Raw genomic sequence first — 72,089 nt, 5'->3', positions numbered from 1 at the left:
TTTAGCCTAAGAAACTGCAAGAGCTTATGAGGTAAAAAAAAAAAAAAAATCTGTGGTAAAACAAAAAAAAGCTGGTAATATAATTTATGTAGGTCATGATAAACCCTGAATAAGAAGCAACACAGATGATGATAATTCATAAAATATTTAACAATTGAATTGGGATTGTTTTGCTTCATGGTTCTTATTTATAAATTCATGGGCATGTGATTGAATAGGCACATTTTTCTGGCCTAAAAACTGAATGTGTGTTTCTTCCCTCCACTCAAATCTGGAGCTCGTTTGAACACTGTCCACAGCTGCTCACCTGCAGGTGTTGTGTGAATCTTGCCCTCCTGTATTCATCGCCCTTGCCCTGAAGGACAAGTCCAGTTCCTGGTCAAAAGTATTAGAAGTAACCAGGAATTTGCCTTGGATTGACGGTTTTATCTAGTGACAGTTAAATTCCAGAAAATGTAAACCCACTGGGTATAAGGAGGCATTCTGTTTCTTCTGTTAAGTCTGTACCTCTCTACTGAGTGTAGATACCTTTGTCTTTATTTGTTTAAATAGATGAATAAGGAGAGAATTGTAAGTAAGCTACGTATTTCTGGGGAAAAAAAAGAAAAGAAATTGTACCAATCATAGTAAGGACCCCTTATCCTCTGAGGTTGTGTACAAATATCCAGGTGGAAAGAGAAGGAGAGGAGAGCCAGTTTGATAGTATGGAGGTTAGTCAAAGTTTCTAAGTACAGGTCGATCTTTCCCACCTCAGGCCTGCATCTCCTGGAACTAAAAACCTCTGGCTAACTGTACTCTGTGTTAATAAAGCTATTATAATTAGGCCCTGAAGATTGAGGGCTGCCTAGAGCTACAATATTCAGCACCAGATTGCCTCCAAGTTTGCAAATGAGAGGTGAGTCAACCAGGGCTAAGGAATTTGACACAGAATGTTTTAATTATATTGACTGTATTTTCATGGAGGGAAAGTATTATCACATGTAGAACGGTAGTTTGTGTTCTAGCAAAGAATCATTGTATGGTAGAATATTCTTTATTCATGCTAGATTCTTGGCCTTTTCTGAAAAGATTCTTCTTCTATCTTTCATTTTTATATCTGCATATATAAATTAACCCAGAGCATATTATATTTGAAAATGTTATTGGTGTCCTTAATATTTCTTAAAATTTAAATAAGCTTTAGGTTATCTTTTTGAACTGAATATTGCTTTATTTCCAGTTGCTGCTACAACATTTTCCACAAATTTAGTGGTTTTAAAGCAACACAAATTTATCATCTTACAGTTAAGTCTAAAATGAGTCTCACTGGGGTAAAATCAATTTATCCATGTCCCTTCTCACGTCTATAGGAGAGAAGAACAGGAAGTCAGTCAGCCTTTCTGAACTGGATGAGTTGTAATTATGTTAATATTGCTTATCTCCAAACTAGTGCTTGTTTAGCTGCTGGAGAAAAAGAAAAGCCTTATGGTAGTTAGGACATGGTTTATTCTTTAAGTGTAAGGATGTGGATCTAACCCTTGCCTGACAAGGCCTTAGGTCTTGCTTACAATTTGGTATCTCATTGCCACACAGTCAGTTCTGTCAGTCTTATGATCTCTATTTGAATGTTAATGCTGGTCAGTTGTTGTGTCTAAACCACAAAAGGAAGAGGTTATAACGAGGCATGTCTGAACTCCTATCCCATCATGGCAGGGAACTAAGATTTTAAGGTTTTTTTATGGAGTTTACTTGGCCAAATGGAGTTCTATTCAGTGGGGGGGGGGGACTTTCAATTTTATTTTTAGTTTATACCTTCTGTATTAGTTCCTTTTCATGCTGCTGATAAAGTCATACCAGAGACTGGGTAATTTATAAAGAAAAAGGATTTAATGGACTCACAGTTCCACGTGTTTGGGGAGACCTCACAATCATGGCAGAAGCAGAAAGGCACGCCTTACACAGCAGCAGACAAGAGAGGGTGAGAGCCAAGTGAAAGGGAAACCCCTTATAAAATAATCAGATCTCCTGAGACTTATTCACTACCACGAGAACAGTATGGGGAAAACTGCCCCCTGATTCAATTATCTCCCACCAGGTCCCTCTCACAACACGTGGGATTGATGGGAGCTACAATTCAGGACGAGATGTGGGTAGAGACACAGCCACACCATGTCACTTTCCATGTACAAAACCAGGAATGCTCAGTCGGGTCTTTCTGAGGCTTCGTGAATCTCACATTGACTCTTCTGCCTCCCTCTTCTCCTTGTAAAGACTCTCCTGATTATATTGGGTCCATCCAGATAATACAGGATAATCTCCCATCAGCTGATTAGCAACCTGTATTCCACTTGCAATCTTAATTCTCCTTTGCCGTGTAATGTAACCTATTCGCAACTTCCAGGGATTAGGATATGGAATTTTTTGGTTACCACAGATGTCTTGTTTGGAGTTACCTGTTAAATAATCAAGGACGTAAAACCTATTGTGGTGGTTGATACAACAAAGGTGTTTTTTATTCCTCACATAACAATGAGTCTGAGATGTGCAATCTGGCATGCATTCCCTGTGTTTGTCAACCTCCCAGGCACCGTTATCCTACTTCACCATTAGAAGTGTGTGATTTTCACCTCTATTCAATATGCCCACATTCTCAGCAGGAAGAAAAGGTAAGCAGAAAGGACAAAGCATCATGCCTTTGAACATTTTTTTTTCCTGGCAACCCTACTTAGTAACGTCTCTCACTTTACGGCTGCAGCCAGCTCTGAGAGATTTGTACTTCTGCATGGGCACATTGTTACCCAGAGCAAAAGTCAGCACTCTGTGGGAAAGACGGAAAGGCTGTTGTGTGCGCAAAGAAAAGAATCTGCTTCTTCATTTACAGACACATGAAAGAAAATCTCCTTGAGGGCTTTGGGAAAACAAGATATCTGTAATATAATATGCCTATCAAATAGCTTCAACTGCATATACAAAGAAATACCAAGAAAAGCTGGTTATTTTTATACTTTGTGTACTAACTGTATTAAATGTAAATTCGTTTTTAAAATAGTAAATGATTCTCTGAACATGTGGTCCATATCTTCTGCTCCAGTGATTCCCAAAATAATAGTGTATGTGAAAATCGCTTGGGAACTTAATTGAAATTGTCAATTCCCAAATCTGCATCAAGGAATCTGTTTCAATAGGTCTCAGAGGGCTCTGCATTTTAACAAGCACCCTGGGTATTTCTGATGCAGGTGGTCTTCAAACTCTGCTTTGATAGTTTGGAAAAAAAAATCCCAAGTGAGCACACCTGCACTCAATTTAACATGCATGCATTGAGAACCTGCTATAGCATTGTGTACCTTCTATAGCATTGTGTACCTGCTATAGCATTGTGCTAGACATCATAAGGGGTATAAATAAAGTAACAGAAGACCTAATCCCTGTTCTTAAGAAAGTTTTCCAAAAAAAAAAAAGAAGAAGAAGAAGAAGGAAGTTTCCAGCTTCCAGTGAAACAAAGCCTGGACCCACTTCAACTATTGCAATATGAAAAGAACCATGGATAAAGCAAACAGGAGATTGTGCTCATTTTCCTTCCTAGCATCTATCATTATTAGTTCTTACTTATTTGTGTGAATATTTAATTAAAGTCTTTGCCACTATAATATTAGCACCACAGGAGCAGATAACAGTTTCTCACTATTGTATTTCATGTAAGTAGCAAAATGCTTTACTCTCTGTAAAAAATATGTGATAAATATCTGTCAAATGAATATTGTGCTGTGAGTGTTCAGAATGAAGTTAAAATACATTAATTAGGAAGACCAAAACGGCCTACATAGAGGAGGAGGGAATTCAACTGGATCTGGAAGGTATCAGGAAGCAGAAATGGAGGAAAGAACTTTCCAGATTGAGGGAAGAATATGATCAATGTTCCTGTGTGAATAACATGAAAGTATGTGATCAATTGGGAAACCTGCAATAACATTGTCTTCAGCAATGTTACAAGAGTTTCCTTACTGTTTCTGACACATGATGTGGTTAAGAGGTGATATTTAGTTCTGATCGTTATTTGCTTGAATATAATAGTAAGAGTGTCTGCATTTTTATAGACCTTATATAACTTCAAAGAAGATGGTTAATCTGTTAGTTTATTTTTTCTATATAATAAGCTTGCAAACTGAGTAGACTAAATATTATAATGGTTGTTCTACAGATTAAAACATATAAGCACATGCACATACACACACACATACACACACAGAAACCCAGACACCAAAAATGGAAGAATCACTCTGTAGTGGAATCTCTGTTTGCTAGTCAATGCTCAGATAGCTTCCTTTTACATTTTTGAAATATGATGTTCATACAGCATCTCAGTATTTATTAATAGTTTCTCTCCCCCAGCCCCCCTACCCTGGACATGCCCTGGTGTGTGATGTTCCCCTCCTTGTGTCCATGTATTCTCATTGTTCAACATCTACTTACGTAGATGTTGAGTTATGTAGAGTGAGAACATGTGGTGTTTGATTTTTCTAGGGGGTTGGGGGTTAGGGGAGGGATAGCATTAGGAGAAATACCTAATATAGATGACGGGGTGATGGATGCAACAAACCATCATAGCATGTGCATACCTATGTAACAAACCTGCACATTCTGCACATGTACCCCAGAACTTAAAGTATAATAAAAAATAAAAATAAAAAAAAACTTCTTAACTGTCTACTTATGTGTTAAATAGTGTGACTTGTAAAATACCTGAGATCTTTGATTTTTTAATGTTACTGTAAGTCAAAAGTAAGCTTAATATAAACTTTTTTTATATTCTCAATGAAAATTAGGAAGTTGAGTTATGACACAAATATAAAACATCTGTATCTTTTTATAATTATATATATAGTTATATGATATAATGTATGTGTGTGTGTATGTGTGTATATATATGTGTGTCTTTCAGTTCTCTCGTTTTCTTCTTTGCTCTCCTATCTCTTCTTTGACATGAGAGGCACATTGAAAAATTATCCAATTTAAAGGATGGTGGAAATGATAAAAAGAGGCATATGCTCTAATAAAGAAAATTAAAGATATTTAATATGTATGGCTAAGAGATATGATGACAAATGAGGGGATAATATAACTATGTATAAATACTTGCAATAGTATGTTATAAAAGAGAAGGAAGATTTATTTTAGCTAGCTAAGTTCTTAGAACAAGGAATAATGATCTGAAGTTTTAAAAGATAAAAATTTAAGTATAATGAAAAATGTTTCTGTCAGTGAGAACAATTAGAAAGAATATTCTTCCCTGTAGACATGAGCACTAGAGATGATCAAAAACAGACAAGATAAAACCGTTGGGGACTTAATAGATAGAAAACCACTTTATAATGTCCTCTTTCCTGGTCTGGGTAGGACTTTCTTCTATCATATATTGTTAATCACTTGAAAAAGAAATTAATGATCCATGAAATGGAAATACTTATTTCAATAGGTAGGTTGTTCCACAGAGTTTCAAAAGATCTGTGGTTGAGGCTGAAACTCCCATTACCTTCCTGGGTCCTATATTTCTAAGTTAACTTCTCTATACTACCAAAATATCCTGTCTGTTCTCTTTTTAGAAATGAGAATGATTAATAAAGGACTATTTTATAAAAGCAAGCAAGTGAAAAAGTTTCTTTTATTTCACTTTACAGTATTTTTCCATATCTGTCTGCCTATCTGTCTGTGAATCATCTATCAACCTATCTTACTAAATATTTCAATTATTTTTCCGGGTTGACTAAGGTACATACATAGCATGATGTGTCATGGAATATAGGTACAAGTTAACAATATTTTTTTTCATCTTGCTTAGTTTAAGATCTCCATAGACTATTATCATGGTCAATATGTTGAATGGTCCTGATGAAATTAAATGATTAGCAAATTCTCTGAGTTGATTCTGTATACACATAAACACACAGACATGCACACACACACACACACTCATGTGAGCATACATGTGCATGTGTACCTCTCTATTTTATATGATTTCATTTATTTTTATCATCCTTTTTATATTGTATATTGTATATGATAATCCTAGAGCAAAAAAGTAATAAGTATTAAATCAGTACCTTCAGTGTTTTTCAGAAATAACTAATAATAGTGTATAGGTGAAATAACGAATGACTCAAGGCTAAGAATTCAACTTCTTGTAATAATCCAATGTAAGTAAATGAGAAAAGTCATAATAAGAGTATTAGCAATGGAAACAGTGCAAACAGGAGAATCTGAGATTTATTTCAAAGGCAGAAGTCATGAAATCATGAGATTGGTCATTTATATGAGATTTACAAAAAAAGAGTCAAAGAGAGCTCCCAGTATCCTAGGCTTGTTAACTGTTTAGAATAACTAAGACTGTATGGGAATGGGAAAGTGAGTGGGGAGATAAATGTATCTGTTTTGATATTTGGATATTTTTCTTTTATTATATATAAGTTTAGGTACTTGGATGTAACCATTCAGAATAAATACTTAAATACTTATTTGTTTTTTGTCTCTGTTTAAGTAAAGCTCAAAATTATTATAATAAATCTCAACATCTTTCTAGACTCATTACTGATGAGCCAAAGGGAAGTAACCATTCCATATTCTATTGGGTTGTATCAAAGATTCACGCAGGGGCGCACACACACTAGCAGAGATACACACACATACATACATACATATTATATATAGTGGTTGTATAAGAGATACATATTTATATTCTCTCTCTCTCTCTCTCTCTATATATATATATATGATACATACTATATACTAAGGTACATACATACCATGATGTATCATGGAATATAGTTACAAGTTAACTATATATATATATATATATATATATATAGAGAGAGAGAGAGAGAGAGAGAGATCTATATCTATATATATAGATATATAGATATATCTCCATACACCTAGAGAATATAAATATACATCTCATATATAGAGATATATAATATGTGTGTGTATATATATATCCCATAGGAGATAATAGAAATGCAACCACGCTAAAGAAGAACTTACACTTAAAATTGCCTTTGCTGCTCCTAAAATTCCGCTGTTCTCAGCTAACTGCTAGGTACTCTCAGCATTTTAATAACCCTAAATCTTTCCTTCAATTTCAGAAATTAGGGCCCTAAATTACTTTACAAATTCATGGTTCAAACAGCCTTTTCAGACTCTAGTAGTCGAGAAAATAGACGGTCTCAATCTGTTTTAGTACTCAGAGGATTCAATTCCTAATATCTGTGTATTTGCAATTTCTCTAGTGTATTATTCCTGTTCCCTTTAGGCATCTCATCTTTAGTCTTTAATTAGGCACTTAACATCTCCAGCTTAGCCTGCCTGCTGCTCATCCTAAACTCCCAGAGAGTAATAATTGTGTTGTCTTCTTGGCAAGTTTTAACCATCTTCTCCTTCTTCTCCTTCTCTTTTCCTCTGTCTTTATTTTTCTCTAATTAGAACCAAAATAAAAAGGAAAAATTAAAGGCAATGGAAATTCATCTTTTCCATAGTTAAAGTAAGCTTGGTCAAAGTCTGCACCTGTCTCTGCCTTCTATAAGGTTCACAATTGACCCTCGTTATTGTATTGAAATTGCCATGCTATTATTTTTGTTTTGTAAAATTTTGTTCAATCCTATTTTGTTTTGTTTTTTCTTAAGTTTTTAACATTATAATAATTTTTTGTAATCCTAACCTTTTAGATATTCATTTTTTTCTTTAAATATTTTAAATAATGTTTAAATTTTTAACAATTAGAAATAAAACTAGACATAACATTATACAACTTACTAATAAACAAAGAAATAAATGTTTGATTTTAGCATATGAATTGAAATAACCACAAATATACTCAGGGGTATCATGTTTGATAAATAAATTAATACATGGTATATGGAAAGTATCACAAGTTTTGACTTATTTGAATAGTTAATCTGCCATTATATTCTTCAAAGCGCAGATACAATCACTTATATTTTATAAGCTGACCATGATGAATATACTATAAATTATTCAGTATTTGTATAATATTTAACACTGTGCTAAATAAGAAGATACGTATACATGCACACAAAAACACAGTTCTGTACACATTAGTGCACCATTATTAGTCATTCCAGTTCCAAAGGATTGTTAGATATATACCTGGTTTCCTGTATTTAAGAACAACAAAAAAAGATTGTCATTCAAAGGGTTATCTTAATAAACCCTGGAAAATCTGATAGAAGCTAAATTCATAAACATTTTGTGATAACTACATTTATGAGAAGAATGTATTAAGAAACAAAAGATTCAGATACTGATAAAAGAGAAACAAATATCAGTCACTGAATGTATTTAATAAGAAAGCACAAATATTATCTATGCAATAGTCTTATGTGATGTTTGTTTGTTTTCCTTGTAAGGAAAATATCCCACAATTCTTGCAGATAGCACTGTTCATAAGGGTTTCAAGTATTTCCTTTGATTAGATATTGTAAAATTTTCTCAGCTTTCTCTTCAAGAAATTCTGAAAATAACTTTTAAGCTGAAGGGTAATTTATGAGAATCCATTATCTCTTTTCTCTTTTCATTAAGATTTTGATTTTTAAAGCAGACCTATTAATAAGATAATATTCTTTTTAAAAGAGACCTTTTCTGGGATGAAATTATTGAAGAAATTTGGCCTAACTCAGATCTATACCTTTCTGATACCACTTTAGCTATTATAGGGCTCTATATCCCAAAGCTCTATGGGATTTTAGCCAAGAAGTTTTGTTTTGTTTTGTTTATGATTTTATTTTTCTTCCAGGGCATATATTAATGACTAAAGGTATTCTAAAATCATCCTTTTATATTTATTTCTTTTAAACCAGTTTATTTAAATATATTTTCTGTAGCTTTTATGGAGGTAATTGAAAATATAAATTAAAAAATTTCCCATGCTAATGTATAATATATATCTTTTTCAATATATGTAAAAAATTATTTTACATTTGGATGCATGATTTTGTTAATAATGCATCTGGAATTTTAAGTTTCTTGGTCAAGATGGTTTCCCCAAGCCATAAGGAAATTTGTATTGCTGTAATAGACAGAGTAAAATGTTTGTTACACATTTCCAGAATTTCATTTATGGTTAAGTCATATTGAATGCTATTTAATAAACTATTTAATAAAGCAAAACAAAATGAAGCTTGGACATACTCTTTCATTTACAGAGAGACAAATTAAAGAAAAATGAAAGCAAATAATGTCTGCCTAATCTCTTAAATATTTTAATTGATAAAAAACTGTAAAAAGGCGTTTGATATTTTTTAATGCCACACACTGTTTTAATCACAGGTGCAATAAAATATCAGAAATAACTTCATATGTGTGATATGAAAAAAGAGAAACATTGGTCACATTTTAAAAAATGCCTGAGAAGTCATATATAGAAAATTAAGATAAGAATACAATAGTTTTGGATAATTAAAATAATTGTTTCAACTGTATGATACTATATTGGGATGTGATAAAAATGAGGACTTTGAAGTTAGGCCTGGGTTTAAATCTTTTTCTGACACTTTTAAACAAGATGTATGTGACCAGGTACACACATAATCAAAAATTCAGTTTCTCCATTTGTAAACTGAGCAATATCATATCTCTTTTATGTAACTGGCACAAATTTTAGTCAACAGATTAGATGTTCAAACACTATTTCTCTATGCTTCTATAATAATTAATTTCTAATATCATCTCTTAGTACTAGAAACTTGAAATCAGGAATTCTCACCACATTTAATCTGCCAAGATTACATCTCTGATCTGTAGGGCATAGGATCAGCCAGTTATGGGAGTAGATCAGAGCTAGTCCTGGGTGCGACTCTACTGCAGGATATTGACAGTGTCCTTGAGAATCCCCAGGAGCTAAAGTAAAACATCATCTCAGAAAGACAATACACTTCCTGCATTTCCACCAGCAGGTGTTAAGTAGGAGCTCAGAATTTTTTATTTTTTTCTGTCATAGCAAGATTCCATTTGTCCCCTCCATAAACATTCAAAGCCCTATTACCTCTGTCTGCCTTTGGATTCTAGGATTAAAGTTATTTACTCTTTATCCCTCTGTTTTAAGGGAGTACTCAAACAGACTCTGAAATGCTGAGTTGAGTGCAGAAGGGGCATTGTCCTTAGGGATGCTTCCAGGGAATAAACTTACACGGATGTGCAAAAGGCAGGCGGGCAGAGGGAGGAGCTGATCTGTAATGTGGTTGCAACTGATTCTCAGAGACCTCTTGAGCTTGGATGGACTTTCAGAATTGGCCCAAATTGAGATTATGGAGGTGAGTTGTACACCCCTGCCTTGGCCAGTCACTGGACATGGGCTGCAGTGGGAAAGTCAATTTCTGCAACTGGGAGGCATGCCTAATGAGGGACACAACTGTGAATCATCAAAGGCTGACACTCCTAGCAGCTGGGGGACAGGTGCCTTGGCCCTGAGGAAAATATTTAGTCAGAGCTCCCCAGTATATATCATGGTATGCTCCTTGATTTGATGAGCTCAGATCCAATTAATTCTTGCTTTGTCCCACCTGGGAAGAGTTTCTCCAGGATTGTGGTTGGTCTTTTTCCTTGGGAAATGTACAAGAAAAATGTTGAGATATTCCTGTTTTCATTGGTTATTTGATGATAGGTTCATGAAGGTCACTATATCAGCCTCTTTCTCCCAGCTGCACAATTCTCAGATCCCTTGGATGTTCTGGATTCATACTGCTATTCCTGACACCCATTGAGGGTGGTGAGTCTCTAGGAGGTGGCTCACTACTGTCTTCCCAATGAATGTGGGTTGTCTTCTGTGCCTGCATCATGCCCAGTGCAGGGATTTCTGCATGCCTGACAGATCTGTGGCTTCCATAGAGATGGGATTTGCTTTCTCCTTCTCTTCCTCCAGTGCCTGTGGTCTTTGCTTTACCTCTGCCTATGCTCTCTGCTTATGGGTTCTTCATCAAGTCTGGGGTGTAGTCTTCATCTAGTCCATTGTCAAGAACTTGGAAGTACAAAAGCCTAAACTTTTAAACTTGAAATGCTTTTTCTTTGTCTTTCAGCTTTCCCTTGGTTGAGGCAATGAATGCTACTGAATAAATGGGTAGAAAGTGACAGAAGATAAGGAAATGCAAAAAGGGTGGGCATCCTGTTTCAAAATAGTATCAGTATTATCCCACTGTCCACCCAAAGAGCTATTTTTAGAGTCAAATGATAAAATACAGATGAGGTGCAGGTTTTCTAGTTCTAGTAATAGTAATATTTAATTTATTCTTTAAAAATCTAATACAATATGAAAAAAATGGCATTATAATAACTTTTTCCTCCACTGTGGTCATGACATATGTTAAATTAAAAACGGACTTTAGAAAGAAACCATTCTTAGCAACAGAGGGCATGAAGTAGATTTTTAAAGAGACTGTACATTTTAGACTAATAAAGTTAGTTACACTTTGTAAAGTAGAAACCCCCACATTTCATTAATAAATCAAAGGTTTAAATGTAAAGCATTTTTAAATGTTCATGATATACATTAAAAAGCAAGAATTTCCATGTCAAGTATATTTGAAGATAAACATAATGAGAATATGTAGATTTCAGTTGATTTCATCAGTATCTAGTGATATATGTTTTCTGATAATTCATTTTTGAATGAGCATACATGAATTTCTTTCCAAGATTGTAATAAATTAACGTTACAATATGAAAAATTATACAAGTCACTTAATAGTTCATTATTAATTGAGTGTTTCTCTAGCAGTCAAGCTAGGCTCATTTGTTGGAATAGAATGCTACTGCTTAATGTATCTAATAATGTCTTCTAAAGGATGAAATTACTCATAAGAGAGAGTCAGAAGAATCAGATCAATGAACCTATATTACTGCAAATTATCACTGATTAATGAATACAACATTGGGGATTAAAATTTACTTAAAATTTAAATTTTTTGTGTGTACTTTGGAATTAAATAGCCAACATGAATTTTCTTAGATTGTTTATATATGAGATGCCTATCTTTTCAATGTGATACTATATAGGCAAAGTCTGATTTATTGACCACTCACATAATTCAAAGCCATATATGTGTATGTAGAATACTATTACAAGCAATAAAGCATAATAAAAAGAATACAGTACTTTACTTCTAAGATAAAAGGAATCCATAGTAACTGACTTTCACTCCTTTTATACTTATATCGCCTTAGCATGCTCATCTTTCAAAATGAAATAAAGATTTTCTATCCTCACTCATCAGAATTTAATAAGTTTAAGATTCTTAAGCTAAAGAGAAGGGCATGGAACATTCTTCACATTTTGTTATTTGTCTGCTTTTCCAGCATTGCTTGCCCTACCACCATATGTCTACCCACCGTAGATTTCCCTGATGACTTTCAAATAAGTATTGTCACCTGTATTGAGAGAGAGGGAAAGAGAGAGAAAGACAGAGAGAGAGAGAGGCTGACTCAACTCACATAGGACTCAATTCTTCCTCTTTATCTTGTTAATTAGCCCTTTGCATTTTTCACTGTACAATAGTGATCTGGATAAGATACAGAAAGAGACTGTTTCTTGCTTGTTTCAGTAGGTAGTATCTATTTAAAAATTCATTCTCAACGTGATCTTTTTTGCCTCTTAAATGTAATCATGTCCTGACAATATATTAAATTCAATCTAACAAATATCTGTATACTCACATAAAAGGTCCTGAAACCATAAATAAAAACAAGAGATGATCAGAGTCCTCATTGAATGAATCTATTTTTGAGAAGAGGGCATGGGCTTGGAGAATGGAAGGGAGGGACAGAGCTTAGTAGCTTTGTGAAAAAAAAAACAGGAAGTGTAATTCTTTTGATATTACTTAATTCATTGATGCATTTTTCCCTGTTAAATGTATGCTTCTGTAATTGATAAAATTTTTAAAGACAATCATTTAGATTTAAATCTCTTTCAAATATTACCCATTTGATTTTTGTTCAGACTTTCTGATTCAAACTACTTCATACCTGAAAAACAAAACAAAACAAAATTTGCCAGCTTTTAAAAATCTCGGACATCATGTTAATTTTCTTCTCACAGACTCAGAAAAATTTTTTAAGCTGCTTTGTTTTTGAGATTTCAAAAACAGCCTCACTCCTTGCAGAAGTCAGTGAAGTCTTAGTTCACAGAAAGAGATAACATTTATTCCTGTTTGCTGAAGACTGAAAAAGATGATCATTTGAGAACTATCTTTGTTTTCTCAAGCTTGCCATGCAAGAGTGAATAGATGACTTAAAATTCTAGGTAACATCCACTCCTCCATATTTATTTCACTTCAGTCACATAAAAGTATTGCATTTTCCTGTTTCCTTATGACCTTTCACATCTCCTTTCATTCTACTTGTTACTCTCTTGTCTTAAATATCCTGAACATTTTAACCAGAATGACTTGTAAATTCTCAGCTCTTTCTTACCCACATAAAAGGTAATTCATCCTTGAAACTCTCCTGTCTTTGCCTTTTTTTCAAAATGTGTGTGTGTTCTCTTCTGTATTCCTCCTGTATCACTGTATAGGTACTACGCACCTCTTTAAGAGATGTATATGTACCTCTTTCAGAGACTAGACGTAACTCTGTTCCAGTGGTTTGTTGGCCAATCAGTCACACTGTTTACACTGTCAGGCTATTACATTGTGGCTCTCTAGAAAAGAATAATCTTGCGTTTATCTTGAAATTGTTAGACTGATATACTCCCTGACAAATAAGTCATACTTAAAAAATACTGAGACATGAATGAGTAACCAGATTAGTTTACATCTCAATTTATGTTCTTTAAATTCTATTTTGTCATATTTTGTTAAAAGTTATGTTCTGCATATCTTGTAACTGGGTCCAAATATAGCATTTTTAAGAAAGCACTTTTTTAAAAAATCTAAGCCCGTGGTTTTACTTACTTGCTGTTTTGACAGGTCAACTTTAAAATAGATTGAATCATAAAATCAGCTAGAGCATTTGCCTGAAAGAAATGGAAAAGCTTAGAGTATTTCAGTAAAGCTTTTGAGAAAATGTCCTCTGATTGGTGAAAGATTCTCCAGTGATACCCAATGGAAATTAAATTTTTAAAAGTCTAGAAAGAAGCAGTTTGTGCTCTCTTTTTCTCTCTGTAGTTTCTTCATCAAGTTAGTTGAAACAAAGAAAAAATAATAATAAAGGACTTTGCCTCTCTAGCAATTACTATAAAATCATTTGTGTATGTATTTTTTGAGAGATGTATATAAACAAAATTTTAAAAATATAATAGTTAAGGTTAACAGTTAGAAACAAAATATCACATTTTTGGAAAGGTTTTAAATTCTATGTATAAAGCATTTGAAAAAATTTAAACTAAATTCACTTGACTGCGATTAAACGTTATTAGATAAAGCACTGATTAACAGTAATTAAAGATGTAAGAGAGAGTAAAGTTTTTATCGTTTTCACTAACCATGTATAATTCTTTTTAATCCATGTTATATAGACAATTTATACAGTCCAGTACTCTCCAAGTATGAGGAACAAAGAAAATCAGCTTGTCAAATAGTTTACAATATGTACTCTGAGATGTTTTAATATGTGTTTACATTTTTTTAAATGATAATTGAGAGGAAATAAGCTGTTTTCCAGATTTACACATAGTTCTCATATCCCAAGCACATATAAACATACACTAGGAAACAGCTTGCTTTATTTGAGCACGTGCAATTTAGAATAGAGTTAATATTAGAATGAATAATAGAGTTAATATAAACCCCGTCTCCATTGTAGACATCAAGAGACTTCTTTCTCAATTACTGCACTTTCCAGTGGCATTCATTGTCTCATGTAGTTTGCACAAACACTTTGTTGTTATTTCACTATAACTAAGCTAGAGGAAGCAAAGTAAATCCAGATATGGCTGACTGTAGAGTTCAAGCCTTTCACACCTAGATGTGCACCGTCTTAGGGCAATGGAAACAAAAATACAGTCTTTATTAAGTGAGAATAAATTTCAAGACAGGAAAAAAGAAAGGAAGGGAAGAAGGAAATCAGGGAAGGAAAGAGGGAGGGAAGGAGGGGGGAAATGTATTAGTCAGTTCTCATACTCCGCTGAATAAATACCTGAAACTGGGTAATTTATAAAGAAAGGAGGTTTAATTCACTCACAGCTCTGCAGGCTGTACACGAAGCATGGCTGGGGGGGGCCTTGGGGAGCTTTTACTCATGGCAAAAGGCAAAGCCCAAGCAGGCATCCTCACATGGCCAGAGCAGAAGGAAGGGGTCAGTGGGAGGTACCACATACTCTTAAATAACCAGATCTCATGAACACTCACACACTATCACAGCAGCACCAAGAGGGAAGTCTGCCTCCAAGATTCAGTCACCTTCTACCAGGCCCCACCTCCAACACTGGGGATTACAATTTGACAGGAGAGATTTGGATGGGGATGGAGATCCAATTCACATCAGGAAGAAAGGAGTAAGCAAAATGAATGCAGAGAAGGTGGAACAGAGCATATAAGAAGAGCCAGTGTTAGAGAACAATAGGAAGAAGTGGGCTTAGAAAAAAACCATTTAGGGAAATAGGAAATTAACTAGGGGTTGCTGGTTACCAAAAGCTACAAAAAAGGCTGCAGAGCATGAGATGAGGAAGTTGTGAGACTACATCACTCATTAGGGAGTTATCAGTTTTATATGAAATCTGTAAATCTTATCACAACATAAGATCATAAAGGGGAAATGGTAAAATCACAAATGTAACATCTATAGAATTACCATAAGCCTGGAGTTTCTATCTTTATATTTAAATGTTATAATTGAGCTTAATAATAGATAAAATCTGAACATGCAACCTCAGTGAATGAAGAATGTTACCGATCTGATTAAAGTTTAAAAATCTGTCACCATGCTGTAGAGATTCCCATTAAATGTAAGATCCCCAGAAATTATGTAGAAGTGCAAATGATACAGAAAGTGTGATTCTTGAACAATGTCCTTTTTAGAAATATATTTCATATAAAATTCATTTCCTTGAGGTGCTTATCGGTATTACTTTAAAAAAAAAGGTTCTGTGTCTTAAATGCAGAATTTCCTTCATGCTAAAGTATTTTTTCCCAAACTTATTTCGGCATGACACCTTTTTTGTTGAATAGCAATAGAGCAGAGAGTTTGGAGAACATCCTTCTAAAAGATAAGCAGGATTAGAAGTAATCTGGTGGTCAATTTACCAGTAAAATCCATGATGGCAGTGAAAAAGGAAAATGCACAGGGGAAGAGTCCTCAGAGGACTGTTCTCAGTTCACATAACATTAAATAAATAAACTTTATGCCTGAGAACTTCAGTTTTATTAAAGTGTTATTGTCAATATAGCTGACTTGCCTGGGACACATTAAGTTAAAATCAAGAGTAATAATTGTAGAAATACAATTTCACAGGAAACATTGAAAAGCTTTGGTTTGCATTTATATCCTTCCAGGCTAACAAGATATACTCAGGATTTTTTAAGTGAAGAATAACCTACAAAGTCTGCCCATTTTTCTTAATGGTATCTTTCCTTTGGTATGATTAAAAAGATATGAATTCCATGCCTATTTGCAAGTGAAACAATATTATTTAAATAATCCTCAATAATTGAAAGTATTTTAGTAAAAATTCTTCTTAAATTATCACTATAGTAGTAACAACTTCAAAATATACTCCTCTACATAAATTTCTACCAAGAAAAATCCTGGATTTTAGTGTATGGCCAAAAATTACAAATATCTTTGAAAAATAACATTTAAAATAAGTTTATTTAATTGATTTTGAGGTAATTCATTCCATCAACATTTATTGAATCATAATACAAATGAAGAAATACAGAATTATTTGCACTTTCTAGAAGTATAAATCAATAAAAACTTATTAAATTACATTTATATTACTGTAATTAGGTCATTTAGGTCAAAACTTACACCTTCTAGGCCAAAGTTGAATTTAAATATATGGAAATTTTATTTATTCAGACTGAAAATCTTTGCTAAGCAGTAAAGTAGGACATCAGAAAACACATGTGAAGAAGAAAAGGCTACTATACTCATGGAGCTTCTGTACTATCAGGAGTTAGCAGCAATTTCCAGATGGTGTGACAGGTACTATTATCATCACATATTTTGACATGGGGACAAGCAGTTTCCATATCTGTAAATTGTTAATTTTTAAATGAAAAGTAATTAGTTAACTGCAGCTGTGTATTTTTTATAGTTAACTGCATCTATGTATTTTTGTAAGAAAGTTCTCGACAATATGAGTATTATGAGGAGCAAAAAACAAAACAAAACACAGAAAAGATCTTACATATGTATATATCATTTGCCAAAATACGCATGTAGATGAGTAAATTAACATAATGCTAGCTGCTTTGACAAATAAAGTCCAAACCTTTCTGGCTTCATACAAAAAAAGTATTTTCTTGCTGATGTAATATTCTAAAATGAGCATTTCTGATTGACACGTGGCCTTCCATGTGATTAATCATGGTCTCCAATACCTCACTGGTTGTGGAGCTCTTTTGCTGTAAGACCTGTGCATCCTTCATATCCTTCAGTTGGTAGATTGAGGAATGACACATGAAAGGAAATAAAAATTATCTCCCCATATGTTCCATTGGTGAAAATCATATTCCTTCCTATGAGCAAGGAAGGATGAAAAAGATGATCCCTGGCCCTAGATTAAGAAAGATGATCAGCCTGGGCAACATGGGAAACACCATCTCTAGAAAAATAAAAAAGAAAATATATTAGCTGGGCTTAGTTGTGGGCACCTGTGGTCCCAGCTAGTTGGGAGGCTAAAGTGGGAGGATCACCTAAGTCCAGGAAGTTGAGGCTGCCATGAGCTGTGATCATGCCACTTGCACTCCAGCCTGGGTGATAGAGCAAGACCCTGAAAAAAAAAGAAGAAAGAGAGAGAGAGGGAGAGAGAAGAGAGGAGGGGAGGGGAGGGGAGGGGAGGTGGGGAGGGGAGGGGAGGTGGGGAGGGGAGGGGAGGGGAGAGGAGGAGAGGAGAGGAGAGGAGAGGACTAAAGTTGTGAGGACAGTGAGACAGTGAGCCATTGTTCCCACAGAGTATATGTAGCACTCCAGCTAATTTATTGGAGGAGGCTTTCTTGTCAAAAGATAAATAGTCACAAAGTAAAAGCAGGACTAATCACTAGTTTCCCATGACAGAAACCGCCTTTAAGAAAATGGCCATTTCAATGCCCATTTCATTCACAATGTTTACTGATTTTTTACTGTATGCTGTGTGCATAGTCTGTGAAAACTGTGTGATGCATAGAGGGGAATCAAAACTAGAAATTTTCTGCCCTCATAGAGCTTACTTTCTAGGGAAGAAAAAAAGTATAAAAAAGAAAGAAATGCATAATGAAAAAATGTTAAGACTGAGCTGTGGCAAAATATAAAGAACCCTGAGAGAGAGAGCTATGGGTTGAATTAGGTCCCCTTCAAATTCCCAACCCCCAATATCTCGGAATATGTTTAAGAGATGGGGCCTTTGAGAAGGTGGTTAAGGTCAGATGAGGTCCTGTGGGTGAGCCCTAATCCAATCTCACCAGTGTTCTTATAAGAAGAGCAAATGTGGACACCCAGAGAGACACCAGAAGTGTGCATGCAGAGAGACAACTGTGTGGAGAGGAAGCAAGAGAGAGACCCCCAGCAAACCCCAGAAAGAGGCCTGAGAGGAAACCAACCCTGCACACCCCTCATGGGCTCCAAACTGTGATAACATAAATACCTGTTGCCTAAACCACCCAACCTGTGGGGTTTGGTTAGGGCAGAAAATTAATACACAGCATATCAAAGGAGTTCTGCTTTTATCTTGGGTAGCAAGGGGAGATTTCTATGAAATGCCACCTGTAAGCTGAAACCTCAAAGATGAAAGTAATGGAGTGAGAGTCAAGAAGATTCCAGGCAGAGGACATAGCATGCCCAGAGGCCAGAGGTAGGAGAGACCAAGGAGTCGACAGGAATGCTGGGATTTACATCTTCAATGATGTATAGAGAAAGATTCAAGAAATTATTAACAAAGAGGTGCTGATTTTAAACAGATTTAAAAAAAAAAAAAAAAAGAACAGTGCCGAAGACAATAACAACTAGTAATCTTGTGATTTTTTTTTTTTAAATTTTCATTTTGAGACGGAGTTTTGCTCTTGTTGCCCAGGCTGGAGTGCAGTGGCGTGATCTCGGCTCACTGCAACCTCCACCTCCTGGGTTCAAGTGATTCTCCTCCCTCAGCCTCCTGAGTAGCTGGGATTACAGGCACCTGCCACCATGCCCAGCTAGTAGAGACAGGGTTTCCCATGTTTGCTAGGCTGGTCTTATATATCAACTCCTGACCTCAGGTGATCCACCCACCTGGGCCTCCCAAGGTGCTCAGATTATAGGCATGAACCACCACACCCAGCCTACTCTCATTAATTTTTAAGAAATATTAGTATAGATTAATTTCTCAGGATTCTTCAATTCAGCATTTCATAATTCTATATTGTGATTAATTTTTAATTACCAAGGTATATAGATGAAAATAATTTATTTTATTAATTCTTATTCTATAAAAATTTAAAATAATTTTAACATGAATAATAATAAAATGATACCTTAAATATATACTTTTAATTGAAATAAATAAAATTCAAGATATAGACAAATACTTAGAAGAAAAGGAATTGAACCGTAATAGAGTTTGATTTTCCTTTAAAATTTGTCTAAATATTTACTAATAAATCAACTTAATTATATTGCAACTTAGTACATTACTTATAACTGATACTTTTAACTTTATTTTCTGTTTTGCATCATTTTCTTATGGTGTTGGGTTTAATTAATTTATTAATATTCCACAATTTGAAATTATTGAATTTTTCATTAGTTCATAACTCATGTAGCTAACTAACCATTGCACACTGAGTATTTTATTCCTCAAAAAAAATCTCCTAAAAAATAACACTAGGTGAGAGATGGGTTTCTGAAATTCTGAGAATGCATAGTAGTTTGTATGGTTTTGATTTGAAACAATGAATAACGTGCTAAGGCAACACATTTAATGACTAGAATGAAACACCATTTCCCTCCTTGTGACAGCCTGTGGCATTACCTTCCTGCCAGCAAAGACCTCAGGTGGTCTTCCAAACTAGTTGGTTTTGGAAAAAGAATAAGGGAAGGAGGGGACTCGTGGAAACTAAATCATATCTAGAAGCAGGGCCAAATTTGCAGACTTTAAACTGAGTTGCTGAATCCAAAACTAGCCCAAAAAGGATATGGCAAATTTAGAAGATTATCAAAGGGTAATGACTTTTTTACGAGCTCTCAATGTGAAAATCTCTAATGTTTCTGTGGTTTAAGAAACAGAAAACAATCCAAGTTCTTCTGAAACACCTGCGTATACACTGAGTGCTCTATTAATTGGAGTCAGGCAGAAACCAACTGTTGGTGTGAGTTTTCCAAAAGAAATATTCATGTAGCTTTCAACAGTCTGGGGATGTATAACCGGAATCTAATTGTGAGGAAGTATCAAACAAACCTAAATTGAGGAATATTCTTTAAGATAAAGAGCCTCTTTTTTTTCAAATCTGCAAACATCATGAAAGATAAAGGCCTAAGAGACTGTTTCAGATTAAAAGAGACTAGAAATAAATGACAAATAAATATATTATGTCATCCTGAACTGAATCTAGTACCAATGGAAACAATATTATCAAGGTTGTTGTTAGAAAAACATAAAATTGAAATATGGATATAAAGTATTTTATCGGTATTGTTTCAGTTTGGGTCTTTTAGAAACAAACACTGAGGTTGATCATATATTTAACAGGCATGCAAAATACTAGTTAGGAATTAATTTCTGGAAAAGAATTGGGTGAAGAAAGAAGTTAAAAGATGATATAGTCTCAACAACAAGCCCTTGGGCTATTCCATCTGGAGTATAAAAAACAATTAAGGCTATATATGACCCACATTGGGACAAACTACCCCTTCAGGGATCAGTCATTGGATGTCAACAACCCTAGAGAGGTTGTGTTCTTCCCCAAGGATGATCTCTACAACTGACACAAAGCAAGGTGGCATCTGGTAGACAGCTGACCCACTCCCAGCAGGTGTGGCAGCAAATCCTTTTATTTTTTTTTAACAGGAATTGGAGGATGCGTCTCCATGCTTTCCATGTCTTTCTTTTCTTGAATTTATCAGCAGTACTGAGACTATGTCCAAGAATATGCTTGTTTTCATGAAACATATACAAAGACACAGTATTCAGGGTATGTTTGTAATTATTTTAAAGCAAATGCTTGCATTTTAAAAAGTACAACTTAATGGCAATTGTCATTGTCAAGTTTACTCAAAACGGAAGTGGTCAGAAATGTTCTTCAATATACTGTATTCTGTGGTTTCATTTTCAAATGACGAACATGTTTTGAAAGGTAAGAAGAGTTGAAAATGCTCCATTATATCCCATTCCATTACATAAATTATGAAGGATTATATACATGACTCTATATTATTTAGTATGCAAAGATTAATAACTTTTTCAAAATGTTAAAAATTGACAAGGTAATAGCATATATGTGGATAAACAACAAAACAGTAAAACACAAAGACATACCAGTCTCAGAAGGGCAAGAAGTCTCATGAAGGATAGCTGGGAGAGGTGGCATTTGTATCAGGACTGTGGGAGAAAAATAGGCAGAGATTCTTACATAACAGTGGGAAAAGCAGCTGCTTAGTGAATACATTTTACATGCATACACAGACAAGATGGAAAAGAAAACTCTCAATTTTATTTTCTACAAACTCAAATTATCATATCGGTAAATACATAGTAAAATGTGAGTATGTATTTTAAGAAAAACATCTGTCAAATACGTATTCTTAAAAGTACTTTGGCATGATTATAGAATCAAATATGCCTTGTTTTATTGACCTATAAAATGAACACATTATTTACAGGTAAATTTTGCAGCTAAAAATATAAAACTTACAAACATTTTCTGAGTTAGTTAAGACAACCAGACTAACTAACTAAATAAATGAAGCAATCAACATCCTCTTTCTTCCTAACTGAAGTAAGAAGGCTGAAAGATAGCACTCATTTGGGGAGAGAAGGTTAACTCCTATTTGCTATAAATACTTTGCATTGCCAGTGTTAAACCATTTCTCTTGGAATAGTTCTGGACTGCGTTGACAGTAGCAGGGCCTTAATAGAACAGAGAATTTCTAACAGGCTTTGTCACAGTCAATAAAGAACCTACAAGAATTTGGTTTCTTGATCTCATGTATTTTTTTCTTCAACTGTAAAGGAAATTAAGTGGACTGTCTATTCCATTTCCCTCCTGGGTACAAGTTGCAATAATATTTGTGTTTGATAAAAGGCATTCTATCTTTCATAAGGACATAGTATCTAATTTACCAAACAATATATTTTGCAAGTCTCAGCTGAAACATATATCAAAGAATGAACAGGTTTGGAATGAAATAAAATGATACAAAAGGAGAAAAAGCAGAGTGATCCAGAGAGAAAAACACAGAAAGGAAATATTTTTCTGAGTTATATATGTTGCTCATCTCCCTGATATAAATAAACATCCATAGCACCCTAGTTTTTTCATCTTATCTCATATCCACAGTAGACAAAATTCATCTGAGGGTGATAATAATTGATCTTTTCTTCTACCAGTGTTCAGTCAAAAATACTGACAACTTCTTGGATACTATCAATGTAAAAATGTGTGATTATAGACCAGATCATAGAAAACGTATGGCTTCTGCATTCTAGGCTATCTCCTCAAAAAGTAACTAATCTTCCAGATCAATAAATAGCCAACATTGAATGTGAACACTCATTATTATGAAACATACAAGAGAGTGAAAACTTCTGACATCATTTATATATGACCCTAAAATGCATTTATGAAATTATTTTACTTAGGAAAATAATTTTTAAAGTTACTTGTATTACTTATCTTTGTGCTCTTATTATCTTCTCTGAGTTTCCCTTTCCATGCTGAGTAGTTGTGTGAGGCCAGAGGAGTGGGGGATATTGGAGGAAGCTGTAGTACTTGTGTGGGTCTGTATATGTTTGTGTGAAAAAATCCAAAACATCTGACAGTCACTGGGCCTCTGGAAAGGGAGAGATGACCCTTAACTAACATTTCCTTCTAGTAAAGTAAAATTATACAGTGTGGAGAATAAATATATCACAATCATATAGATGGGATATACATATATATATACACACATACACACATACATATATATAAAGAATCTTTTTAAAATCTGAATCTTCAGCCTATGAATTGGCATTTTTTTCTTTTTCAAACTAGCCCAGTGCTTATTATTGGTTTATTGGATTTTATTTTAGAAATTTGTTCTTCATGTAGATTCTCAGTGAGCAACAATGAACATGAAAAGGGCATAGAGCCGTTCATTTCCAACAGAAGAACATGTAGAGATGTGCTCAGCAAAACATACTGGCATTAATATATTTGGTACACCCCGATTGAACCCCTACCATGAAGGATGCTACACTAGATGACGGGAATATAGAGGCCAGTCTGACAGCCCTCTGAAAACCAGTAGGTGTGCCAAGACAGAGACATGACTTAATGGAAGGCAGAAAGTATTCACTGCAATGAGATGATGATGTTTAGGAGGAAGAAGAGAATGAATGTTTTGATAGCACTCAGCACACAGCAGGCACCATCCTCTCTCCTTCCCATGCAATCACTTACTTAATTCTCACAACACTGGGAGATCTGTAGTACTATTAACCATTTTTTTCAGAGGAGGTAATAGTGCTTTGGAGACATTGCACCATTCCCTCAAGTTCACACAGCTACTCAGTTGAGTCAGGAATCAACCTTTGGTCTATCTGACTCTGATTCCTACAATGTATATAGTCATATTCTAGGTGTTTAGCAACTTTATTTAATAAATGAGAGAAAGATGATGATATATCGAGTTTTTAACAAGTAGGCTAAGGAGGACTTGAGTGACAGACTAAGTTATTTGGAGGATTGAAAAGGAAGAAAAGAATACATGATTCTAATTATTTGAACAGGGATAAAAGGATGCATAGAAAAGAAAAAGGGAAGAAGCAAAAATGATTCCAATTTTGTAAAAATTCAGTTTTGGAAAATTGGATGCTATGATGCTACAAACAGGAAAATGACCACAAAAGAGGAGAAAGATAAGTAGAGAATATGGCTTTTGTTTTTAATCAATTAATTTTGAGGTTTAAATGAAGTGGACATGAACTCATAAAGGCCATTGTTAAAAAAGGTTCTTGGTTACCAGGAATATCTACTATCAATTTACTCAATGACACTTGAAAGAAAATGACATACATAGGAAAATATCAGAAAAGGAATCTCACTAAATTCTGCCTGTACTCCTTCTCTCCTCAGCATGACTGACTAGCAAGCTAGAATATTTTCAAAAAACATTACATTATAAATATCTGTATCAATACAGCTTATTTAAAAATGTATTCTTTTTTCTAAAGAACACTTCAGTGTCATTACTTCAGATAATGTAAATGTCAGAAACTATCATCAGGTCCAAAGTTATGGCAGTCTCCTCACTTAATTAAGCAAATTTTAAAATGAATAAAATTTTCTGTGATTTATACTATCAACATTTATGGAAATTATCAAGAAAACATTTATGGTTTAGTATTATTTTTAGTGAAGTAAGCAAAAATTGCTTCTAGTTGTATTTTGTGGATTGCAGTATTGTATTTGACTGCAAATGGAGAACTATAAATTTCGCTTGTTTAGAATAATTTAAGTAGTTGTTTATATATTCAGCCATATTAGTTATTAACAGATGAGAAAATATAATGTTGATTTTATACTTTGGAAGTACACCCTAGTTACCTAAATTATCTTTTCCTCAATTACATAACTAGAATTGCATCAATTAATTAAACAAGGCTATGTCCAATCTCACTAAGATAATTTTACACACTGTTTTTTTCTAGAATATTTATACCCTAAAAATAACTTAGCTGAAACACTGGTCCCCCAAGATAAATTAAGAGTCTCTCTCTTACACTTTTCTAGTTATAAAACAAAGTCTTTGCCTGTCACCGAACCATACCAGGCAATGTTACTTTGCAGAAGTGAAAGGAAGAAGCTGAGACTCCCGTTCCAGCATGTGGTCCATGTGCTGCTTTGTGGTTTTCCTTTATAAAGCATAACCTTATTAATGCTGTTGCTCCTCCAAGTAGGAACTTTGCAAACTGGGTTTTATTTGACAGGAGTTTTATAGGATCTATTTATAGGACTTAGCGTCTATAAGGGGAGGGAAACGAAGGAGAGGGGAGGGAAGGGGAACAGAGGGGAGGGAAGGACTTAACATCTTATAGATGCTATAAGTTATTATTTTGTAGAATACAGTCATGCCTAGTTTGATAATGGGGGTTGCATTCTGAGAAAAGTGTCATTAGGCAATTTCCTGGTTGTATGAACATCACAGAGTGTACTTACCTAGCTGGTGCAGCTGGTGCACACCTAGGCTGTATGATAGGGCCTGCTGCACCTGGGCTACAAATCTGCATGCATACATATGTGCATACATAATATATATATGTAAAATACGTATATGTATACATAATATACATGTATATATAGATAAGATATATACACAATACCTATATGTGTATATAATATATACATGTATATAATATATATTTGTGTATATATAATATACAAAATATTGTGTAAATATATTATATATACATATATATGTATATTATATATGTATATATAATAGTTCTTCTGCCTTTTCAATCATCCAAATAACTGTTATATATATATGTATATATATAATATATATAATGTATTTATAATATATAATATATACACTACCTATACACATATATGTATATATAATATATGTTTATATATAAATATATAATATATTTATAATATATAACATACTACATATATTGTGTATATTATATAATATATACACAATATATACATAATATATACACAAATAGAAATATATAACAAATAAAACAGCTATGAATATATATAATATCTATTCTTTTGCATATATATAATTATATATATATATATATATAAAAGTTTTTTCTCAAAGTTGAATTTAAGTCTACCCTAAGAAAAAGCTGGGTGGTGTGGGAAGGGAGGGAGAAAGGGACCTTTTCTCAACATTTCTCTGATTTCTGTCTTAACTCTATGAATGCTTTTTATCTTTATCATTCATTAAGTCATTATGGTGTTTACTTGTGAATGTATTTGCATTGTTATTTAAACATTTTATGTTTCACTTGGAAAGGTAGCAAAAAGGAATAATTAGAGTTTGGGTCATATGTATTTAATTTCAAATCCCAAAGTAGTTAATGATTATCTGGGAAACATTAGGCAAAAAAAATACCTACTTTCATTTCTGCAGTTCATCATCTATTAAGGGGATGAATAGCATCTACTTCTTACAGCTGATGTGAATTAAAAACAATGTACGTAAATCACACAGCCAATGCCTGGCAAATAGTGGCATTTAGTAAATGGTGACTATAGTAGTTATTGGGGATGTTATTATGATTACCATATTTCTCATTATGCAAATAATTCTCTTTGAGAACTAAGCCTGTCTTATATTTAGTTTATGTCCTCTACAACATTGTAATACTACCAGCCACATGCTAAGAAATGAATACATGAATAAAATATTTTCAGAAATTCTTCATAAATCTGCTTTAGCAAGTGACTAACTGCAAGGTGAATATCTCATTTTATTTTAAGTGGTTTTTCAATACCAGTCATCATTAGGATCGGTTCCCCTGAGCCCTCTCGCTACTGACCATGACCCCTGTAGCTAGTGGAGCTTTTCCAGAGTCTCTTGCTTTATGATATTGTTATATCTTCTGGGGAAGTTTGATATGCCAGAATTTCTAAAGCAGTCATCACTTATTTAGGTTATTCCACATACAGTTTGGATTACATAATAACTCCTAATATACTTAATAGTTTTATGTACCCAGATAATGAAAGCAGTGTATTCATTATGATATCTGAGGAATAGTTTCTTTAGAGAATTGAGAAATTACTGCTTTTACCCAGTCACTGCTCTACCAAAAATAATTGCGTTTCTCAATTTATCTTTACATCTCCATGAAGTTTCCTATTATGTTTTAAAGTTAGTGAAATTTGGCATCACACCAAGGTAGTCATCATGGTATTCTTAATTGGTAGCCATCTGGAAATAGTTCAGATTTTACACCGCCTTGCCTATAGTTTTGAAAATGTCTTTAAAAACTTGTCGTGGAAAATGTGACAAAGCCACACTTTCACACTTGTGCATCCAATTTTAGGTACCTCTACAATTATTTGACCTATGAAGAAAGTGCACTGTCAGGATCTTAATGACCTGCAGTGTTATGTGAATGTGAACATGTGTGGCTGGCCAGCTTCCCTAGAAAGTAGACCCTGAGCCAGAGATTAGTGGGTAGGAAACCTTGTCTAGTCCTTCCCTCATGGGGGAAGGCAAGGAAGCAGGAAGAGAAATAAATTAGGCAGTGATGCAGTTAAAGCAAAGCCTCACCTGATCTCAAGGCCTTTCAAAGTTGGGATGGCCCTTCAAAGTTGTCCTAAATTCCGGGCCTGAGGGTATTAGGCCTCTATACTTCCTCACTGGCCAGTCATTAGATGCAGTAGTCCCTGGAACAGAGATGTGTCCTGGACTGTGGCATCTCTCTTCACCTGAGAGCAATTCTAGAAGAAGGCTGAGGGGCCAAATGCATCATACCGACCAGGTATGATGGCTCATGCCTGTAATCCCAGCAACTGGGAGGTCAAGGTGGGAGGATCACTTGAGCCCAGGAGTTCAAGACCAGCCTGGGCAGCACAGCAAGACCCTCATCTCTATAAAAATGAAAAAATACCTGGACATTGTGGCAGGTGTGTACCTGTAGTCCTCCGTACTCAAGAGGCTAAAGTGGGAGAATGGCTTGAGCCCAGGAGGTTGAGGCCGCAGTGAGCTGCGGTAGTGACACCGCACTCCAGCATGAGTGAGAGAGAAAGATCTTATTTCAAAAACAAAGGAACAAACAAAAAAACAAAAACAAAGGCATCATACCCAAGAAGCTGGAAAATGAACTCCTTCCATCCTGAAGAGGAATCTAGGTGATGCAGCATTCCCCACACTACTACTTACTCTAGATTCCACAAGATATGTGGATAAATGTGATATAGCTTTAAATGTCCTGATTAATCTATCTACAATTAGTAAAAAGAGTAAAGGCATTCTGAAGCTTTTCAGTACTGTTGATTGGCCATTTAGTGAAGCTTTTAGGGCTCTTTTAGAAAAGAATATTTTAACCACAAAAATCATATTCAGGTTCTTTACATATAATTGTATGATCTCTAATTCCTTTTCTCAAATTATACAGGTTTTGGTCACTTCTAAGTTTGATTAGACAACATTTCAATATTTAAATAGAGTACTTTGCTGAATAATTAATGGATTCAATATTGATTTTGGAGGAGAAGCATCAGCTTTTTTTTCTGGTACTTCTGCAGCTTATTTCCGTTACCAGAAGATTAGTAAGGTTTTAAATTTTCATATTTTAAGACCAACTTCATCTCATATATCAATTGTCTTTCAGTATACAGTATGTACTTTCCAGTTCTCTCAAAATTGTTTTCTTTGTTATATATCTATTGCTATGAAGCAAACTTAAGAGTATTGCCGGTTTCAAAGAAAATCAAGTATGCTAATTTTTGGACAAATTTAATCAACATTAATATGCTTAGAAGATTTAGGATTTTTTTTTAATAACTGTCAAACTATCATTCAGCTGGGAAGAGTGAGGTGTTTAGAAGACATTGCTGACTCCTCATGGTTGTAGGGCAACAGAACATTGTCGGCATTAGTCCATTGCCTCTTGTGGGATTGCAGAACAAATCAAGGCAGTGAATGAATATAAATATACTAAGTTAAGAACAGGAGGCATGGGAATCTTTTACATTAATGTAAGTTGTTTTAAAGAAACCGTTTGGTAAAATAGACTAATAAAATCTAATTTATGTAATAAAATATACATGGAAAAGAAAAATAGGACTGTGTCTTTCTTGAATATCTTTCAGTTGTTTCAGAACTATCCTCTTTTAAATGAAACAAAATTATTTCCCTTTCATCGCAGCCTAAAAGGCTTTAAAATTATAAACAATATTGCAGCTGACTGAATCATTATCCTAATGGGATATTCATCAAAAGTCTATGATGATTCACAATGAGAGACTTTTATAACTGAAATCCAAATGTTATGTACAATGGCAATCTAAATGCATGTGTTCTTTTCTCAAGAATTGGCTTCAAAACATAGAAGTCTTACTTTGATTAAAAAGAGTGTTACTATGGGCATGAGAAATGATTGGAGTTCTCTAAATATACTGCATGGTAAGCTGTGTCTGACTCTAATTTGAATGGCACTTGGGATATTCTCATCCTTTCTCCCCATCCGCCAAGTACAGACTAATCAAATCTATGTCCATTTCTGCTCTCTCTTTGTTAACATTTTAAGTTAGAGACTGAAGAAATAATCCAGGAATTAGCTGGATTTAGCCTTTCAAATCATTTTAAGTATAGTCCTTGTAAACACCTGAAGTCATCTGGCATTAATGCCAAGTTACATTTTCCAAAACTTTCTTTTTTTTTTTTTTTTTTTGAGACGGAGTTTCGCTCTTGTTACCCAGGCTGGAGTGCAATGGCGCAATCTCGGCTCACCGCAACCTCCGCCTCCTGGGTTCAGGCAATTCTCCTGCCTCAGCCTCCTGAGTAGCTGAGATTACAGGCACTCGCCACCATGCCCAGCTAATTTTTTGTATTTTTAGTAGAGACGGGGTTTCACCATGTTGACCAGTATGGTCTCGATCTCTTGACCTCGTGATCCACCCGTCTCGGCCTCCCAAAGTGCTGGGATTACAGGCGTGAGCCACCGTGCCCGGCTTCCAAAACTTTCTAATGCTTTTTCTCAGATATTGTCCTGACAAGTGCTACTGAAAGTAGATCCTCTATAGGAACCACAATACAGTTTATTGACTCTAACCAGACATAACTGTGTGAGCTAAAATAGGATTAGACTGTCAAAGCAGTCCCACACAAATCAAATACTACACAATATCAAGCTTATAATTACTTATAATTTCAAGGAAACTGTTGGTCAATATGATAATCAGGGAGAGATCTGGGCTGTTCATTTGAATATTTTATTGCTTTTTAGATTCTCTAGAGAATAACAAATTGAGTTAAAATGTTGGGGCACAACTTAAACCAATTAATTTTACCTTTACTTTTTATTCTATCTGGAATAGGACAGTTTGCTAAGAAGGTAGAATGTTCAGATGAAATTAAAATTCGATTTTATTTGTACATTTTAATTTTCCTCCTCTTTCATTTTCCGTTTCTTTGGATACTTGACTGTTGATTGTTCCTTAAGCTTGCAGCATATAAAAAGTCATGCTAATTCATAGATCACCTCTTTTAATATAGACATAGAAATGTGTTAATACTCTCGTGTCACAGATTTCTTTTAATATTAGACATTTTAAATCTTGCTTTAATTTTTTCAGAATATTTTGTTGCCAGTGTAGCTTACCTTATGTGTATTGCCATATCAGATTGAAGATCCTGAAGTTCCATAATTATTTGTCATATAATTCTTGGAGGTAAAAAGGCTTGTTCTAATGAAGATTTAACAATTGTTTGAAAACTTCCAAGAAAAAAAGTTTTCACTCAGAAGTAAAGTGACAATGAATAAAACTACTTTTTTAAAAAAATATTTCAAGTAAATTTTTATGAACTAAATCACAAAATAAATAAGTGATTCTATGTGTGTGTCTCTATATGACATAAGCAGTAATTTATTTAGTAGAGGTACTTTTGCAAACTTTTAAATTGTATTTTTATGTAGTAATAGTTATAAATATTATCATTTTTATTTCACCTCTATAATGTTGCTACCCAATCACTGAATAAGATTTTAATAATGTTTGGTGCAAAAACTAATTCACATTCAAATGCAACTTTCTAGGACACTATTAACTAAACAGTACCAAAAATAATAAAATCTTTCACCTCCAAAAAGAAGATTCTCAGAGTAGGTTGTCAGGTTGAATATGAAGTAGAGATTTTTATTTGGCAATTTTTCTGAAAATAATTACAGGTTTTAATGTCCTCAAAACAGAATATTAATCAGATGTGGATTAAAATGACCAAACCTGAGACCTATGTACAAATATTTCAAATCTGTTTGCAGATTATAATGGTGACAATTCATAGCATGTTAACTGAAAATGCAGCTTCGCAGACTCTGTACTTATGATAAACATGAATTAAACCAGTCTGGGCCCAGTTCCTGGGGAGCCAGTGAAGCAAGCAAAACTCAGCAAAGAAATTCCTAAGAAAAGCTAAAAGACACTGATATAATTAAAGATGTACCAAATTAATTGGCAAAGTTTTCACTAATTTTGAAATACTTACACAATCTAGTTCAATGATATTAGATAGATGAAGAAAAACATGATCAGTTTGGTTGTGAAGATATGACTAAATGATAATATTGAAAGGAATACTCACATTTACTCACATATGTATAGACCACATCCATGGAGTCGGTACTCAGCGTTCTTGTATGGCATATGGAAATCCAGATTGTTGATTTGAGGGTTTTTTTTTTAAATAAAGTCTTGCTCCGTGGCCCAGGCTGGAGTGCAGTGGTGCAATGTGGGCTCACTGAACTTCTACCTCCTCGGCTCAAGCAATTCTCCCACCTCAGCCTCTCAAGTAGTGAACTACAGGCACCCACCACCATGCCCGACTAACTTAAAAAAAAAAAAAATTTGTACTCTTTGACTAGATGGGGTTTCACCATGTTGCCCAGGCTGGTCTGGAATGCCTGGGCTCAAGTGATCTGCCCACGTTGGCCTCTCAATGTGCTGGGATTACAGGCACGAGCCACTGTGCTCAGCCATGGAAATCCTGATTTCTGAGTTCAAGAGCTACCTGTTTTGCCAACCCTGTTATGACTCTGGTTTTGTTCTTTCTCTCTTTTGTCTCAACCCCAATGTCCATTGTACCTCTAAAATTTCTCAAGCTTCTAATGACTGAGTTTCCTTTTTCCCCTGCATGAAGAGGTACAGACTTCCTTCTGGAAATATGTAAGTGACTGCAACCTATTTCAACCCTGGACATATTCTAAGAGACAGGGGCAAAAGTGAAAAGATTGTTTTTCATTTTTATACTCATTTGTTTTTGTGCTGATAGTCAAGATAGGCAGGAAATATTGATTTGTATTGACCAACAGTGAGACCTATCTCAGCACTCGCTAAGGTTCAGGGGCTGCATCAAAACCCTGCCTTGCCTGTTTTATAATAACCACATGGGCCACAGAGTTAAGATGCAGGCGTATTTTATATCTCCACATTTTTCAGGATAAAATATTAGAAATAAATTTCTTAGATTAAAAATGTTAACTATCTTTCCTAAATGTGAGAATGCAAAACATGAGCTTCAGGTCAAGAACAGGACATTTTCTTGAAACAAAAGAAAATTAAATTCAAGCAGACATTTTTCATAATTATGCAAATGATCTCTTATTTGCAGAGAGCAAATGACAGAATTCTAGTACTAACAAAAACATGTAGCCCAGCTTACTCATTGTGTAGGGATGGAAAATGAGACAAGTGTTACATGCTTTTTCCAAGGACCTTCGGTGGTTATTGCCATTTTCCTGGTCTAGAGCCTCAACAGAGAGAGTCTAACTTCAGCACATATTCCATTATGCTATAATGGCTAGGTGAAGCTAGTTGCTTGAATTCAATTCCTGGCTAATATTTCTGTATCTTGGTTTTCTTATCTGTGAAATGAGGATAATAGACCTTCTACATAGGATGGTCGTGATGATCAAATCAATCAATTCATGTAAAGCACTTACTTTGACACAACAAACACTCAAAATATTGACTAATATTATAAATTACAACCACAGGTATGAATATATAATTGTCCCTAGATGTTTACCTATGCATACCTCTTAGAACACATATTTTTTTGTAGAAATATAATTTATTCGGAAGCCAGAAATAAGGAAACTGCATGACACAGTTTGAGAAAATGGAAATCACAGTGAATCCACATGCTTCAGTGAATACTCTCTTAATCACATGAGCTAGAGAAACTCTCTCAGAATAGCACTTACTGTAAGCAGTGCAATATGAATCTTCAAGACAGTTCTTCCAAGGAATGAAACTAATGCTGGATTATGGCCAACTAAGCAGCATACTTAGTGTGGTGTTTCCCCTTACAAAGCAGGTGTCCTGATGGTAATTGTAATTATTCTATCTGAATAATATAACAAGCAGGAAAATGTGTACCACATGTAATATCATCACACTTAAAAATGTATGGCCTTTTTTTTTTTTTTTTTTTTTTTTGCCTGTGTAGGGATGGACTTAATTTTATGACTTAATTTTGGAAGGATATTAGAACCCTATTGTGCTACTGCAATAAAAGTGCAATTGTAGGTTTTTGCAAAATATGGTACTATGTAAAAGTGAGTGAATAAAAGCAATTATCAATTAAGTGGGCAATTCTGTTATTTCAAAATTATATGAGATTATGGACTCATGTAATTGCCTCACTCTAGCTAAATTGAGAAATAATTGGGTGTTTATTAGCAATTGTTGAATGTAGCATACTGAATTATTTTAAGCTTGCATAGTATGGGAAAGGAGTATGATTCATATGCAAAAATATATTTTATTCAGTTCCACTGACTTTGAATTGTGGTGTTGTTAGTAACCAAAAATTTTGAAAAGAGGTATATGTTATTCATGTTACAGCATTCTTTCCAGTTAGAATTCTGAGTCACTATATCTTTCTATCTAAACATAAGTTATTTCCTCTCTTAAAATTTCCTTTTATAATAATTTAGCCAAGTAGATTCATTAGTTCTAGACATTAATTAAAGTTTGTGTCATAATTTTTATCAGAGGCATTTTATGCACATGTCTTCAATCTGATCCATTTTTTCTGCTTATATTCTTCATTGTATAGTCTTCATTCATGATCAGTTGTGTTTCTGAAACACATGGCAAGATTTGTAGAGTTATGTAGGCTATTTGATCTATTAATATTTAGACCAGTGGGACCTCTGCTCAGTTCTAACAGTTTGCCTGGGTTTGTGTGAAAAGTTATGCTTTAAACTCAAATTAACTCTGTAGTTTAATCTGCCACAAAATCAACTACTGTGAGGTAACAAATGTTTTATGTCATTCTGTGTGTGTTTTAAATACATCCTCATAAATCTGTTCAACTTAGTAAGTGATCTATTTAGTAGAACACGTTCTGAAGTTTTTGTTCCATTTTTCAAAGTTTCATTTGGGTATAATCCATTGTCATTGGATGAATAAGTTGCTTAGACTCACTGATCTGAGTAAGCTAATAGAGCTCACAAGTAGGACATGACCCTGTGATGTGTTTGAGATGACTCTGGGATGTGGGAACAGCCATGCAGGAAGGAAAGAGGAGGTAGGTGGGAGTACTCTTGGCACTAAACCCAATGTTTCAGCCTAGCCTTGTAGCATATTAGCACAATGGAATCTTAGATATTAGCAAACATCAAAAAAATATTTTCGAGAAAGATTCAACCATAAGAAAAGATTCCTTGTAACGCAGGGAAATCATCATTGTGACCTTAGCAATAAATATCTCTTTTCCTGAAGTTCCACAGGAATACCCTTCTAGATCCCTTCCAGTCACTGCAGGAGGTCAGGAGTCTTCCTGTCCTGAGGCCCATGATGCCTCTGGTGTTGCTCTCTGACACACACCCTTCTTTGCTTGGAGGCTTTCTCTTGTGCCTTGCTTGTGTTCTTCATGGATGCTGCCTTTTTTTCTCACTCGAGGTGAGTACAGACTCCTATCTTCTCCCTCCACAGCACCACTCTGTACTCCATACACATCACTTCCAGAAAGTGACGGATGGGAATGCCTGACCATTCTTTATCAAAAGCAGGGGCCCCTTACCCCACGCCAGGTAAAATGACAGAGGAGCACCTTGGCATATCTGAAGAAACAGAAACATCAGGACTCACCCAGGAAGTCCTTGGTGTTCTGTTTTCTCATCTGTGCCAGAAGTTGTTCCTCACAGTAACCAGGGACTCAGTGCAGAAAATTAAACTCTTAAGGCAATAAATAAGAAATTTTATATAATTAGCTAATGATAATAAGAACAATACCCTAATATTTACTATGCACTCTGATGGAATAAGGAAGCAAAATTTAGGAACAGATGCAGTTACAGTCTATTAAGAAAACCAAGTTGGCACATCTTAGAGGCTTTTCTGTGAACTTCATCTCCTTCCAAAGCTAGAAAACTGAAACTGACCAGGGCTACTGTAGTAAGCAACCATTGCTTCAGGGCTTAAAATAATAATTATTTATTATTTTGTTCAAGAGTAAATGTTACTTGCCTGCCCAATCCAGGGTTAATGCGGAGTAATATAACCAAAAGGAATGGATACAGGAGGCATGAAAAATTGGGGCCATTTATTTAGCCCATCTATAAAATTGTCCTAGTGATGAAAGCATTTAGAACAAGAAAGCAAAGCATAAATATCAGAGCAGGAACCCTTTATAGGACTGAGTCCAGGCAGGACATCTAAGGACAGGAATTTAGGTCTACTCTAATCAAAGTTTTCAGTGCCAAAAGCTGACAAAGAATAAATTATCTGTAGATTTTATAAAAGTACACTCTTTTTTTTTCTCAAAAATTGACTTTAACAATAGGTTTATTCTTTAACATGTAGATCAATTTGATTATTTCTATACACTTGCCCAAAATTATTATTTTATTTTATTTCACTTTACAGTATTTTCTTTTGTGCCAAAGAAAAACATAGGAATTACTTGGTTAAGTCTGAATAATCTCCTCAAATACAGGTTTAAAAAAAGAAATATAACTTTTAATCTTCTCCTAAATTTCCAAACTCTTTGTAGAATAAAGGAAGTGTGATAAATGGCCCAACTAGCTGACAAACATTGCCACATGCCATTTTTGAAGCACAGTCCTCAATGTTATTTTATTTTTTATTTTTGAGATGGGAGTCTTGCTCTGTCACCCAGACTGGCGTGCAGTGGCACTATGTCAGCTCACTGCAACCTCTGCCTCCTGGGTTCAAGGGATTCTCCTGAGCCTCCCAAGTAGCTGGGATTACAGGCATGCACCATCATGTCTGGCTAATTTTTGTATTTTTAGTAGAGATAGTGTTGGGGTTTAGCCATGTTGGCCAGACTGGTGTCAAACTCCTGACCTCAGGGTGATCCACCCGCCTTGGCATCCTGAAGTACTGGGATTACAGGTGTGAGGCACCGTGCGCAGCCCTCAACGCTATTTTGTTAGTAAGAATAAACAAACCTGCTCAAATGTTGTCTAATAAAAGTTAAATAATTCCAGACTTTATAAAAAGCCCAAGTATATCCACAAAGTTTTCTGTATTTAAAGTTAAATATGAAGAAATTTAAAATGTTAAAATATTTTCAATACATCAAAGCCCACACAAAAATATTAACAAAATGGTTCTGTATTATGTTATGATAAAATGTAAAGGGTAATATGTATTTTCCTAAAGCATAAAAATTTAAACTTACCACAATAGCAGATACATTTAATTCTTCTGTAGACATTCATTTAGAACATTAAGTTATATTGATTGATAACCATAATATGCCATATGTGGTATCTTTTGTATATCACTGTCATTTGTCATTAAAACTATTTTAACCTTTGCCTGTAATTAAATATATTAAAGGTAGACTAAAATACTTGCTAATTATATTCAAATAAAATACACTTGCAAGAGGAAAAAGAGAGAGTGAAGAAATTAATATAAAGGTGAATAATGATAGGAAATAAAATAAATAATTGTAATAATAATAATGGGCAGGCTGGGTATCAAGTACTGGTGGCTCACGCCTATAATTCCAGCACTATGGGAGACCCAGGTGGGAGAATCACTTGAACTCAGGAATTCAATCCCAGTCTGGACAATACAAGGAGACCCAGTCACAACAATAACAACAAAAATAGCTGGACACGAAAAAATAGCTGTACATGTCTATAGTTCCAGCTACTTGGCAGGCTGAGGTGGTAAGATTGCTAGAGCCTGGGAGGTAGAGGCTGCAGTGAGCTATGATGACGCCATTGCACTCTAGCATGGGCAACAGAGCAAGACACTGTCTCAAAATAAGAAAAAAAAAGGATAATGATGCATTTCCCAGCACATCTTAATATGAGAGTGATTTTTAAAAAGAAATGTAGGTGGATAAATTAATATGTAATTGAAGTGAAAAGGAGAGACATACTACTCAAATGTACTTCATAGATCTAGAATTTTGGAGAGTAATCCATGCTGTAAAGAAAGAAGTTAAGTTTCAGCCTCTGAAACCTCTTTCAGTTTAACAGGCTATGCCTCTCAACCTCAGTTTTAGTCAGTAGTGGAATATACCTGCATGAGGACCTCTTCCGTAACTAGATGTCACGGGACCTGGAGATCTGAGCTGGCACCCCCGTCTAAGTGCCTGTCAGTTCTCCCTTCCTTTATCTCTTGTTGATAGGTCTCACTTCTGAAACAACAGGGAAGAAGGGATAGTGAGCATCCTGCCACAGAGAGAGTCTGCAAAGAGGAGATGAAACAGAGGGAGGAAAGAGAAAATGAAAGAAATGAAATAGAAATAAAATGTCTGGCAGCAGACACTGTGATCACCACTACTGTATTGTATACTGATCTGCAGTCTAGATGACGGAGAGACCTCTGGAAAGATCCAAGGACCCTCAGCTTAATTTTGTTCTCTGCCATTAACTAGTTTTGAAATATTCAACACTCACAAAATGTTTTTTGTTCTATTCTATATTTCACTTTAATTTCACCCAAAGCTTCCCAGGAACTGATCTGCTCTGGGAGTGTCAGCCTGTAACTGCAGAGCTTGCCATTTTTCTGAAGACTCTTCTGAGGGGCTCCTGTGCAGAGTTCTGGAAACCCTTCTTTGTAGCGCATTTTTCTCTAGTACTCTGCCCCGACAAGTTCCATCAGCACCTCAGCAGCCCCCAATTCTGATTTTATCTTCAGCTCAGTGAGACTCAGTAAGATCTCTGAGCTCTTGGGCTCACTTGCCTGAAATGCAACCTAGAAAGTGCTTTCAGACAGAAAGCCCAAGCAATATTGGAGTTCATGCCAGTTTTTCCCTTCCTTTGGGGATGAAAATCCTGTGCTGCCTGCCTGCTCTCTGAAATTTGTATACAGTTGTGTCATGTATTATGTCCAGTTTTATAATTGGTTTTGGCAGAAATCTTTGTCCTGCTCCAGTTACCCCATCATGGCTGGAAGCCTCATTTTAAATTCATATTAAAGCACTTTACATTACTACATTCTGAAAAGATTAAAAAAACAGAGACCTTATTCTCTCCTTTAATTTACCTATACATGGAAAGAAAATTAGCTGCATTAATATCTTTTATTAATTACAAATAGCACAATTATTCTTCCTGAATGCCAAGGCAACATTATATTATTCATTATTAAAAATGCATTTGTAATTCCATCATACAATTTATTTGACAATCGTTTTTCCTATTGTAGTCAAGGGTAACATGGAATAGTAATTCAATTAGTGAAATATCCATATCTGTTTTCACTGTTTCCTTTAAAATTCTCAAAGGGCTTATTATAGAAGCATTATCTCTGTCAAGGACCTAATTATTTGTCCTTGTATTCTCAGCAATTTACCTTTCATCTTTAATCGTGGCTCCCTTGAACTTTTTCATCTGTTGTATTCACTTCAGTTTTATGTAACTCATGTTAGGTCATGCCATTCCTCTGGATTATCATTTTCAGGGTTTCCTGTGCTTTTTCTCCATTGCTCTCTTACAATTAATATTGATCACTTTTCACCTCTAGTATATTTATATCTCAAAAGTACATCTTCTTATCGAGCATCTTTTTAATTAGCTCAAGTATTTTATTTATGCCCTTCCTTATATTCAGGGGCATCTGGCTAAGAACCAGCTTTTTATATATTTAAAATCAATTTTACTTAGCCTAATTAATATTTCATTTTTAAATTCTTACCACTGATTCAGTTAGAATTATAATATTTTAAGTGAGCCTAGTTTTTGCCTTAAGATAGACAATGTGCATTGTTCATCTTACTCTTTGGTCTTGAAACATAAGAGTACTCAGTCTACCGTCGAACTTACTCTCCATCCCAGGAACTAAGCTCATCAAATCCCAACATTTGGCTATGATGTTGGATGTTGACCCGATTACAACAAACAGTAGGCATGAAGGCAATTTAAGTCATTTTTTCAGTGATATAAAGTATCAGAATAGCTGCAACGTTTTGTGTTCGCTTGAATGTCACCCTTCCTTTGCTTTAGCTGATACTTTCCTCTTTCGAATTCCTTTATGTTCCTCTTTCCTTTTCTCCCCACCTTCCTTCTTCCCTTTTTCTCTTCCTCCCTCCCTTTTTCCCTTCCTCCCTCCCTTCCTTCCTTCCATTTACTTTATCTAATTTAAAATTCTAACTACTTTATAAGGAAGTGCCCCTCTTTTAACTAATGTCGAAATAGATGTTGCCGAGGTCATAAATTGAGTAATGGGGAGAACCAAAAATCAGCCCAATTCTATGTGATTCCCAATATCATGCTTTACCACCACTATGTTTTATTGGCAAACTAAAACTAAAATGTGTATTGACTGTTTTTAAATGTAATAAAATCCATCTAGGGCAAATGATACTTCATTGACTAGCCAAGCTTGTTTCTAATTTTTAAATCTGTCTGAGTTGAACAATATAATATCAAATGTTGCAATAATACAAAATGAATTAATTATCTAGGATTGCAGAAAATCTTGTTTTATAATAAAATCAATGTAAAACTGAGACACTGATTCAACTTTCCATTTTCTTCTTCATCTCAACATTTGAACATTCCATCTAGTCAAGAGAGTCTATGCTGTGATCACCAATAGCTCTTCCTAAGTCAAAGGAAACCATGTCAAATATATGATAAAACAACAAAATTTGTTTCATCCAACTATTCATTCAAGCATGTAGCTGCCCATTCTTACTCATTAATTTACTTAATAATCTTAATTGATCAACTATTTACCAAATACATTGTTATGCAATAATATAACAGTGAACCTAAAAAGACATTGTCTGCCTGACCTTAATGAACTTTCAGAATACAAAACTGAAACAAACAAACAAAAATTATCCACATAGAAGGGGTAAGATTACATCTCAACATCATTTTATTCAGTTTCTAATTAATTAATGTTTTTGTACTTAATTCTTTTGTTATATTAGAAAATCAAATATGTATTTTTTACATATGTTGTAAAAAATATATGAATTTCTGGATTTCACACATTGTTGTTTAGCAGTCTAATTATGGCAATAATTTTCATTCACAACGGTTTTTAGTAAGGATAGTGAGAATGCATATGTTAATTGTGCACTCTTAATTTTTAAGATTGGTCATTCTTCTGGAAATGAAAAGTATTTATGAATAGATAAGAACCCTCTTCTCGCACTCTTCTCTGAGAAGCTGGGTGGTATTTAACTTAAAATAAGTGGCCTTGCATTCTCTCCAAAGGGTTTTACACTCTTAGAAGCTTTCAGTAAGAGGTTTCAACACGTGTAATCAATTCCTAAGAAATCTAACAACAAAAATGTTTCTCCAACATATTTATTATGACATTGTACTTTTACATTCTATTGAAGAAAATGAATGTAATCCTTTATTGAAAATTTTGGCAATTTAGATTGGGTCACCAAAAGTTTTAAAGGTAAAATAATTTCTAAAAAGCAAGACAACTTTCTACCGTAAAGTAATATATTCTAGCATTTTAGAGAAGCCTACATGACTTTATCAGACAGCAAAAATATGATACAATATAGGGGAAGACATGTACTAAAATATGAAAATCAAACTTGTGATTAGTTTTCGATTCATCTTTTGAAATGAAACCACTATATCTACAAAGATATCTGAAATAAACTAAAATCTAAAAAGCAATTCTATTTTCTGATAGGAGAGTCAATAAGCTCACAGTTATTTGAGGATTTATGTATACTGAAGCTGAGCTATAGGAAGCTGGGGTAAGAGCTGAGGCCTACCTGGGCCACATATCAAGAGCCTGCCTGAAAAAAAAAAAAAAAAGTTTAGACATACCTGGTCCCAAAAGTGACCATTAGGATTACCTTTATAGTTTTTTTTTTTGAATAAATTTTATTTAAAATTAATGTCATTTTAAAAAGTCACCTCACTGTCTACCAGAGGGAGGAAAATTCTCCAGTATGAATATTAAACCTTTATTTTTGGAGTAATAAGATCAAATGGTAATTGCATTGCTTATCTATTATCAAAGAAACAGAAAGGTCATAAAGTAGATATTCTTCTGTTAAATGAAATAAAAAAGACTGCATTAATAACTGCAAAAACTTCATAAACTTCTTCACAAAACACAACAAAAAATGCTCTATGGAAAATATTAAAAGAAATTCTGTCACATTATTGTAATAGTTCACCTTTTTAGGTACCTCATCTGGGAAAGCTAATTTTTTATATAGTTTCTCTCTTTTTTATCCATGAAGTCACTTGTGACATTGGTAGGTGCATATTTCTAATTTTCTTTTTTGTCATTTAGGTATATTTAAAATGCCTACATCCACCGAATGCAAGGGTCAGCAAATATAGCCCAAAGGGCCAAATGTGGTGTCCTTTGTTCACGTATGTATAGATTTCTGGAAGCACAGCCACACTTATTTGTTCACCTGGGCTGTGTCTGCGTCAGATGTCTGTGGCTGCTTAGTGGCCATGACGCAGAGTTCAGTTGCTGCAGCAGAAACCAGGTAGCCCCAAAGCTAAAAGATGACTATTGAGGCTGGCCCCTTCAGAGAAACAGTTGGCTGACTACTGACCTAGGACTTGTTTTTCTTATTTTTATTTTCTTTATATAAAAACATTTTTATAAGTTTCTCTTTTAAAGGGGCTACGAAAGATAGAGGTTCTCACTTCTCTCATTTTTCAAATTCATTCTCTTAATATAATTAGACAACCATGATCATTCTAATTTTAAATATCAGATCTATATTGTATCATATTTTTGCTATCTGATGAAATCACATAGGCTTCTCTAAAATGCCAGAATATTTGGTCAAATAAGCCATAAGTCATTTGCTTTCTATTTCTACTACCACTGTTTGACCTCATACCTTAGTTTTGTAATCTCTTTGTGTTGTATTCTCTCATATTTGCTTCTTAAATTCCTTAATCCCTCCTACAGATAATTCTTACAGAACTACATAAATGAAGCCTAAAACCTTTGCCTCATTTTCAAATATGTCTAGTACTTATACTGAATTTATTTCCCTGCTCTTTTAAATTGCTTCTAATGCCTTGAACACTTGAGCTTTCCCCTGGAATTTTTTTCTTCACTCTCTGACCTTTGAAACCCTAGGCATCCATGTAAGTTGAGATCAAATGCCATCTTCTCCTTGAATCCTTTCTCTGATCACTGTAAAGTGTTCATATTCTGTTTATCTCTAAGAGGAGTCAAGAGTGATCCCTGCAGGCTGACATCCCAGGGAGGAAGACGGTGTTCTGTGGAGATCAAGGTTCTGTTTTATAACACTATGGTGGGGTCTCAGTCCCCGATCACCATGATCCAGTGGTTCCTCCCTGGAGTGTAACATCTGACTCAAGATGTGTATATGTCCCACTAAATTGTTTTTAAGTCCTGCAGTGGGTTGTCTGGTCATTTGCTTTTGTTTGCCCAACAACTTCATATTGCCAAATATTATAGGTTTGCAGACTCGAGATATCCAGGGTAAATTAGGAAGAGTGCTTATTAATTGTGATTAAAACACAGCAGGGACTTGGGCCTGGCCCATCTCCCTTGGTGTTCTAGCATTTGGCAGTAGTTGATGAGCATTAATAATGGAAGTCCCCTGGGGATGGAGAGAAGCAGAGAAAATAAATGCTGGTAAAGAAAATAAATGCTGGCACTTATATATATTTATTAAAGAATTTTTTTACTCACAACAAGATATCTTGTTTTTAAAATAAATATTACTGACCATGAAATTATTGAACTTATCTAAGCCAAACCTTCCTAAAAATACCAAACATGTATGTTTCTCTTTGGGGAAAGGCCACCTCACAGTTCTTCACCTCCAGAGGGTCTGTGCAGTGGTTCCTTAGCTGATTTCTAGATGTGGGTTCTTTCTCTCTCTTTCTCAAATGATGTCTTCCTGGGACATAGAGATTCAAACTGCAAGTGTTTAGAAAAGGAAGGGACACATACACTTTTGTGGCAACATCAAGCATCAGTACTTTGTAGAAAAGTCAAGGTTTTATAATCTCTGAACCTTTAATTTATTGATCCTAGATATGATTACTGCATGCTTTCCATTACCATACATATCTAGCTGGCTGTACATTTTTATATATGCAAAGTAGGCAATCCTACAGTATTGATTCTCTATGTGATTCATCACATCTGTCTTTGACACCCCATTCATCCAGCAATACTTTTACTTAAATGGAAAATGGACAATCCTGATATGCTGATCTTATCAAAAATAGCACTTGGACTCCGGTGCCTCTTACTGGTACTGATAAAGCATTGAGGCCAGAAAAGAGACTCAAGGTCCTACTTAATACATACTGGCTACAATATTAATATATTATATATATAAAAACAGAACTTACCTGTAGTTTGTTTTATGCTTTATTTCTGGTTATCTCTGATCTCCTTTCTCTGGTTCTCTCCATCCACCCAATTTGACCAGTGATAAGTGCAAATAGATGTAGCTTACTTCTCACATAGAAGCCCCCAGGGAGCTGAGTCCATATTTTACTCAATTTTGCGTACTTCAAATAACTCAGTTGAAGTAGGTGTCTTGCATCATTGATATATATTTATTACATGCATGCTTGAATACATAACATTTAAAACAAACACATTTCTTTAATTTTAAAGAATTAATGCATGTTTAAAATACCAAAAAGTTCCTAATTGAAGCACTCCAAATCACCATGTCATTTGAAATGTCCCTCCCCTTCCACTAGTGAATTCCAAGATGATTTCTGGGACTCTAAATAAAGACATTAAACTGCTGAAGTTTGGAATTGTGTGTTATTTGTATTACTATCGTTACTGTTACTCTTATTATTAGATTATGCTACCTGGTTTTTTTTCAGAATTTACTTCTAAAATTCAAAATTATCCAGACAGAAAAATAAAACAAAACAGATTTTTAAAAATATTCGTGAAAGAATAGATTTCATGATAGATAGTAAAACAATTTAATAATTAAGTGAGCTGTTAAGGAAAACATTCAGATATCTACAGTTAAAACCAGTTACAATAGATTGAACAGTGGAGAACATTTGTCTTTGTTTATTAGTCTCAATTATTTTCCTATTCTGCTGCTTTTACTTCAGAAATAGCCCTAAGAACTACCTCACAATCTATATTTATTATTGAATTCTATTTTAGGCCCTGGTCATGAATCCATCTAGTTGAGTCTGTTTTATGAATTATCTCCTGTCTTACCCATCATTTAAGCTGTTGACAAACCGATTTTCACCAGGCACAGGCCAATTTTTATTGTCTAAGGGTATAATTTCAAATGCCCTAGCATGGAATTCAAGGTCCACTTATGATCTCCTCCAAGCTACCTGCCCATCTGGTTCTCATACAACTTGCCCATTGCTGCTACCCAGGTTCCAGCCACAGCTTTCTATCCTTTTCTGAGCACATCTTGCATTGTTTCCCATCACAGTCTCTTTGCTTATCTGTTTATTTAGCATGTATTTATTTCCATTTTCATTGTCAAAATTCTACTCATCCTTCAAGCCTCAGGTGACATAATATCTCTTCCAAAAGGCTCTCACCACATAGCTTTATTCAGAATTTACATTCATTTCTTTTAAAGTTGTATTACTATCAGAGAAATTTTTCATATTGCAGCTACTTGTGTTTACATAACTCACTGAATTTTAGTTGTTTCTGAGTAGGAAAATAATGCCTTGTAAATGTCTTAGTTCCTTTATATGTCTTAGCAAAAACACTAGCATTATCATAAAGCTTAAACTGGACTTAGAAGGGATCATGTAGCCTAAATTCCTAATATGGGAAACCACAACCCAGAAACAGTATTTTAAAAAATAATTGAAATCTGAAGGTAAAACCAAGTAACTTGTCTGCTGAGATTCTTCTCTATCTAAGATAGCTTCTGGTTAACACATGACATAATAACTTTCTCTAACAGTACTTCCCGACTGGTGTTGTCCATTAGAAGTTCATGTAATCATGGAATTATTTTGTATCTGCACAGTCCAATACAGTAGTCACTAGCCACATACAACACTTAAGTACTTGAAGTATGTCTAGTGTAACTGATAAATTAAATTGATGATTTCCTTAATTTTTGTCAATTTAAATTTAAGTAGCCACCTGTGGCTAGTGGCTACAGTATTGAACAATGCAGTAGTCTATAAGAACATTTTCCAGAAAAGTTTATTTTCTCTCATGAAAGGTAATATGCTAACACCAAAAATTTTGTGGTCAAGAAAGGAAGACATACTGATATATTTTTCTTTTGATTTTAAAGGGAATTTTTCATAGTGCAGATGTAGATAACATCCGTTACTCAATGGAATACTATTGAGTAGAATGATGTCTTTAGATGACTGATATTTCTCCATTTACTCATTGGAATTTCTATTTTCTGTTTGTATTTGACAGATTTTTATTTATACTGTATTTGATTGATAAAATCTTCATTCACTAATTGTGGTTCTGAGTATATCTGAAATATATGTCTATCTCTTCTACCTTGTACCCTTTTAAGAGTGGGAGGGAAGTCAATGTGCATATTATTTTTGTATATGTGCAAACAATTAACTGTTGGGTTGTAACTATATTGATCTTGATGAAATAAAAAGACATTTATTAAAAAATTATAAAATTCTATAACAAAGGAAAACAAGACATCACAAAAGTCTTATGTTACTGTTGACCTTCCTATTTCGGATTTTATTTTCTTTCAAATTATTAGGTTTTTTTGGTTTAATGGGCTCCCAAATAGACCTCACTGGCTCTCTTGCTTCCTGGGTGATTAGTGGCAAATGCTCAGCTAGCACACAAAGCACTGCAGAACATTTTCTATTCAGGTCAGACACAGAATGTGTCAATTTTATTTTATTTGCAGTGTGTGCAAAATGATTGTTTACATTGACTCTTTTATAATATGAAGGAATTTTATTTCTATATTATTGTATTGTTGAAGGAAAGTATATTGGTATCTCAAAATAGAAATCAAAATGTCAATGAGGTAATTTTTTCTTTTTCTTAATAATGTCTTAGTCATATATACAATTTTTTAATAATTTGGAAAACGTTCCCAAAAAATTGTTTAGAATTAGTTCATTACACATTATATCTAAATTTAACAAAAAGGAAGGGCTAATATTTTAAACATTGATATTCTAAGTATTTCCCAGAAGATAATATCCTAAAGAGTTTTCTTTAATCATGTACCATAGTTTCTAAAAAGAAAGAGTAACTTTATTAAAAATGGATTCAAATAAAGTCTTGCTTACATTATTTTTAAACGGAGTTTAGCCAAAACTGTATCAATTTTAGTAATGTTGGTCAAGTTTCTTTACGTTTCTGGCCTTGTTTTCTTCATGTAAATGACTTAGTGGCACCAAAGTCCCAAGATTCAAGTCAGGATGAATGAATGAATGGTGGAAATCATTTAAAACAGTACCTAGTTTCTAAAGTCCTTAAAAACATTAAGATGATTATCCATTGGGATACCTAGGTGGGCAGATCATGAGGTCAGAAGTTTGCAACCAGCCTGGCCAATATGGTGAAATCCCATCTCTACTAAACATACAAAAATTAACTGGGTGTGGTGGCATGTACCTGTAATCCCAGCTACTCGGGAGGCTGAGGTAGAAGAATTGCTTAAACCTGGGAGGTGGAGGTTTCAGGGAGCAGAGATCACACCACTGTGCTCCAGCCTTGCAACAAGAGTGAAACTCCATCTCAAAAAAAAGAAAAGATGATTATCCAGTTAAACTAGATTCTTTTACAGACAATGCGATAAGTTTTACTAGATTCGTTTACAGATGATGCAATAAGACGATGCAGTATTTTCACAACTAGTAAATAAAACTTGAGGACTAGAACCTAGCTCTCCTCTGAATAATTGCAATACATTCTAAAATAAAGGCATGTTTAATGGAAACAAAAGTAGGGAGCAGCAAGGCTTCCTGTGAGTGGCATGAGGGAATGCTTCGTGGAAGTGGTTGCTATGAACATAGAAGGGCATTCCAGGCAGATGTAAAGGTGCTGTGAAAAAGGGAGGCAGGCCCTCCCACACGTTTAGACAGCCCGGAATAAGAGTACAATCAAAGGCACATGTACTGTAGACCAAAGTATTGGAAGTCTATAATGAAGAATTAAATTAAATTTTGTTTGTTTGTTTGTTTTTACTTAACAGTACATGTTTCTATAATAACCTGCAAGATCAGGATCAGGTTCAGAATTCTTAGTCTCCTGGGAGTTCACAGGCAACATGGCAATGGAGGAAGATCCAGGTTTCTTGATCTGTTCCCTTACTCCTCAATCCTAACAGCTTCAGCACAGCCTCTTTGTCCAAGGCCTGTCCTCCTGCTCCCCAAACAGATGTCCTGTAGCCATTTCTCAGGCCTAGGAGTAAGCACATTAGCAATCTGTCCTCACTGGGAAGGACTCGAAAAAGAGGCTACAGCAGATTTTAGATGCTTCCCCAGGCATGTTGAGGGGATTACAGTTTGGGAGCAAATGTGTGGTAGACCCTGAGTGGCCAGATTCTGAAGGCCCTGTGTATTCCTTGCACCACCGCAAAGGGGCAGAGCTGGTGGAAGGACAGAGCAAGAGCCCAAAGTAGGTTGCGATCCCTGTCCTTTAAAATGGGCATGGAAACGTGACATTTCTGAGATCTAGAAGTTATTCTAAAACAATATGGAAAAGGCTTTGGAAGAGGCTGAGTTGGGAGGCAGAAATACCAAGAAGCTATTGCAATGGTTAAGTCTAGCAGATTTATGAAAATGACAGTGAGGATAGAGAGGAAGTTGCAGATGGATTCCAGAGACATTTAGGTTGCATGGTCAATAGAACTCAAGGGCCAAGTAAATTCCAGAGAAAGCGGAAGGAATTGGAAACCAGAATGAATGTGAGCTCTTTGTAGGGTGGCTGGTAAATGAAAATGTAACTTTAGTATTCTCTGCTGCACTGTACTGTCTTTAAGGTTGAAAGGCAGTCTGTAATGGAAGTCTAGAAGTATGGTTAAAATTTTACCACTTGATTTTGGTCTAGTAAAATAAAGTTAATTGCTATAGTTATACTTTTCAAGCATTATTTGCTTGAGAAATTCATTGTTTGGAGACATGTTTATTTAGGTTTTGAGTTACGTATACCCAAAAGACACAAACACATATCATTCATTTTGGTGTAGGTAGTTTTACATTCTCTCAAAAAGTAAGTAGTTATGTTTATTCTAGATACTATTAATTATGTTACCAGATTAAATCCTTCTCATTTTACCTCGTTCACTGAGTCTTTTGAAAATTCTCCTAACCCATCTTGATCCTTTAAGTGTAGATGAAATTCTTTCAACTTGTAATATGTCCAGTCTAAGCAGGACTCTATGAAATCAAAATGAATTTTCTTTAAACCAAGGCTATGACGATGATAGCTACTGGACTAGAAATAATTGTTTAATTATTTATGAAAATTTAATTATACCAGTTTAAGTAAGTAAAGCCTTGTCATAAATATTAGTCAAAAAAAGATAATTACTTGAATGGCATTAACTCAAATAAAGCAACATAACAGACCATACTAATTAGGAACTAAAATGCATATGCTGTGAACTTCATATGAAATTTTCAGTTATGAAATTGCATTGTGGAACTTGATAAAGGAGAGTTTATTATTGCTGCCCTCATTAAAATAAACCCTCCTTATAGCACTTAGAATGTTGGACTCCTACAGATAACATTATAATGAGGGGATGATGCATTTTGATTGAGTCAACACAAGGGAGAAATTTAATTTAATTAAACTGGTCTTCATTAAAGTATTGCATTGAAGTGAAGTAATTATATGGCACATACAGTACGGAAGAAATCCTGCTGTTTACAACGGAGGACACTCACAGTAGACTGGCCACGATTTTATTATGGAGCCCACTCTCAATAATTAACCTTTAATTTGAATGTAATGATACAGCAAAGTAACATTCTTTCATGCTCTGGCTTTTAAAATAAATAACATCTTATATATGTATATAAATATATCCATGTAGCTTTTATACATGTAAATATATATAGAGACACATATTTGCATATTTATATATATACTCATATACATATTTGTATATATGTAAATCATGTATCTATAAAACTGATAAATATATGCCTATTAATACACATAAACTTTAAACAAAATATATGTTTCTTAGAATTATGTTCTCCATGTATCTAGCATAATCATTGAATATAACTATCTTTCTGGAGTAAAGAGTTTATGATCCTAATGTTAAAAGATTCAACAAATTGTGTGGGGTAGATGAGTGAGTAGATAAGCAGAGCTAAAATTTTAAATTGTGTAAAACCATCTTTGATCATCACAGTAGCTTCCTGCTATCTCCACCAAGTTGATCACGTTTTATATGTAGATTAGAAAACATGCCTTTGGATTGAAAGAGCATGGAGTCTATGATAACTTCGATTACTATTAAAAGATCTAGGGATAAACTACTTTTTCTTTCAGATACTCAAAATTAATTTTTTTTTTCTTTTCTTTTTTTTCGAGATGGAGTTTCGCTCTTGTTACCCAGGCTGGAGTGCAATGGCGCGATCTCGGCTCACCGCAACCTCCGCCTCCTGGGTTCAGGCAATTCTCCTGCCTCAGCCTCCTGAGTAGCTGGGATTACAGGCATGCGCCACCGTGCCCAGCTAATTTTTTGTATTTTTAGTAGAGACGGGGTTTCACCATGTTGACTAGGATGGTCTCGATCTCACGACCTCGTGATCCACCCGCCTCGGCCTCCCAAAGTACTGGGATTACAGGCGTGAGCCACCACGCCCGGCCCAAAATTAATTTTTAAAAACCTGTGGAAATTATCATACTTCTAAATGAATCAATTAGTTAAGTGGTTACTTATCTGGATTTATATGTTAAAATCAGCAAATAGAAAGTTTTAACTTCTTTGATCTCTTGGCTTCTGTCTTGGTTCCCTCTGCTCTAAGAAAGTACCATAGACTGGGTGGTTTATCAACTATTTATTTCTGACAGCTCTGGATACTGTGAGTCTGAGATCAGGAAGCCCACATGGTTGGGTTCTAGTGAGGGCCCTTTTCCAGGTTGCAGGCTGCAGATTTCTTGTATCCTTATATGGCAGAAAGAGGACTAGAATGCTCTGGGGGATTTCTTTTCTAACTCACTAATCCCATTAATGAGTACTTCATCCTCACAATCTAAATTATCTCTCAAATGGTCCACCTCCTACTATCATCACATTGGAGATTGTGGTTTCAACACAGGGATGTGAAGAGACACAGGCATTCAGTTTAGTGAAGCTTACTTGTCTTTAAATGTTTCCTTGTTTCTTCAGCTACCCTCTTGGCCAATTATTTGAATCTTTCTCCACTGTTAAAAAGACTCTGTATTGAGTCTTTGCCTGATATTTGTGTATCCATTCATTAATAGTTGGAGAAATTTAAGGGCTGAGTTAAGCCTAACTGAGTGGTAGTGGACCACTTGTGAAGTTTTGCTGAGTAAGAGTTTTTTTTCTTCAAAACCAAGACAGTTATACTGACCTATCCTGGGCCAGGCATAAGTTTTTGGAACAGATTATACTTATCTCTTTCTATTCACTGCTACTTCTACTGTAAAGTCTGTGTGAATTATTTTCAAATCTATTCTCCTCTAACCAGGATCCAGATCATAATTCTGTCAGCTTTCTAAATTTCTCTGCTTATATATCCAGTACGCATCTTAAAGACAGTGTGTTTTAAATCAAATCTGTTATCTCTTTCCTTCACAAAATTCATATATTCCTCCTCTGAGGTTCTGTCTTGGTTAATATCATCATTCACCTTATAATCCAGAATTTTAGTTATTTCTCTCTACCTCCAGTACTCAAATTGTGTGTCTACTGGTACATCTAGTCCTATGCTTCACATTTACAGGTTTAGTCTTTGCAGTGGCTCAAGCCTTATTCCAGTTAATAATGTCTTGGTCTGGTGCAGTGGCTCAAGCCTGTAATCCCAATCCTTTGGGAAGCCAAGGCAGAAGGATTGCTTGATTGCAGGAGCTTGAGACCAGCCTGGGCAATGTAGCAAGACCTATCTTTACAAAAAATAAAAATGAAAATAAATTAGCTGGGCATGATAGCATGCATCTATAGTCAGTTACTTGGAAGGCTAAGATGGGAGGACTATTTGAGCCCAGGAAGTTGAGGCTGCAGTGAACTATAATTGCGACATTGCACTCCAGCCTAGGTGGGGGTCTCAAAAAACAAAAGTGTCTTATTCTAGATTTCTGATATGTAATGGTGTGACTATTGGCAGCACCAGCTTCATGGGCATGCAACTAGTCACATAGGGCCCCACACCCAGAAATGTTCTGCACTTGGGTTTGATGCTCTGAGAACATCATCCTAAAAAAATTTTTTTTTTGAGACAGAGTCTCTGTCGCCCAGGCTGGAGTGCAGTGGTGCCGTCTTATCTCACTGCAGCCTCTGCCTCCTCGGTTCAAGCAATTCTCCTGCCTCAGCCTCCCAAGTAGCTGGGACTACATAGGCACGCTGCCATGTCTGACTGATTTTTGTATTTTTAGTAGAGACGAGGTTTCACCATGTTGGCTAGGATGGTCTTGAACTACTAACCTTGTGAGCTGCCCGCCTTGGCCTCTCAAAATGCTGGAATTACAGGCCTGAGCCACTGTGCCCAGGCCTTAAAATTCTTAATAATTGCATCTTTGAATTTGAGTTTTGTAAGAGAAGGCTGAAGAAATAAAAGAGCATGGAATGAGGACTGGGAGTCTCAGCTCACATGGTTCACCTCCTGACACCTTCCTACCTTCTTGAGAAAGGTTCTCAGCCACTTGGTCCACCTTCTGGTGGACCAACGCTACTCCTGCCCCATGCCCCTTCTGCTCCTGTCTTGAGTGAGAGGTCAGAGTGCTGGCCCTGGGAGGGTTAAGGTTGGGTGCCTGCTCCAAGATATCTCAGGACAGGGGATGAGAGCAACCGATGCTGACCTGGCTGAAAGCACCCCACAGTGTTTGGTGGGCAGCTGGACGTGGGAAGACCTCTCCCTACGCCTCATCCTTATATGGCATGGAGGTTGCACTCCACTGGGGCTTCATGCTTTGGGAAAGGAGGACTGACTTCTTTGCCCTGGTTAGAGGACAGTGCTTGTTCAGAGGCTGGTAGGAGGGGGCCCCAGGCAGCAACGGGATGTGACTCACCAAGTTACAGATCAGCACTCTCTCTGCTGTCCCATGCCTTAGGGAGTGGGCGTTAAACAGCAAATAAAACACCAAGATACATCAAAAACATAGAAGAAAGGACATGGTATTACATATCTTCACTTTTAACATTAAGTTTGCTGCTTTTGAACAAAGGGTCCTTCATTTTCATTTGACCCAGAACCCTTTAGGTCATCAGCCCTGACTCGAGATGCATTTCAAACTCCTTTCCCTGATTCTGACCTCTCTGTTCTGTGGCTCAGCCTCACATGGGATCTATCACATCATCGTCCTGTTTAAAACCTTTAGTCGCATTCTGTTTTGTGCAGGAAAACTTGCAAAAGCTTGCACATAACAAAGATGAAGCCTCTTGGCACTGTGCCCCCAGCCCCTACTCACCCACCCAGAGTTATGTGCCATCACCCCCAGGTTACAGCAGATAATATGGTGGTACTTTCTCAAATCATCTACAAATTCTTTCTCATCTTGCCCTCATCATTTTTTGATACCTGTATTTCTATTCCTATTCTAGAAGCTACCCATTTCCAATTACTAAAAGTCTCTTTGATTAGCAGCTCCTATGACAATGCCACCATTTCTGTAAATAATTTTCCTGCCTTCCACACTCATATTCTTGTGTCTCTCAACACATTCCTTTCTGTCTTCCTTCTCTTATATTCCCTACCATCTATGATGTCAGTTTAAGTATCTGTCTCTCTTATATATATACTTTTCAATCCTCCAGTGCAGAATCCGTATTAGAATGATTTGTACACATCAAATCTTGCTTTAAATGTAGTGAGAGTTCAGGGTAGGTTCTTGGCACTCAATTAATTGATTGTTCAATACAGGAAATGCCATTTCATTGCCAAACAAATGAAGTCCAAATTTTTATATGGGTCTGGAATTGCATATAATTGTTAAAATACTGAAAGGACACAGGCTTAATTGATTACATAATCTATAAAACCCTACTTCTATTTGACTAATCATGATGAAAATGGCTTTTTTAAATTGTACTATTACACTGGATTTTATTTAAATACACATTTGTTTTCAAGATGACACATTTGAAGATTTATTATATTTGGGGCACAAAATATGTTTTTCTGTAAAAATTTCAACCTACTTATGTAAAAGATTTGATTTTAACATATTTATCAGCATTTTTATATTTCTATATTTATCAATATTTTCAAAATAAAATTTAGCAAGAATTTCTGAGTAAGGCAATTCAGATGAATTAACATTTTTAAGGATGAGAGTGCTATTTGCAAAGATGTATTGCAAACTTAACTACTTTCACAGCTATTTAGAACATGTCCTTAATCCATAGGTGTTTGTAACAGTTCCTAAGAAACATGATATATTTGAGTTTTAAAAGGTGCTTATATGTTTCTACCAAGACCAACTAATTTCTAGGTGGTCTATTTTATCACTTTCATTCTATACCCATTCATTTTGGCTTTCCATTCATTGCATATATATGTATTTGAGGAATTATGAACATGTATATTCTAAATTTTGCTGTCACTTGCATCTCTATGGCCATTAGACACTGTCAGGAGAGCAGATTGCATGGCGCTCATGTTTTCTTCCTTTCTACATAGTCAAGGACTGCTTCCTTCCCATAGCATTAACTCCACAGGAGGCTTAAAAACTTTTGTATTTTCTAAATTTCTTAAAAGTTAGAAATATAAACCAAAATAAGAGCTATTTCTATTTATTTATTTATTTATTTATTTAGAGACAGAGTTTTGCTCTTGTTGCCCAGGCTGGAGTGCAATGGCATAATCTCGGCTCACTGCAACCTCTGCCTCCCGGGTTCAAGCAATTCTCCTGCCTCAGCCTCCCAAGTAGCTGGTCCCACCTTGCCACCACGTCCAGATAATTTTTCTGTATTTTTAGTAGAGACGGAGATTTCACCATGTTGGCCAGGATGGTCTCGATTTCTTGACATTGTGATCCACCCACCTCGGCCTCCTAAAGTGCTGGGATTACAGGCATGGGCCACCATACCCATTCTAATAAGAGCTATTTTTATTCACCACATAATGCTTTTCTTTTCTTCTAGTTTTCTTGGCAAACAGTAAAAGAAATGTTTTATAATATAATGCTAAATATTTTGATAAAAACAGAAGAACAGGATGAGTGTGCAAAGATGTATATAGGAAAATAGAGACATTGTTAATAATCAAATTTTAAGCTTAAGAGAGGATAGCAACTTAGTTTTGCAAATTGCTTTAGTGAGCAGAATCTCCTTTGAACCTCATAAAGCCTCTCTGCAGATAGTTCAGTGTTGTTATCCTGTTTTGCAGAGGAGGAAATTGAGGTTCAAAGAGGATACTTTACAGGGTAAGGGCTAGATTTCCAACTCTGGTCTTTCGACACAAGGTCTGATCCTCTCCCATTATTTCATATGGCTAACAATCATCAGAGATATTTTTCTCTCTTTACCTCCTTTCTAATTTATCAGTCTAATTTATCAATGCTTCAAGAAATGAAAAAAAATTTAGAAGAAAATCTGAGGGCATAACGTAAACTCTTCCACAAATACCATGCCATTTGCATACGAGGAATGCTGGAGATTTCTTCTCTAGGAGTTTTCCAGAGGTATATTTAAAAATATGATTTAATTTTAGTTCATTCTGAAAATTGATGCTTATAAAATACTTTCACAGTCAGTTCCTTGCACAGTTTCTTGTATTTTATCAATGTACATGGATAAAGCTGCCTAACTGTTTTGACCTTTCCCACATGAATTGCTGACAATTCATGTATCCATTCTCTAATTCTCAGCTTCTTCCTCATTTATTAAAATAGACATAAAAACATCTTCATTAAGGAATTGCATACATATCATATATAATACATAATTAATCACATTTAATTATGTATTATATGTGTATATGTATATGCATATACTTATATAATATAATATATATTATATATACTATTATTTCCATATAGTTACATAGAGACATATATTATACATGTGATATAATTCATATATGAGTATATAATAGATTACATAATTATATGTAATTGTATATGCATATAATTACATCTATATATATAATTACATCTAATTACATCTATAATTATATATATAATTACATCTAATATTGTAGTTATATATAATTATAGATATAACATATGTTTGATTATATGCATGTTATATATGTAATCACAATTCACAAAAAATAATCAATATTCAATAAATGATAGTTCAAGAAACCATAATGATTATAGCAGAAAATGTTGTCTCACACCAGAGCCAAGTTCTAACAAACACATCAAGTAAACAAATGATTTAAAGTAGATTTTTAAATCTTCAATGAACATTATTTTGTATTTGAATTTGTATTTGTTTTTAAATGTTTCATTCAAATCAGCTTAACATAAATGTAAATTAAAACCATATTCCACGTAAATTTCACAAAATTCATTTTTGTTTATATGAGCCATACTATCCAAAAGCTTATGCCCTGGGGATTTAGTTTATTCTCTGAGAACAGGATGTCCTTATTTTATACTGTTAATCTTTTATCAAATTATTTTCATAGGTCCTGTATTCTAAAATGATATTAGCTAACAGTTGTGACATTAGTTGTGATATTCCAAAACAAGTCAATATAATTAAGAACTTTGTATTTTACCAGAAAATTAGCATCTTCTGATAGAATTGATATACATCAATTCTATGTAATACATCAATTCTATGTTACTTTGTACTTGAAATTTTTATAGCATTTTACTCATTCTAAATAATTCATATTAATGAATATTATTTTAAGAATGCGATATTTCCATATCTACTTGTTGATTCTACTACATTCTTCTTGAAAATATTTAATTCTTGGGCCAGGCACAGTGGCTCACGCCTGAAATCCTAGCACTTTGGGAGGCCAAGGCAGGTGGATCGCCTGAGGTCAAGAGTTTGGGATCAGCCTGGCCAACATGGTGAAACCCCATCTCTACTAAAAAATATGTAAATTAGGCTGGGCATGGTGGCTCACACGTGTATTGCCAGCACTTTGGGAGGCCAAGGCAGGGGGATCATGAGGTCAGGAAATCAAGACCATCCTGGGCAACATGGTGAAACCCCAGCTCTACTAAAATCCAAAAAATTAGCTGGACATGGTGGTGGGGGCCTGTAATCCCAGTACTCGAGAGGCTGAGACAGGGGACTCCCAGTACTCGGGAGGCTGAGGCAGGCTGGAGGTTGCAGTAAGCTGAGATTGCACCACTGCACTCCAGCCTGGGGGACAGAGTGAGGAAAAAAAAGAAAGAAAGAAAATACTTAATTTTCTTCTCCAGCTTAAAATGCCTTTCATTTCAGTCTAATTAACTTTACCTAATTAGCTTTGTCTTTTCCTTAATTCTTTTATCATTATGTATATATATTGTCTTCAGAGAATGTATTTAATTTTTGGTAAATAAGTTAAATAATGCAAAGGTGGAGAGACTTTTTTTGTAATGAATGATGAGATTCTTTCTAAATACTCACTTTTTTCTTTTTCTTTTTTCTTTTTTTTTTTTTGTAGCCCAGACAAAAAGAAAGCGCAGTAGTGTAATCTCCTCTCATTATAATCCTTGCCTCCCTGTTCAAGCTATTCTCCTGCCTAAGCCTCCCAAGTAGCTGGGTTAACAGGCACCCACCACCACGCCTGGCTAATTTCTGTATTTTTAGTAGAGAGAAGGTGTTGCTAATTTTTGTATTTTTAGTAGAGATGGGTCATTTGCCATGTTGGCCAGGTTGGTCTCAAACTCTTGACTTGTAATCTGCCCACCTTGGCCTCCCAAAGTGCTGGGATTACACTTATGTGCCACTACACCTGGCATATACTCTTATTTTTTATTTTACTAAAAAGTGAAAGTACACATAGCTCTCTAATAACATTTATTTTTAAGTAGTGGTGACAATTGTACCAGTTTCCTGTTTGCTAATCAGAAAACACATTTAAAAACTCTAAAAAATAAATCAGTTCTATAAATTCAATACATGTGGTCTATATTCTTCAAGATATTTTACAATGGTTTCTTTTTCAAATGCAATTTTTCAGAAGTGGAGGTTATCTATTTTCAGCTGAGCTTGCCTGGATACGCCTTTCTGCACATCTTGGCTCCTAATGTGTCCATTTTCTGTATTGAGAACCAAAAATGAAATGGTTCCTTCAGGATCTTTTTTGTGGAGTCTGATCTGGCATGCCTCTTCAATGCTCCCTGTGCCTCCACACATATATAGCATCCACGAACAAACTCTTCTATGTGTTGACTCATACTCCCTGCAAGTATGTTTCATAAAAACTTATAGAGCAAGAGCAACCCCTGTGTAAATCTAGCATCTTCCAAGAACGTGGAGGCAGAAAAATTCATCTTTCTATTGTTGTTGTTTATTTTATTATTATTTTTTATACAGGATCTTGCTCTGTAGCCCAGGCTGGAGTGCAGTGCTGGATCATAGCTCACTGCAACCTTGAACTCCTAAGCTAAAATGATTCTCTCACCTCAGCCTCTGAGTAGCTGGAACTACAGACATGCACAACCACACCTGTCTAATTTTAAATTTTTTTGTAGAGAGCAGCTTTCCCTACTTTGCCTAGGCTAAGTCTTAAACTCATGACTTCAAGCAATCTTCCCGCCTCTGTCTCCCAAAGTGCTGGGATTAAGGGTGTGAGCTACCTTGCCTGGCCTCAACTTTGTTTTTTGGTTTTGTTTTTTTTCTTTTTTCAATATAATCATGTCTTCAAAACCCAAAGTCTGAAAGTTCAGTGTCCATAATTTATTATTAACTGCATGGGCCACCATATCATCATCAATTATTTTTCTTAATTGTACTAGCACACAGCAATTTGTTGGAGTTTTGGTCAGTGTTTTGGTTTTTAATGAGGAATTAGATTTAAGTTGATTAAAATAAATATGTAATAGAAAAGACTACAAATGTTGTTCCACATAATTCAAACGCACATTTTACACTCCATCCAATATGTGGCCGTCTGTTTTTTCTGATTGTTTGCTAGTGGTTAGAGTTACATCTGTAGCCCTTGTTGATGGCCAAGAATGGCCCAAGACTTGGCTCAGGTTGCTACTTCTTCATTCATTCTGTTGTCTGCTCTCTTCGTTCTTGGTACATCAGTTTCCCCTTGCAGCTGTTCTCCATCTGTCTCCAGGAGCCTGCTCTCTGACTTCCAGAGCTCTCAGCTTGTTGCTTCAATTAACTTTTCAGTGGACCCCCTGGCAGCTTCCATGGTTTCCTGCTGGTGCTTCCTATTTTCCTACTGCTTTTTATCACCGTACTTGGCTTCCCAGCACCCGCTGTTTATCAGTCATCAGCTGGTTGGACTATTGTTTGGAGCACTGTGGGTTTCCCGCTGATTTTATCACTAATTCCTCACTGATCTTTTGTTACACTTTTATTTCATTTTCTACCCAATTCTATCTCCAGGATGCTGACATTATTTTGCAAGATCCAGTGCAAGGAGAAGAACTTTTCCAAGAATTCTTCATCTAGCAGCTATTTAGTTATTTCTTCAATTAGAATTGACCAAGAGTGAAGTATATTTTTCACAGTGTCTACTGGGAAAAATACTACTTACATTTGACAAGGTGCTTATATAAATACATACTGTCTAGTTGCTGTGATGTTAGTGCTTCAGTTCCAAAATATTCCCCTGGTGACTTGTTAAACAACTATGTCTTTCACAGACTCACTCTGATAAGGTGGTTGCCTTAAAGAGAATTGTTACACTTACTATTTACATTTTAAGAAGAATGATCCTGGTGTTTCTTTGTCTGGTCTAGCAATCTTCGGCAGGGTTATGTCTTGATTACTACAAGGTCCTATTCTCAAGAGTGGTGTTCACAGTCTAGATCTAAGGTAAAATTCTCATTATTGATTTTTGTATTTTTCATGCCAACTGTCACATAAGAATTGCAAGAAACTCCTCCAGGACTTGTGACTCCCTAGGGGACAATATTAAGTATCGTATCAACTCTCGGTGTTGATTTTTTCATATTCACACAAAACTTCCAAAGCCTAAAATATTCTAAGGATAAATAAAAAAAATTTGTGTCAGTCTCCTGAGAAAATAATTTCTTTAAAAAGTTAACTTAAAAAATAGCTTACCTTAAACTTAGAAATTGCAAATGTACTCATTATGAACTACTTTTGGCCAGATGAACTAATATACGTAAAGTAAAAGAAATGTAACCAATGCAAAATAGTGGAATGTAACTGTAGGAATTAAGCCTGTATAAAGTATAATGATATTGACATGAGCTTTAGAAATAGATATTTTTTCTGTTTAAATCTTAGCTTCACCACTTTCCAGCAAAGTAATCTTTAGCAAGGTTATAATAATACCCTGTAGTTTGGAGAAGATCAATAATTAAAAATTTTTTTTGGTCTTTTTACTTTTAATAGTAAAACATTTTAAAAATCATGCTTAATCTCAGCATAGTCATTTTATAAAAATGTTAGTCATAGCTTCTCTGGTTGGAGCCTAGCGTTTGGAACAGTTGTTCTTCAACTTCTCCTACAGGGTGGCTCTGAGAAACTTTTATATTTCTCCAAGCTTCAGTAGAACAGTTTGAAAGCTCCTAGACTAGATAATAATCTCATTGTATGAAAGACTAAATGTATCAAATGATGCTATTGTCTACACCCTGTGTCACTTTGTTTCAGATGTGATTTCATCCCTAAGACTAAGGACCCACCATTTTAGTACAACCTTCCTCACCTAAATGGAGAGCAGTAATTGCAAATGCTCACAGCAACTCCTGCTCTAGTGAGATGCCCATACCTTGCTCCCAACTACTCTGTCTACCACCAGGAGGCTTGGTTATTCCGGGAGCAATCCTGTCCTGTGCATTAGTGCTACCTAAAGCATTCATTGAGAAAGCTTTCCGCTCACTCATATCACTCCTCATCATCCTCACACTCATCCACACGGGGCTCTCTGCCTCTTCACTAATCTGATCTTTCCTTCCTCCTCTGTAGAGTGTCCAAACACCTTAACTATGCCCTCCAGAATTCCCTTATTTATACCAACTCCCTTGCCCTTCTCTTCCTTCTTTGAATTAACCTTATACAATCCTAAACCAAAATTGCAATTCTTCCAATTCTTCTGCACCCGAAGGCAATTTTTTCCTGACTTTAAATTTATGACCTCTAGGCTCAAATGATTTCTAATCTCTGTTTAGTAGCCCTTCTATGCTTTACCTCATGCTTCATCCTCCTAAATAATTACTTCATGCCTTTTTCTGTCAACATATCTAATGCCTCCTTCCCCTTCATCACTGTCAGCTGGTGACCTTAGTTCCCATGCAACTGAAAGAAGGAAAATGTCGAGAAGAACTTTTGTGTGTTCCCATCAGTGCTCTACCCTCTTATCTCCACTAGATCTCATCTCTCCCTTCTACCCAATTATTCTACTCTAGCAATCATCTCCCTCCTATCTCATATATCAGTTCTTCTGTCTCTACTGGGTCATCCCACCAGTGTTCAAACTGTGATAAAATTTTCTGCTTTAAATGAAAAGACCTCCCTTCATCCAGATGTTGCTTCATTTCTCTGCTGTCAAATTACATCAGAACTCCTTTAAAATGTCACCTATATTCACCATGTGCCATTACTTTGAAAAAGCTCTCGAAACAACTCTGCCAAAATTTCTACTATTGAAGCCACTAACGTCATCAGAATTTTTAAATTCGGAGGTTAATTTTCTCTCATTGTCTGATTTGATACATTGCTCTCCATCTCCTGAAACAGTGTCTTTGGTTCCCGGTGCGCCATTGCTCCCTGCTTCCTCCCTCACTGGTCATTTATTTTGTTTCCCTTGCTGGTTTCTTCTCATCTTTATAACTTCTTAACATTGATGTGCCATCCTTGAAACTTCGTTCCATTTCACCTAGGTAATCCCTATGCGATCCCATCTAGGCTTATGCCTTTCTATACCATCTTCCAGATGTATACTTCCAACCTATACCTCTCCCTGAACACTAGACTCATACTCTCATACTTTCAGTTGCACTTGGATGTCTAGTAGATGTCTTAAATGTAGCACACCTAAACCAAACTCCTGACTTCCCCATTCATAAGCCCTAATCCACCCCAACCCTTCTTTATCTTGGTAAATGGAAACTTCATCCAATAAGGTCCTAAAGGCAAAACCTTTAGAATCACTCTTGACTTTTCATTCTCTACTATCCCACAGCCCAATCCATCAACGAATAAGAAGTGTCCCACTACTTCTCCCGACATCTGACAGAAATTCCCTTGCCCAACCCACAGAAGAAATTTACCTGGATTCTTTGAGTATTCTTGAACTGTTTTCTAGTTTTCTCCTTGTGCTTCTACAGTGTTTAGTCCACCAGCCAAAGTGTCACTTAACATTTGAATTAAGATTTGTCATATCTTTGATAAAATTCTTTCAATAACTTCCCACTTCATTGAATGCAAAACCTAAAATCATTTTAGTGAGCTATTACTAGGGTATCCATATAACCTACCATCCAAACCTAGATGTTCTTCCTCCTGGGAAAAGGATTAACAATAATCACTTCCAGACAACATGTGTAAACAGGCCCATTCCCAGACAACCTAGTTGTGCTCTGCTCTTGACTATATGTCCCTACACGATCTGCCCTAGAATCTGCAACATACTTGACCTCCTTATCTCCTTCCTTCCTCCCTCCTGCACACCGCCCCCTCCATATACTGCACTTCTTGCACGTCCCAGAAGCTGCCAAGCATGCTCTTGCATCAGGGTTGTTTGCTTCTGTAGATCTCTTCGCTTGCAATACCTTTTCTTGACTGTCTGCAGAGCTCATTCTCAAAATTTCCTTTGTGTTTCTGCTCAAATTTTACCTTACAAGAGAGGTTGTCCTAGACAGCTTACCTAATAAGTATTCTTCCCCCATTGTGGCATGGCCTTACTCCTTTATCTTCCTTTATATTTTTGCTATACCACTTATTACCATCTGATACATGTTTTAATGGATTTGCTTATTATTCCCTGCCCTGCCCACTAGAATGAAAGTTAAAGTGCAGGGACTTTGTTTCACTCCCTATTGTGTTACTAACCTGGAATAGGTTCTGAACAGAGAAGATGCCCAATTAGTACTGTCAAATTAATGCATTAAAAGTGTTGATGTCATACTACTTTGGTTCTGATCTTCTAGCTTGTCTGTCATTAATCAGATCGTAAAAGTCAGCTCATATTGCACAAATTCATGTAATTCTCCTTCATGCATAGAAACACAATATAATGTGGGGACAATTTTCTTGTTTTCTTTTACTGATGAATGTGTTTATATATACACGTAAATATATGTATACACGTATATATTCTCTTCAATGTTCCTTATATTATAGCTAGTTTTAAGAGGACTACCCTTATATTTCACATTAGTTTATATTTTATGTTGTACATTTTTTAAAAAAACATATCATCTCCTGTTTTCTCTCCCTTTCTTGTTCTATGATTTGTCAAATAATTCTGGGTTCAAAAATATTCATTGATTAATTGATTCAAAAAACTCCTATTACATACTCACTTCCCAGTTAGAAAACTCAATTTTAATTCAAAAAGATTATTTCATTAATGTGGAATTACAGCAAGAGAACTGAATAGTTTCTGTAGCTGAGGAAAAGAAAAAGGTTTCATTTCAAATTTAGATGAAACCTATTCCATTTCATTTCCTAACTCATGGCCTCAAAGTAATACTTTCTTCAGGCCATTAAGGAAGTCTATTTTTATGATCATCTTCTGTTCTTGTGGGCACTTTATCTTGGATACAATCATAAAATCATATTTGTGATTTCCATTGTTTCATCATTATTTCTGGCTACATGTTAGCTTGAGTTTCACTTCATTTTATTTCATTGGTTTCCCTTCCACCTTACATGATTGATTTCACGTTTATGACATATTGTCCAATTTTGTCCAATTTTGATGGGCTCTTTATGAATCAATTTGTTGCTGTAAATCCATTAATATTTAGGATTATCAAAAGCGTATTCTTTCTGAATATATCTTAATCCCATATTTCATTAACATTAATAAGTAGGTTATTAGGAAACTTCAGAACTTTAAATTAAGTTGGAACATTGGAATAAATTTTTAAAATACTCAAATTTCCAGTTGACTCACCTTTCTGTATCCAGTAATAAACTACTGTATCCTTGTAAATAATTGAATTGCTGCTAGATCTGAAGTTTATGTCATCTAAGGTACAAATAGTTTACCAGGCACAACACACTGCAGTGTGGTATTCTAAGTTACACCAAGCACACGCAGTCAGCGGAAGAGCCACTGAGGTTATACAGGTTCGAAAACAGAGTTAATCATACATCAGTGTCAAATTTACAATTATTTTGAATTAAATCTTTCTAATTCATGAAAATTATGTTTGCATACAATATAAAACAACTCGTTTCACTAATGTAATAGAAAATATAATGTGAAAGGTAGAAATGACACTGAGAAGATCATAGTTTTAATTTTTTTATAACTCTTAAATTGCTTGGGTTATTCCACAATGAGAATGTACTTACTTGGTAATGAAACTTCTTTTCTCTCCTCCTCAACAAATAAACAAAAACAAAAAATGGAAGAACAGGTCAGCAACTACATCCCAGTTAGTAGAGTTTACCTCCTAAACATCCATTGTTGCACTTCAGTGGTTACAAATTACCTATTGTATTACAGCTTTCTCCTAATGAATCTTATCATCTTCAGTTATTATCATTTTTAATTCATCCCACTATAGACAGACAGGTAAGAATGTGTTATTATTCTATAACACAAATAAATTATGTCACCATACAGCTTAAGGTCTTGCATTTCGCCTCCAGTTACTTTCAAGATAAAATTTAACTTCCTTATCATGTTGTTTATGACACAGTGACTCTTTGGTCTCTGCCTTCATGTCCAATCACTTCTTCATAGGCATGAATGTTCCAGGCATAGTGAAGCCCTTGCAGGTTCAAAAATGTGTCTTCTCTCCGAGCATTCCATGCTTCTCACAACGTATCTCTCGCTGTGTTTGCCCATTCTTGTTTTTCAAAAATCAGCCGAGGCTTCTCCTGCTAACTACCATTTCTTTTACCTATCCTAAACTTTCTAAGTGAACTGCTTAGACCTACCCTACTCAGAGCACATCTCTAACACTGTAGCATAAACCCCAGCTTTCTTTTGTGTCTATGCATTCAGCCATGAATTTTCTGATGCGCTGTGCAGCTTCATCATCTATCAGTTGTTTTTAACTGTTGAGTACCAAGAACATGCCTAACTACATAGAAGAAGAATGGACATGAAATGAACTTATGTCTCTTGCGTTACTGTTAGGCTATCTTTGCAAACATAGATAGCTCTGCAGGAAATAATCTTGGCAGCATAAGTTCCAGATAATGTATATGAAAGATATTTCTGATAGATACTAAACATGCTAAAGGTATGTGAGATCATGCTATGCAAATATAAAATTTTTTCCTGTAATTCTACAGATAGACAAAATATGATGGCATTATTAGTCTCACCAAAGGGTACAACAATTACGGACTCTCCCTTTACAGTCAGAAAACTTTGCAAAATCTAAGTTTTACTTTAATAGCAGTATTTTCAGTTTTGGATTTTCATGATAGCTGGTGTAGTCCACTTTGCATTGCTGAATAGGAATGCCTGAGACTACGGAATGTATAAATAAAAGAAGTTAATTTGGCTCACAGTTCTGCAGGATGTACAGGAAGCAAGACACCAGCATCTGTTTCTAGTGAGGGATTCAGGGAGCTTTCAAACGTGGTGGATGTGGAAGGGGAGCAGGTGTGTCACATGGTCAGAGAGAAGAAGGAAGAGAAAGAGGAGAAAAAGAGGTGGCAGCCTCTTTTAAACAACTAGCACTCTCATGAGCTAGTAGTCACTCATTACATTGGGGAAGGCATCAAGTCATTCTTGATAGATCTGCTCCCATGACCCAGACAACCCTCACTTGGCCCCACCTACAACATTGGGGGTCATATTTCAATATGAGATTTGCAGGGGACAAATATCCAAACTACATCAACTGGTATGTATATGGCTTTTATTCTGTCTCTTAAATGTATACATATACATATTGTAAATATCTAAAACAAGTATTATGAAATTAAAAATAATTTATTAAAGTCCTCAGCAAATTACTGTCCTATCAAGGTATGAATAAATAGAATCACACAAATTTAAAATCTTAATTATTTACATTAAAATATTTTTTAATCTATTGAAATGTCATCTATTTTCAAATCTATAATAAGATACAGCCTAAATGCATTATTGTTCTTAACTTAAACTTGTTATCTGTGGTTTGGCAGTTTTGCTTGATTTGCATATTATTTTGTTTGTGTCTGTTTTAGAATACCTGATTATTATGTGACTTCCACAAGGGCATCTGGTAGCTGCTATAAATCATAGGTAGCCATGCCCTACGTACATTTTTTTAAATGCTGTGTTGAAATAATTCTCAAGTTTGGCCTAGGTGGTGGTGGTGTTGTTGTTTTTTAATTTTTGAAACACTGTCTTCAGTCGTTCTCGGTTGTCAGTGACTTTATATGCATGAATGAGGATTACATCTAGCTCATTCTCACTTTTGGCCTGACTCATTAAGAGAAGCAATTTCATTTACAGTTGGGAAAGGCTACGGTACTTTCCCCATGGCCTGTGATGCCAGCTGGAAAGCTTTTCCTCCAAAATGGTCAGACAAGATGATTGTAAAGAAAATGAGTGACAGGTCTACACTGCACGCAGGCAAACCTGTGGAGTCTATATGCATATCATATATTACAGGAAACCACTTATGCAGTTGTAGTTATAGTGTTGACAGACTGCTTCTGCTCAACTTGAGACACATTGAACTATGCAATATACACTGACATAATGCTGAGAAGTAAATTACATACCATTTTTGAAAGGTTTGTGATACCACACTGGTAAACAAAAGTCTGCCTTATTACCACAGTGTCTAATATATCCTTTTAGAAGTGGTGAAATTCCAGGGGACAGGTAGTATGAAGAATATGAACCCCAAGAAGCATGTTCTAAGCCATAAAGCTCTTATCTGTCAATATCATACATGGAAAACGTGTTACAAAAGAGCATAATGGCGTGCTATTGTTATTGCTGAGACATCAGTCTTATTTATGTTTGCATTAGGGACTTGTTAAAGTGCAGAATGTTTTGCCCACTAAATGTCTGTATGAGACAAGATTGTCAACTCAGCTGTAAACAGAGGACACTCTTCCTATAAAAATATCTGAAATTGGCTATATCACTGTAAACAGCGGAAAGGCTTCTCACTTCCCATTTTGGTTGATAACTGTTTAAGAGATTGAAAGCAAATACAAATATAAATGTGATTTCTAAAATCTTGTAAGTTTTATCTTAATATTTTATTTTCTTCCATTTTTATTAAGACTGAATCTATACTGGACAATGGCCATAAAACAGCCAGTAATCTCCCCTGCCTATTGCATTCATAATATATAAAGCATGTTGTGGGGATGACTCTAAAACTGAATGTTTGGTGAAATCTTTCTGGAATTAAAAAGGCAGCTCTTGTTTCAGTGTTGGAGTGAAAAAGTAGTTTTCTACAGCTTTTATAATTTTTTCACATGTGGAATGTAAATGAGAAGACTTTGGAATTTGTATAATATTTTCTATCAATGTTTGTGTCCCCTCGTCACACAAGATGCATATGTGAAAATCCTATGCCCTAAAGTGATAGCATTAGGATGCCAAGCCTTAGGAGATGGTTAGATCAGGCGGGTGGCACCTTTATGATTGGAATTAGTTCCCTTATTTTATTTATTTATCTTTTTTGAGACAGAGTCTCGCTCTGTGGCCCCGAGGAGAACAGTGGTGCAATCTTGGCTCACTGCAACCTTTACCTCCTGGATTCAAGCAATTCTCCTGCCTCATCCTCCCAAGTAGCTGGAATTACAGGCACTGCCACCACAACCAGCTAATTTTTTTTGTATTTTTCGTAGAGACAGGTTTTTGCCACATTAGCCAGGCTGGTCTCCAACTCCTGACCTCAAGTGATCTGCCTGCCTTGATCTCCCAAAGTGCTGGGATTATGCTCGTGAGCCACTGTGTTGGCCTAGTTCCCTTATAAAAGGGATTTCAGAGAGCTAGCTTGCTCCATCCACCTTGTGAGAACACAGTGAGAAGCTTCCATCTATCTATGAACCATAAAGCAAGGTTGCCTCAGACATCAAATCAGGAGTGCCTTGATTTTGGACTTCCCAGCCTCAAGTAGCCTGGGAAGTAGATTTCTATTCCTTGTAAACTACCCAATCTATGGTAGACTAAACAGACTATGAAGATGTCATTGAGTGGAAAAATAAGATAAGATCTTTGGTAATAATCTGCCTGTGGGAGGATGGCAAATAAGGAAAGGAAGAGAGGGTCCCTGCCAATAAATGTCTGTGTTTCAGCCTCATCACTCCTTTCCACAGTTTCTAACACCTCATGGCCACCTTGGGGACTGATGGCCTTGGCCACAGAAACCACCAAATATGCTGTTTATGATTCACCAGCATTTAACTCTATGAACAGCATAGCTAAGCAGAATCAATGAGCTACTGTAAGTGGCACTCGTTAATATGCCTTTAAATAAGGTTTAGGGAAAAAAAGTTAACTGTAATATATTTCAACCATCAAATCCTGAGGATCTCTATGATATTTCATAAGACTAAAAAGAAATAAAATGTAGAACTGCTCAGGAACAATACTATCATTTGTTCATGAGTTCTACATATTCTGTGTTAAACATGAAAATCTTGCTTTTCTGGGCCAGATTAAATTGAAACCTTTGAAATTTCTTTTAAAAGCTATTTTGAAAACAATTCTCATAATAGATCTCACAGAGTAAAAATAGTCTTTTAAAAACTAGAAATTCAGACATGATGATCACATTATTTTAATACCCAAGTCTAATTGGACAAGGTTTATTTGTCTTTTAGGAGTAATTAAAATTCCCTATTCATTCACCCTCATTGTGTTGTCCCATCTTCTATTGTTCATAAGATCAGTGTTCTTCAAAAATAAAAATAGTAATTAATTTTCAAAGAAAAGAGGCATACCAAATTTTAATTCAAAATATTTTAATGCAAGGCATAGTATAGGTGCTCAATTGCAAATCAGGCCTTTCTCTTTTTGCTCAATTGGCCAAGACTTTTCAGCACTGAATCAAAACTTGTTATAGAAAGAAATAAATGCCATGGATTTTTCTTATTCCTTTCTTTATAGAATAGTTAGGGGTTTCCTAATTCATAGATATTACAATTTCACACTTCTTTGTGATTTAACTTATTAGAAATGTTTTGTTATCAATGTTGCAAGAAGTTCTCACCCTTTAAAGATGTCATGTGTGAAAAAGATGATCAGCAATAGGTAGAAACAGACCAAGTTACAGTAAGACCTCCCTTTCTATCAGTGGTATCCAAAGATACCTGCCTTCCCTCTAACTTCCCCATTTCCTCTATCATTCCCTAACACTATGTGATTTGGGCTTTAGATTAAACAAGAAGGAAGGTATCATAATCTTAGAACAAAAATACTTTCCTCTTTCTCATTCCAAGTACAAAAGTGAAAGGGGAGGTCAAAGAGCAGACAGACCACTGTCTCCTACTGAGGCCCCCTGAGCTTCAGGTCAACAGTCTAGAAGTAGACATAAGGGAGGGTATGGAATTTACATTCAAATTGAGGCTAAATCTTTAAACTGGACTTGGTTTAATAATTAAAAAGATCAAGAAATATGAAGTCTGTCAAGAGCTCATGTTAAAACTGAATTGAGAGTCTTCAACCTGTTATACTTTTATTCCTTAATCAAAATGGAAATTTCACATAAAATTTGAAGCTGCTCAAGGAAATCAAGTATCCATTAATGGAACAGAATTATAGCCTATTAGAGCTGAAAAGAACCTCAACATCACCTGCCCCACTTCTTAATTTTGGAAATGAGAAAATTGAGAAAGGTTGAATGGATTAGCCCAGTTTACAAGAGTAAGTCACAGCTAGCTCTGGAAGTCAGATCATCTGACTTGCAGTGCTGATTGGCCCTAAGAGACCTTTGTAATAGGACTTGAAAAGGGTTGGTATTATGAATCTGTAAAGAGGAAAGTGAGATGGGAGTGAAAATAAACTGTACTTTCAATTCTGACTTAATACGATGACCTCTCCCACAAGCATGTCCCTCCAAGCTCAAATGGGTTCTAAAATAATGAAAGGTACATTTAAACTAGGTTATTTCACTTTATAACTTGTCTCTGTGGCACCTTTCAATGAAAGATCCTTAATTCTTCATAATATATTTCACTGTGAAAAGAATGAATATATTTTATTAATTGTGTGAACACAGTTCAGAATACCTAACTCTTCACTGATAAGCTTAGAAGAATATTTAAGTGATAACATAGTATTCTCTATGCTTTTGATAGAGAAAAAAAAGTTAAAGTAATTTTAACTAGTTTATATGCCAGATGCTGCTATTTTTTAAAATGAATAATTAGAAGCCACTTATGATACAGGTAATATTGGTTACCCAATTTAAAGATGGCAAAGCTGAGTCTGAGAGAGATTAAATTAATTTGCTCAAGATCACAAAAATATGTGAACTGGACTCAAACCCAGGCTGTCTTATTCCAGATGTTTTTGGCATACTGCTACTTTTGGATGAAGTACTTTTTGAAGTACTTCTAATTATTTTTTCTCTCACTTTCTAATTTCCTAGTTCTTACTATGCAACAGTAATGTTGTTTTCATTAAGGGAAAAGGAAATAAGAGTTAAATATGTGAGTAAATGCATTTGTGCAGATTTGGGGATTATGGGAATAGAATTTAAGTAGAAGGAAATAAGCGATTGTATACAAAAATTACATTTTAAAAGGGAAGGTTTAAAACTAATTTTTTAAGCAATGACATTATAACCTTTTAAAATATATATTTTTGTATTTTAGGTATATTATTTTCTATGCCCATTTTATGTTTTTTTCTCTTGACTATTACAGTAAATATAGTAAGGGAAAATATTTATATTACAAGGAAATATACTTACTATAATGACCTTTGAAACTGGGAGATCATAGGGCAATTAGTGCAAATTCCTATATTAAGAACTTGACTTAAACGTAAGAACTAAATGTAATGAAAATAAATGACACTGTTGAAATAATGGAGGTGTTAACAAAAGGAAGGATCTTCTCATGAGAAGACGTAGGAGTGGTTCAGGAGGTCTGAGTTGTTCCCTGCCTTCTTAGCCCCTCCACACACAGTTTCTGTCTCTAGCCTGCTTGTTCCTACTGAGCTATTGCAGGCCATTTATTACTAGGAACACAAACAGTATTTTGACTTGGAGCCATAACGCAAACCCAAATTTGGCACACTATATTCAGCCATCATTTTAAACCTGGAAAATTACGACTTTAATTAAAGATTCAGCATAAAGCCAGCAAGATAATAAATCTGAAATTGATTCTTTAGTGTGGGTTACATTCCTGTGACCTCAGTGGTCACATCATCTCTCATGCTGCCAGTACTGTCCTGTGCCTCCCACAGATCCTCCCTCTTAACCCTTCGCCTTGAGTGGTTTTCTTCTCTTCCCCACTGCTGTCTCATATTGTTAAAGCGCTCAAAATCTTAGAATGAATGATACATATATCTACGCTGTAAAACAAAAGTTGATATCTGAAACTGTATTAGGAAAATATATGTAGTTTTCAGATTAAAATGAAAGAAATAGATTGAATCACAGCTTAGTGTTATGTCACTTTTATTATTATAGCATATTTTAAAAATATTATTCAGTGTAAGCTAAATCTTTTTTTAAATGTGATAACTTCATTTTAAGCCCAAATGAAGATGAGTTAAAAGCAGAAAAGGTATAATTTTAACTTTGCATTAAAACTAAATTCAAAACAATAAAGGTTTTGAATTTACTTTTGGAATCCGGCCTTCTTGTATGTTGTATTAACTAATGACTGACTCTTGCCGAATAAATCTTGGAATACCTAAGTCTTTTTTCTCCTATGTTCCAATTTCTTAGTGTTTCCATCGAGGCAAAAATAAATAAGACTTAAAACATGTGAGTAAATGTATTTGTGCAGATTTGGGGAGAATGCGAATAGAACTGAGGCAGAGGAAAACAGTGGATTAATTTGTCTGTGATAACATATATGAATGATTGAGGAAGTTAATGAAAAGGGAGTCTAACTAAAAAGTCAGAATTATAAAGAAAATCCTAGACAGTTTCACTCTAAAGCTGAGGCTGTCATTTCTTAAAATATTGCAACTTGGTACATGGGAGATCTCAGAACAGTGGGTGTTCTAACAGTTCCAGTCCATGCTTCAGTACCCAGGAGTGACGGGATGACTGGAGGGCAGAGAGACTGCCATATTGATTTCTGTG

Source organism: Aotus nancymaae, unplaced genomic scaffold (genome assembly GCF_030222135.1).
Source record: "Aotus nancymaae isolate 86718 unplaced genomic scaffold, 86718_ANA_hifiasm-v0.15.2.pri h1tg000006l, whole genome shotgun sequence".
Taxonomy (NCBI): Eukaryota; Metazoa; Chordata; class Mammalia; order Primates; family Aotidae; genus Aotus; species Aotus nancymaae.
Note: the sequence above shows the minus strand (reverse complement) of the source record.